The sequence below is a fragment of the Dromiciops gliroides genome, chromosome 2 (assembly GCF_019393635.1).
Source record: "Dromiciops gliroides isolate mDroGli1 chromosome 2, mDroGli1.pri, whole genome shotgun sequence".
Classification (NCBI taxonomy): Eukaryota; Metazoa; Chordata; class Mammalia; order Microbiotheria; family Microbiotheriidae; genus Dromiciops; species Dromiciops gliroides.
This window is the reverse complement of record NC_057862.1, coordinates 232,358,737-232,430,825: the sequence shown is the minus strand read 5'-3', so window position 1 is coordinate 232,430,825 and position 72,089 is coordinate 232,358,737.

The following is a 72,089-nucleotide window of genomic DNA, read 5'->3' as shown; positions in this document are numbered from 1 at the left end:
CTTTGGGGAGTAATAGTGAATGATTAGAATATGGCAAATGATCGGAATTATATTTTGAGTAGAGATCGTTCCATTCTTCTACTTGTATTCCCAGTACCTAGGGCAGTGACTGTCACAGAGTAGGTGTTTACTAAGTACTTGATTGATTGAAGGAATGCAAATTCAATCACAATATATTCTAAACTCAAACTCATCAACTGTAAGTGGAAACAGAGATTCTACTTTTAGATGCCTATGTTCCAGCATCAAAAGCAAGCATATATTAATGTTACTTTTCAGTTCCGTCCCAAACAGTCACTTCCCATACTTGCCCAAGGTCACGGAGCTAGTCGATGTCTGAGGCTGTATTTGAACTCAGATCCTCTTGACTCCAGGCCTATCACTTTATCATCTTGTGCCACTTAGCAGGCTTGAATCCTGGCTTTGCCATGTGGGCAAGTTATTTAATTTCTCTGGACCTCCCATATCTGCGAAATGAAGGTATTGATTTGCATTTCTAAGGTGCCTTGCAGCTCTTAATCCTATGATTTTATAATTGTATCAGAATTATAGGTCCACCTTCTGGAGTCAGATCACTGAGGCCTAGTGGGAATTTGGGAATTGTCTAAGTTAAGGCCTGTAGTCTCCAGTGGGTTAATACATGAGACTGTGCCCTGTGCTGCCAGAAATGTCAGTCATTTGGTGCCATAGTTTCACTTGATTTCCTTGACCAGAAATTTTTGCTAATAACCCATGCCATTCAAATGACTGAAAAAATAATCAGTTCCTGACAGTTGTCATAACCAAATATATCATGGATACAATGAACCAAACACATTGTCAGAGGGTATAAGTAGTTGGTGTTCTACAATTAAGGGTCCTGCCACAACTTACATGGACATTTGTGGTGTCAGGGTACAGACTAGACCTTAGGAACGAACCAACCATGGAAATCTAGTTTAGAATCCTTGAGGTTATAGTCTTTTAGTTCAATTTCTCCAACATCCAAATCCATCATTTCAATTTTTTGGAAGTAGAAGAAATCATGTAAACCTTATGTCCGCTTGGAAATTGCCTGCTTCCTTGACTAGACCTGAGATGACCCATGAAGAGAGCTGGAAGTTGCAAGGGGGTGAAGGCAGGAGGGGCAGTCTGTGCAGAGGTAAGAGATCTCAGAATGTTGAATACAAAGAAAATTACATACAAGGAATTGGCCACTGTGTAAAGTATGTGTGGGGAAGTACTATCAAAGCATCCTGGAAAGTTAACTGGGGCAGCTAGATGGCACAATGGATAAAGGCCCTGGAGTCAGGAGTACCTGAGTTCAAATCCGCCCTCAGACACTTAACACTTACTAGCTGTGTGACCCTGGGCAAGTCACTTAACCCCAATTGCCTCACTTTAAAAAAAAAAAAAGAAAGAAAGAAAGTTAACCAATGTGAAGGGCTTTAAATGCCAGAAGAATTTCTATTTTGTCTTTGAGGCAATGTAAACCATTGAAACTTCCTGACCAGGAGAGTGACATGAGCAGACCTACATTATAGATATCTCAATTTGACTGTTCTGGAAAGGATAGACTGGAAAAAGGGACACCAATTAAGGGACTCTCTTACATGTCTCCCATTTCCAAACAAAGAATTAATTGATGGACTTGTGATGGAGAGACAATGAGACATATTTCTGGACAAGGCAAATGTAGGAATTTGTTTTACTTAACTATGAATATTTATTACAAAGCTTTTGTTTTTCTTTCTTTTTTCCATTGGAATAGGCAGTAAATTTTTGTTAATTGAATAAAATAAGATAAAAATTTTTTAAAAAAATCAGAGATGAGGGGCAGCTAGGTGGCGCAGTGGATAAAGCACCGGCCCTGAATTCAGGAGGACCTGAGTTCAAATCTGGCCTCAGACACATAACACTTACCAGCTGTGTGACCCTGGGCAAGTCACTTAACCCCCATTGCCCCGCAAAACAAAAAAGAAAAAAAAGAAAAATCAGAGATGAGGGACTGCTAGGTGGCGCAGTGGATAAAGCACTGGCCTTGGATTCAGGCGGAACTGAGTTCAAATTCAGCCTCAGACACTTGACACTAGCTGTGTGACCCTGGGCAAATCACTTAACCCTCACTGCCCTGCAAAAACAAAACAAAAAACAAAAAATCACAGATGAACAGGACAGCTTTTAAAGTTACATGTTGGGGGGCAATTAGGTGGCACAGTAGATAAAGCACTGGCCCTGGATTCAGGAGGACCTGAGTTCACATCTGAGCCAGACACTTGACACTTACTAGCTGTGTGACCCTGAGCAAGTCACCTAACCCTCATTACCCGCCCCCCCCCAAAAAAAGTTACATGTTGAATTTATTATATGTTTGAAAAGAAAAGGAAGCCAAATACTGTTGATGAAGCACTGTTGATGGAGCTGTGAACTAGTGCTACCATTCTGGAAAGCATTTGATAGACAGTACCCATGAGCAAATGTCACTTCCTGATGCCAAGGAACTGACCACATGGCTTGCCCTCAGACACTTTCTCCTCATGGTGGAACTTTCCTACAGTAGCTCTCCGGCAGGTGGCATCACTCCAATCGTTACAATACCAAAAAGCTATTAAAATGTGCATACAGGGCAGCTAGGTGGCGCAGTGGATAGAGCACTGGCCCTGGAGTCAGGAGGACCTGAGTTTAAATCCGGCCTCAGACACTTAACACTTACTAGCTGTGTGACCCTGGGCAAGTTACTTAACCCCAATTGCCTCACCAAAAAAACCCCACAAACAAACGAACAAAATGTGTATCCCCTTTGACCCAGTGATGCTACTACTAGGTCTGTAATACAAAGGGATAAAAGAAAGAGGAAAAAAGACCCATATGTGCAAAAATATTTTAATAGCTCTTTCTGTAGTGGCAAAGAAGTAGAAATTGAAGGGATGCCCATCAATTGGGGAATGACTGAACAAATTATGGCATATGAATGTGGTGGAATACTATTGTGCTATAAGAAATGAAGGAATGGTTTCAGAATATCTGGCAAGACCTGCTTGAACTGATTTGAAGTGAAATGAACAGAACCAAGAGAACAATCTACACCATAATAACAATATTGTAAAGATAATCCACTTCAAAAGACAATGGTTCTGGGGCAGCTGGGTGGCGCAGTGGATGGAGCACCGGCCCTGGAGTCGGGAGTACCTGAGTTCAAATCCGGCCTCAGAAATTTAACACTTTAACACTAGCTGTGTGACCCTGGGCAGGTCACCTAACCCCAATTGCCTCACTTAAAAAAAAAAAAAAGACAATGGTTCTGATCAACACAATGACCCACCATGATTCCAAAAGACTCAAGATTAGACATGCTATCTACCTCCTGATAGAGCTGATTTAGACTCAGAGTGCAGATTGAAACATTTCTTTCTCTCTCTCTCTCTCTATCTATCTATCTTTCTCTTTCTTTCTAACATGGCTAATATGGAAATTTTGTTTCACATTGCTATAAATATTTGTAATGGGTTTTATTTTTCTAGATTTCTCAATGTGGGGGGGAGGGGAAAGAGAAAATTTGGAACTAAAAAAAGAAAAGAATAAAAAAGCCTGTACTTAGGGGGGAAGCTAGATGGCACAGTGGATAAAGCACCGGCCCTGGATTCAGGAGTACCTGAGTTCAAATCCGGCCTCAGACACTTGACACTTACTAGCTGTGTGATCCTGGGCAAGTCACTTAACCCCCACTGCCCTGTCAAAAAAAAAAAAAAAAGCCTGTACTTAGAAAAGAAAACTCTACATAATAGAGATTTACCATTCCATACACACTCTTCTTATTCCTTTCTGCTATGTACATGGAAATATTAATTTTATTTGATGTTAAATTCAAAATAAAAAATAAAGTTAATTTCTCTTAAAAGAGACTATTGTGTGACCCCAAACAAGTCACTTAACCCTCATTGCCTCACAAAAAGAGAGAGAGAGAGAGAGAGAGAGAGAGAGAGAGAGAGAGAGAGAGAGAGACTATTGTACTATTCCAGAGCAGAGGGGATGAGAACTTAAGCCAGGACAGTGGCCTTGTGAGCAGAGAGAAAGGGTTGGACGTGACTGATGTAGTAAAAGTGAAATTGATAAGTCTTGTCAATTGGAGTGTGAGAAACAGGAAAGAATCAAGGATTGCTTCAAGGCTGTAAATCTAATCTAAGTAACTGAAAGGATGTTGGGATGCTCAAAAAAAATTCGAGAGTTTGATGGAGGGGCATTTGTGGCAGAGCAAAGGAAGATGATGAATCTTGTTTTGGATATGTAGATTTTAAAAATACCTAAGGAACATCCAGGTGATATTCAGCAGGCTGGTATCTGACTTTAGGGGAGAGATTAGGGCTGAATATATGGATTTGGACATCATCAGTAGAGAGAGATGATAACAACTCATGAATATAGAAGAGGTCACTAAGGGAGAGAGTGTAATAGAGAGGGAACATAAAGGGCCTAGGACTGAACCCTGGAATCCATCTACACTTAGAGTGTGGGACATGATCCCTCAAAAGAGTCAGAAGATCTAGTAACACACTTAACACAGTGCCTGGTACACAGTAGGAACCTGTGTTCAGTTGGTTTTCAGTTGCTCCCAACTCTTCATGACCCTATTTGTGCTCTCTTGGCAGTAAACAAGAATGGTTTGCCATTTCCTTCTCCAGCTCATTTTGTAGATGAAGAACTGAAGCAAACAGAATTAAGTGACTTGTCCAAGGTCACACAGCTAGGAAGTACCTGAGACTAGATTTGAACTCAAGAAGATGAATCTTCTTGACTTCAGGCCTAGCACTCTATTCACTGAGCCACTATTTTGTTTTTGTTTTTGTTTTTTTTGAGAGGCAATGGGGGTTAAGTGACTTGCTCAGGGTCACACAGCTAGTAAGTGTTAAATGTCTGAGGCTGGCTTTGAACTCAGGTGCTCCTGAATCCAGGGCCAGTGCTTTATTCACTGTGCCACCTAGCTGCCCCGGGGCCACTATTATTATTTTTTTTAATTTTATTTTATTTTTGAGGCAATTGGGGTTAAGTGACTTGCCCAGGGTCACACAGCTAGTCAAGTGTTAAGTGTCTGAAGCCGGATTTGAACTCGGGTCCTCCTGAATCCAGGGCCGGTGCTCTATCCACTGCGCCACCTAGCTGCCCCCGGGGCCACTATTATTGACAGGCAAGATAAGAACCGGGAGAAATCCAAAACATGAAAGCCAAAGAAGAAAAAAAATATGCAAGGGCCAAAATTTTATATACAGAGCGTTAATTGGGTGACCCCCCAGAATATTGGGGTCCCGGAAATATGAGGGACCTTTTAGGTTCACCCTCCCCTCTGAACTGCCCTTTTTAGATATTTCTCCCAGGCCAATAAGAAAGGAGCCTTACAGCTTTAATTCACAGAAGGATCAGATTTTATTACTTGGGAATTAATTAAACAACAAACTAATAAAAATCAAAGATAAGGAAATAGGAAAAAGAAATACAGATAAATACTCTTAACTCTAAACTTAGCCTATGCAATCCCCAGATCATTTCCAATTAAGCTAATTCAAAGGAAATTAGGGTTCTCTGTTGTTCACTCACCAACACCTGGAAAGTCTACAGTTGCTCGAGCCACCGGAAGGGCAGAAGTCTGAGAGAGAAAGAGAGAGAGAGAGAGAGAGAGAGAGAGAGAGAGAGAGAGAGAGAGAGAGAGAGAGAGAGAGCTCGCATTCCAGAAGAGCCTCCTCTTCCCTTCAGGGAGTGTTCAATCTTCCCTCTCCCAAAAGGGGAGGTCCTTCAAAAACTGTCTATGGAGAGTTCTCCTTCTGACCTCAGTAGCATACATAACTTCAGGGTGGACCTCCCAAATGAGTCAGCTAAAACTCCAATAATAATTTTTACCACAAATAATTTTGTGTGTGTGTGTGTGTGTGTGTGTGTGTGGCAATTGGGGTTAAGTGACTTGCCCAGGGTCATACAGCTAGTAAGTATCAAGTGTCTGAGGCCGAATTTGAACTCAGGTCCTCCTGAATCCAGGGCCGGTTCTCTGTCCACTGCACCACCTAGCTGCCCCCACAAATAATTTTTACCACAGTATTTAGGAGGAGAGAATGGTCAAAGGTGCTGATAGCTACAGAAAAGTCATGGGAAGGAATGAAAGCAGAACAAGCCATTGTATTTACTAGATTACAGTACAGTGGTGAAGACAAAAGCAAAGACAATGGATAAACTGCGCCTGGAGTAAGGAAGATCTAAATTCAAATCCAGCCCCATACATTTACTAGCTATGTAACTTCTGGGCAAGTCATTTAATCTCTGTTTGCCTCAGTTTCTTCAACTGTAAAATGGGGATCCTAACAGTACCTACTTCATGGGGTTGTTGTGAAGATCAGATGAGATAATATCTGTAAAGTGCTTAGTATAGTGCCTGGCCTGTAGTAGGTACTATATGAAAGCTTATTCCCTTCCCTTCCAGTCAGATGGCAAGAGCTCAATAATAAGTAGTGACAAGGTGGCTGACTCTCATGCCCAGTTCCAAATACATTGTTGCAGCTCCCAAATTCCACTTTCACATTCCCTCTTGCTGACATTTGGTTTCTAATCTTATGGTAATATACTCCCAGAACATTCTCTTCAATCGATTCTTCTTCCATAGAACTGCTCTCACAATTCTCAGGCTCATCTCCCAAACTAACAAAGGACTCCAGCTCTCAAGGCTACCCCTGAAATAATGGGAGCTGGGGAGAAAACCTCCTGTCTGCCAGTCGTTTCTCAAACCACCAAAGTCCTGAGGAGATAGAATCTCTTAAGATTCGAGAGAATAAGAGCAGCTAGGTGGTACAGTGGATAAAGCACTGGTCCTGGATTCAGGAAGACCTGAGTTCAAATCCAGACTCAGACACTTGACACTTACTAGCTGTGTGACCCTGGGCAAGTCACTTAACCTTCATTGCCCCGCCCCCAAAAAAATTCCTTTAAAAAAAAAAAGATTTGAGAGAGTAAACCTTAACATATAAAATGCTACATGCAATGGGACTATAATCCACCCAGTCTAGGACTCTATCCAGGTGGAAAGAAAACTGGATCTGATGTCATTGGTTGTTTACTGTTTAGTTGTTTCAGTCAAATAATGGAGTGGTTTGCCATTTCCTTCTTCAGATCATTTTACAGATGAGGACATTGAGGCAAACAATTAAGTGACTTGTCCAGGGTCACACAGCAAATAAGTGTCTGAGGCTGGATTTGAATTCAGAAAGACCTGTCTAAAACCTGTTCTTAATTATGTGGAACTTGGGAAGACACTGGCTGTGTGACTCTGGGCAAGTCACTTAACCCTCTTTGCCTCAGTTTCCTTATCTGTAAAATGAGCCAGAGAAGGAAATGGCAAACCTCTTCAGTATCTTTGCCAAGAAAACCCTAACTGGGATCCCAAAGAGTCAGACAGGACTGAAACAACCCACCTCACAGGGTGGTTCTAAGAAGCAAGTAAGATAGTATCTATGAATGTGTTTTGTAGCTTAGCAGGATCACAAAGAGTCAGACTCAAATGAACAACAACAATAATAAAAGAAATAAAAACAGAGACTTAGAGACGTTAAATGAGATGCTTAAAGTAATTTACCCCCACAGCTAGCAAGTGGTAAGCTGAGACCTAAACCTAGGTCTTCTTACTCCAAGTCATAAGATCATAGATTTAAAAGTAGAAAAGCCAGCCACTACAGGTGCCTTGCTCAAGGTCACATAGATAACAGAGATTAGAGAGACTAGATTTGAACTCAAGTCCTCTTAACTCTAAGTTTAGTGAGCTGCCTTCTTTGTCCATTTTCTACCACACAACTTTTCTTAATCATAACCCGTTATAGAACATTTAATCAGGGAAGCAATCAATCAATCAATAATCGTTTAGTAGGTGCCTAGTATGCGCCAGGTATCATATTAGGCACTGGCGATACAAAAGAAAAAAATGAAAATCTCTGCCCTCAAGGGACTTCCATTTGGGTGGGGGTGAGGACGGCAACAACTTGTACTTCTAATGGTACGTAAAAAATAAATGGGGGGGGGGGGTGGTGGCTAGGTGGCACAGTGGATAAAGCACCGGCCCTGGATTCAGGAGTTCCTGAGTTCAAATCTGGCTTCAGACACTTGAGACTTACTAGCTGTGTGACCCTGGGCAAGTCACTTATAAAAAAAAATAAATGATAAAAAAAAAATAAATAAATGGGGGGGGCAGCTAGGTGGTGCAGTGGATAGAGCACTGGCCCTGGATTCAGGAGGACCTGAGTTCAAAACTGGTCTCAGACATTTGACACTTATTAGCTATGTGACCCTGAGCAAGTCACTTAACCCTCATTCCCCCGCCAAAAATAAACAAATGGGGGCAGCTAGGTGGCGCAGTGGATAGAGCACTGGCCCTGGAGTCAGAAGTACCTGAGTTCAAATCCGGCCTCAGACACTTAACACTTACTAGCTGTGTGACCCTGGGCAAGTCACTTAACCCCAATTGCCTCACTAAAAAAACCCAAAAAAACCCAAATGAATAAATGAATGAATAAATAAATAATTTTTAAAAAATAAATGAAAGGTCATTTTGGTGCAGTAGGGTAGGGAGGGAGGAATGCACTAGCAGATGGGACTTTAGTAAAGTCCTCAGGTGTTATTTGTCCTTCATTCTCAAAGAGGACCATGGCATTAGGAGGTAATGTCATGACTTGCAGTGAATTAGATTTAAGTGAGGGAGGGCTATGCAAAGTCATCAACTTCACACTCTCCTCCAGTGCCATCTGGGTCCAGTGGTGAGATATACATCTGGATGACTGGAGATGGCCCTGGATGTTTAAGGCAATTGGGGTTAAGTGACTTGCTCAGGGTCACACAGCTAGTAAGTGTCTGAGGTCAAATTTGAACTCAGATCCTCCCAACTTCAGGGCCAGTGCTCTATCCACTGCACCACCTAGGTTCCCCTAAAGGGCACAGCAAAGGGAGAAGCTCAAGCTCAAATTTGAAGGAAGCTAAAGATTCAAGAGACAAAAATTACTCAGTACTAGATGTTTCCTGGAACTGAAACAAAATGCTTCCTAAAGGTAACCTTGCCCCTGTTTAGGGTAACAAGGTCTCTATGTAGAATCATTGAGATCATATTGGGGCAGCTACTTGGTGCAGTGGATAGAGTGTTGGACTTGGAGTCAGAAAGACTCATCTTTCTCAGTTCAAATCTGACCTTAGACACTTACTAGCTGCGTTACCTGGAGCAGGTCACTTAACCCTGTTGGTCTCAGTTTCCTCATCTGTAAAATGAGCTGGAGAAGGAAATGACAAACAGCTCCAGTATCTTTGCCAAGAAAACCCCAAATGGGATCACGAAGAGTCAGACATGTATGAAATGACTGAACAAAGATCATAATAGTTATAATTATCCTAGGCTTCTAGCCAGAAGGTGGCAACCTTACTCTTTTCAATTGACAACAAAAGAACATTAATGTGGGGAAGGAAAAAGATGAGTTTCTTGGGGCCTGACCCCCATTTCAGAGATGCAAGGAGAGAATTTCTCCCCAATATCCTCCCTCTTCCCCTTCCAATTTGAGATTCCCCTTGCTAATTCTTGTCTTTCCAAAGCTGGCTCCCCGAAAGGGATTGGATAGACTTAACTGGGGAGTAAGAGCCCCCCAGAGCCACACAGGTTATCATAATTATAAAAGCTAGCATTTATGTTGTGAAGGTTTGCAAAGCACTTTACATATATGTAGACCCACATAAGCCACCCATGTGGGTATATGTCAGTGTATTGGACACACATATGAAGAAGGCAGCTAGGTGGCACAGTGGATAAAGCACCGGCCCTGGAGTCAGGAGGACCTGAGTTCAAATGGGACCTCAGACATGTGACCTTGGGCAAGTCACTTAACCCCAATTGCCCTTCCCCCACCTCAAAAAAAAAGAGCCTAGAGAAACAGGTTCCATGCCAGGGATGCAGAGACAAGTAGTATGTATCCTGTGTCCCCCATCTGTGCCCAGTTGACTAGGACAAGAGAATTTCCTTGTCCAAACTGTCACCCAGAGATTTGGAACAAGAAATAGGCTAGATGGCAGTGAGCCCAGGGCATGTAGAGCATAACCTGAATCACTTTCAGAATAGCTGCTCCTTGACTCTCCTCGGAAGGCTGTCCTCGGTCTGGCACCAGCACACTTTTGGCCTTTACTTAATAATAGGTCACTGCTGATAACTGCTAAGTGCAGCTAGGTGGCACAGTAGATAAAGTGCTAGGCCTGGAGTGAGGAAGCCCTGAGTTCAAATCCAGCCTGAGACACTTACTAGGTGTATGACTCTGGGCAAGTAACTTAACCCTGTTTGTCTCAGTTTCTTCATCTGTAAAATCAGTTGGAGAAAGAAATGGCAAACCACTCCAGTATTTTTCTTTTTGCTGGACAATGAGGGTTAAGTGACTGGTCCAGGGTCATACAGCTAGTAAGTGTCAAGTGTCTGAGGGTGGATTTGAACTCAGGTCCTCCTGAATCCAGGGCCAGTGCTTTATCTACTGTACTACCTTACCACTCCAGTATGTTTGCCAAGAACCCCCCACCTCCAAAGGGGGTCAGGAAGAGTCCCACATGACTGAAAAACAACTAAACAACAAATAGTAGCTAGCATTTATATCAAGCTTTAAGGTTTGCAAAAAGCTTTACAGACATTTTCTCATTTGATTCTCCCAACAATCCTATATGCTAGGTGTTATTATCAGTCTCATTTTACAGATTAAGAAACTGGAGATCCCCAGAGAATGAACTGGTGGTGTCTGAATACAGATTCAAGCATATTTTTTTTTACTTTCTTTATTTTTCTTGAGGGTTTTTTTTGTCTGCTTTTTTTTCACAATATGACTAATATGGAAATGTTTTGCATGACTATCCATGTATAACCTATATAAATTGCTTGCCTTCTCAAAAGAGGGGGTGGAGGGAGAGGGAGAAAAGGAGAGAATTTGAAACTCAAAGTTTTAAAAATGGATGTTAAAATTTGTTTTTACATGTAATTGGGGGAAAATAAAATACTAAAGAAAAAAGAAAGAAAAGAAATTGGGCCTAGCAGAGGTTAAGTTACTTGGCCAGGATACATAGTGAATGACTGTACTAGAATTTGAACTCAGGTCTTCCTGACTGAGTGTAGCATTCTATCTATTACACTACAATAGATATTTCTAATTTCCTACACGAGAGCTTACCACTCCACTTCTAATTCTATATTCACCAACACTTGAACACATCTCATATTTTTCTGTTGTTCAGTCATTACAGTTGTTTCTGACTCTTGGTGACCCCATTTGGGGTTTTCTTGGCAAAGACACTGGAGTGGTTTACCATTTCCTTCTCCAGTTCATTTTACAGATAAGGAAACAGAGGCAAACAGAATTAAGTGACTTGCCCAGCATCACAAAGTGTCTGAGTCCAGATTGCAACTCAGGAAGATGAGTCTTCCTGACTTCAGGTCCCACTCTCTATCCACTGCACCATGAGCTGCTCCCATACTTTTCTACCACCAAGACTATTATGCCAACTCAATGATTAGACTCAGACAGACTGGGTTCAAATTCTATCTCCAATACTTATCTAGTTGTTTGACTATGGGCATATAATTTCTCTGAACCTTGGTCCTATCATATATAAAACAAGAGTGATAATATTTGTACTACCAACCTCACAGGGTTGTTGTGAGTACTTTGCAAAACATTCACAACATCACAGGATGTCAGAATTAAAAGGCATTGGGGGCAGCTAGGTGACGCAGTGGATAAAGCACCAGCCCTGGATTCAGGAAGCCCTGAGTTCAAATCCCACCTCGGACACTTGAGACTTACTAGCTGTGTGACCCTGGGCAAGTCACTTAACCCTCATTGCCCTGCAAGATAGATAGATAGATAGATAGATAGATAGATAGATAGATAGATAGATAGATAGATAGATAGATAGATAGATAGATAGATAAAAATTAAAAATAATTAAAAGGCATTTCAGAGGCTATCTAATTGAACCAAAACAGAATTTCCTCTACCATCCACCAAACAAGAGATTGTGAAGCCTTTGATTGATGACCCCCACTGTGGAAGAAAGCACTGCATCCTAAGGAATTCCATTGCCCTTTTCAAACTGTTCCATTAGGAAGTTTTTCCTTCTATCAAAATGAAATCTTTTTCTTCCCAGTTTCTACCCAAGGCTCCCACTTCTACCTTGTGGATAGGCCCTTTAGGACAAGTCTGATCCCTTCTCCCTATTAAGAACTTTAAAAAAATAAGACCCTTCAAAATACTTAGTGATAGCTATTATGCCAACCCCCTTACCCCATAGGCTCATGGGGTTATAAATTTAGAGCTAGGGAAGACTTTAGCAACCATCCAGTCCAACTCTCTCATTTTACAGATGAGGAAACTAAGGCACAGAGAGATTAAGTGATTTACAGGTCCAGGATCACGCTAGTTAAGTATCTAAAAAGGTATTTGCATATGTTGTTGTTGTTGTTCATCCTTTGTTTTCAAAAAGGACCAGTGACAACGTGGTGATATTTTGATTTTCAAGTGAATTGGATTTAAGTGAGACTGAATTGAAGGGTCTTCAGCCTTACTCTCTCTTACAGAGTCTTTGAAGTCTAGTGGCAGGACAGAAGTCAAAATGTGGATGATCTTGGCATCAGAGATATCTAATCAAGCTCTAAGTGTTCCACAGGGCCTGTTGTAGTGGCCTTCATGGCTGTTAGAACAAATTGTTCTCATTCCACCAGTGAAGTCTTCACATGCTTGGGGTTGATATCCCACTAATTCACTGATGGGTTTCAAGCCTATTGAGAGAGTTTACCAGGGTGTGGTCACTGTACATGCTACACAGCTTCTTAGAGCCACAGGTGAGAGTGGAGTAAGAGGTAGACACCAAAGGTGGATGAGCAGCCCAGAAGAGCTAGTACTCCTTGAACACCCCATATACCCCATACATCAGTATATACACAGTGTCCAAAAGTTTTCAGGTGGTTTTAAAATTTCAATACTTTAAGCTTTCAAAGACTTTTGGGGCACCCTGATATATGCAAATATTGTAAATGGATAATGAATTTTACCTTGAATAGAACAGGAGACAAATGGACTGAATTGACTTTGGGAAATTGCCAAGTTCTTTTAATGACTTTGAACTCCCTAAAATAAAGGACCATCTTTTCAATACTTGACTTCTCCTGTTGTTGTTGGATGACTGTGAGTCATGAAACACAACAGCCTCCAAGGAACTGACAATGATTATCACCTAGAGGACAATGGAGAAGCACATGGTGGGTGTGAGTAGGCTGCAACACATGACAAACAAGGAATTACACAGTTGAAACAGTAAAGCATATCACCAAAGAGGTGTATGAGGAAAAAGAAGTTGGGGGGCAGCTAGGTGGCGCAGTGGATAGAGCACCGCACCGGCCCTGGAGTCAGGAGTACCTGAGTTCAAATCCGGCCTCAGACGCTTAACACTTACTAGCTGTGTGACCCTGGGCAAGTCACTTAACCCCAATTGCCTCACTTAAAAAAAAAAAAAAGAAGTTGGGCTGGTTATGTGATGAGAATGATATATGAAAACCCATGCACAATGCATGTGGCCAAATTGGCATCCATGTGATGGTAAGAGAAATTGAAGAAGGCCCCCAGAACATTAGGCGGACCCTCTGGGTGAAACATATGAGAAGAATTGGGCAAGAATTGTACAATGTGGGCACATATGGATGGCTGATGATCTACATTGTTGGAGGGAATACTTTTGGGACACCCTATATATACTGATAGATAGATAGATAGATAGATAGATAGATAGATAGATAGATAGATAGATAGATAGATAGATAGATAGATAGATAGATATTAACCCCATTTCAGACACTTAATTAGCATGTGATCCTGAGAAAATGAGTCACTTAATTGATGAGATCATAGTTACAACTGAATATTTGAGTATAGACAAGAAATTGAGGCACATTGGTTCTTTAGTGGTGAGAAATGTCTGAGATTACTAATGATTCTCCTGCTTTAAGTACTTAGTGGTATTCCTATTTCCAGGCTGCTTGGGCTGGGGGTCTGACCAGGGTAAATGAGACCTTAGTACTTGAATATAATTGTCACAGTGGAATAAGTTTCGTGTATGTTCCCTTACCCCACCACTGTACCCTACTTGCATTCATGGGAAATCTAAGCAAGTGACATTTAAGGACTGGGCTAAAGCTAAAGCATTGAGTGTTCTCGACATTTTCTTCCTCGACAAGAGAAAATTGGAGTTTACATGTGCTGCAAAGTTTGTCTCTCACATGTAGTGTGGGAGTGTCATTGTGCGGCTCAAAGGAAGGCAGAAAAGACATTTCTGGCTTCATTTCCTTGACCCTTCTCCAAAGGAGACCTTCATTCCTTCCAGGAGGGGAAGCAGGTCATTGGAGCCAAAGGCTGCCCCTCTGCTCTCCTCAGAAAGAAAGGACATACCAGACTGGAATCATATCTAGCAGCTCTCTTAAATATTGTTATTTTAGAGAATATGTGTTTTTAGGTTTAGTTTAATCTATTTTCTGATTGTTGTTTCACCACTAGAGAAAGTAAGAGAACCCAAGTATTGTATCTAATATTTGACCCCTTTCCCACCAAATACCAGTTCTACAATGATCACACATCACATCTCCAAGAAACCCATTTATCCAAATCAATAGCAAAATAGAAGTTGGTAAAGGTGAAGTGACTAGACAACAGAGAGTGAAGGAGATCTCCTATTGGGAGAAAGATAACTCAGATCAACCAGGAGAGTTCTAGATCTCACCCAAGGGGAAATTTGCCAAAGTCTCCAATGTGTAGCAAACTGGTGATAGGAATGTGATGGAAGCTACCAGCTCCTCTCCTCAGTTTCTTTCCAGAGTCTTATCCTTCAGCAACCTGTAGTGAGGCTGGATCTTCCATCTTCCCTCTTGACACTGGAAGCCAGAGGCACTTGAAATGCAAAGAGACTCAGTGACCCCCTCCCCCCCCAAAAAAAACTCTGATGAACTCTCTTTTCTCCCACCAACTCCATTCCCCCCATTGCCAGAAAGCAGGACATTCATCTCCATCAATGAGAAAAGAGTCCCATACCAATCAGCTTTGGGACTAGGTTTACATATTAGGCATATGTATACTTGCATTTTTTTTGATTGGAGCATTGAGATGAATATCTGAACTACAGGAAAACAATACTATAAAATTAGACAGTGCTCAGGAAAAGGCTGAAAAGAAGATATGAGGGGCAGCTAGGTGGTGTAGTGGGAAGAGCACCGGCCTTGGATTCGGGAGGACCTGAGTTCAAATCCAGCCTCAGATACTTGACACTTACTAGCTGTGTGACCCTGGGCAAGTCACTTAACCCCAACTGCCTCACCAAAAAAAAAAAAAAAGAAAGAAAAAAAGAGATGGGTAAGAGAAAAGGAATGGAGAGACAAGAGCCCAGAATGCATCCTCTCAGAAAGAAATCCATAAAGAAGAGTTCTCTGCACACATTCATTCAATGTGCCATACGGAACAAGCTAAATATATTCTCTTCTTTAGGCTAAACATCTTCATTTGCTTTAACTAATCCTCATTCGGTAAGGATTCCCAATCTTGGGTACAAGGGCATATAGGAGAATATCTAATAAATAATGATATCATACTGTCTTATCCTATTTCCTTTCTTGTCTTTGCTTCTAATTCTCCAAGCTTTGCTGCTGTGCCTCAGCTGCCTTTTTTAAAAATAAAAATATTTTATTATTTTCCAGTTATATGTAGAGATAGTTTTCAACATTTGTTTTTATAAGATTTCCAATTTCAAATTTTTTTCCCTCCCCCCCTTCCCAAGACAGCAGGTTATCTGATATAGGTTATATATGTACAATAACATTAAACATATTTCTGCATTAGTCATGTTATAAGAGAAGAATCAGAGCAAAAAGGAAAAACTTCAAAAAAGAAAAACAGCACCAAAACAAAAGAAATAGTATGGTTCAATCAGCATCCATATTCCACAGGTTTTTTTTTTTTTTTTCTGGATTTGGAAAGCCTTTTCTATTATGAGTCCTTTGGAACTTTCTTGTACCATTGTATTGGTGAGAAGAATCTAGTCTATCACAGTTAATCAACACATAATGTTGATGATACTGTCTGTGTACAATATTCTTCTGGTTCTGCTCATCTCACTCATCATCAGTTCATGTGTGTCCTTCCAGGTTTCTCTGAACTCCTCCTGCTTATCGTTTCTTACAGCACAATAGAATTCCATTACATTCACATACCGCAACTTGTTCAGCCATTCCCCAACCAATGGGCAGCCCCTCAATTTCCAATTCCTTGCCACCACAAAAAGAGCAGCTATAAACATTTTTGTACATGTGGGTCCTTTTCCCTTCTCAACTGCCTTTTCTTTCTTTCTTTTTTTTAATGTATAAGGTATTTTATTTTTTCCGTTACATGTAAAGATAGTTCTCAACTTTTGTTTATACAAGCTTTACAATTTCAGATTTTTCTCCCTCCCTCCCCTCCCTACCCCCTCCCCTAGACAGCAGGTAATCTGATATAGGTTATGTCTATATATCTCTATACATATACATATAGATATAGATATATATACACATAATAACATTAATCCTATTTCTGCATTAATCCTGTTACAAGAGAAAAAATCAGAGCAGTGATGCAAAACCTCAAAATAGAAAAAAAAAAAACAACAGCACCCAAAACAAAAGAAATAATATGGTTCAATCAGCATCTATACTCCACAGTTCTTTTTTTCTTTTTTTTTCTTGGATTTGGAGATCCTCTTCTATCACGAGTTCCCTGGAACTCTTCTTGTACCATTGCATTGGTGAGAAGAATATAGTCCATCACAGTAGGTCAACACTCAATGTTGATGATACTGTGTACAATGTTCTTCTGGTTCTGCTCATCTCACTCATCATCAGCTCACGCAAGACACTCCAGGTTTCTCTGAACTCTTCCTGCTCATCATTTCTTACAGCACAATAGTATTCCATCGTATTCATATACCACAACTTGTCCAGCCATTCCCCAATTGATGGGCACCCCCTCAACTTCCAATTCCTTGCTACCACGTAAAGAGCAGCTATAAATATTTTTGTACATGTGGGTCCCCTTCCCCCTTCCATGATTTCTTTGGGCAAAAGACCTAAAAGTGGAATTGCTGGGTCAAAGGGTATGCACAGCTTTATTGCCCTTTGGGAATAATTCCAAATTGCTCTCCAGAATGGTTGGATCAGCTCACAGCTCCACCAACAATGCATTAGTGTTCCAATTTTCCCACAGCCTCTCCAACATTTATTATCTTCCTTTTTTGTCATTTTAGCCAATCTGATAGGTGTCAGGTGGTACCTCAGAGTTGTTTTAATTTGCATTTCTCTAATCATTAGAGATTTAGAGCATTTTTTCATATGGGAATAGATAGCTTTGGTTTCTTCATCAGAAAACTGCCTGTTCATATCCTTTGACCATTTCTCAATTGGGGAATGACTTGGATTCTTATAAATTTGATTTAATTCCCTATATATTTTAGAGATGAGGCCTTTATCAGAAGCACTGGCCTCAAAAATCGTTTCCCAGTTTTCTGCCTCCCTTCCAATTTTTGATGCATTGCTTCTGTTTGTACAAAATTTTTTTAATTTAATATAATCAAAATCATCCATTTTGCATTTTATAATATACTCTATCTCTTGTTTGGTTCAACTGCCTTTTCAACCTGCAACGTCCCTTAGTGCCTATGGTCTTCTCATGCTGGGACATCCTTGTACTCCTCTGGCCCTCCTGTCCCAGTGGTGAGTTCCCATGGGAACCTCAATTTTGAGGCAGGGCTCAGGTCAGTCATTTTTCCTTACTTTCCTGAGTCTGCTTCTTTCTTACTCTCTAGACTTGAACAGCTGATAGGCTACCTTTCCTCCAATGCCTTCTCAGCTCCCCTTTAAGTGTTGTCTTCCCTAATTAGAATTTAAGCTTCTTGAAGGCAGGGACTGTCTTCTTTTTTGCTTTTACTTGTATCCCTGGTACTTAGTATAGTGCCTATAGTAAGTGCTTAATGTTTGTTGACTGTTCCAATATTCCAAAAATAGTAGTGTTAGTGAAAAAAAAATATTATGGATTAGATAAATTGAGAAACATTTAACAACTTTATGATACTAAAAATGTTATATACAGAATAAAATTATGAAATATTCATTAAAATAATTAGTTAATATATTAGTTTTCTTTATTATGTTCACATGCATTGTAAGTGCTAGAATTTATTTTCTTTTCATAGTGAAGGAGGATACAGGAAAGTTTTACTGGATACATGGCTTATAATCACTAAAAATGCATCTTTTTCAAATTTCTCTCTTATCACACATCTTCCATTTCATGTTTGGATTTTAAAAAGCCAAACAAACTTATCTAGCATAAAACTTTACATTTATTGCTTTAAATTTTTATTAGATTTAATTCAGTTTTTTAGCTTATTAAGGCTTTTGGGGGGCATTAACCCTTTTATACAGTGTAAACTATTCCTCTCAGCTTTTTGTCATCTACAAATCTGATAAGCACACCATCTGTATGTTTATCCGAATCATTGATAAAAATTAAATCAACATTATCATTGTTACTGGGAATGGTGTGGCAAACTACTACTCTTTGACTCCATTCAGAACCAAAGTCACCAATCTGCCATTCTGAAGCTCTCTTCTCTAGTTACCACTCCCTACTCCCTTATCCTTATTCTTGTGGACCATGCCCCTCCTGCATTTCTATCCCATACCACCCTCCCTTTTCATCTTACCCACTGTAATCCTTATTCTTTGTCAACAAACCATTTTTCAGATTAGACATGATACTCTTCACATTCCTTTGTGATATTGGTATAGCAGGGGCTATACCCTTCCCTCCCCGTCACTCAGGTACATTGACCCAGAGATTCCCTGGAAATTTCCAAGGACTCCAAGGACATAGTGATTCATTGCTTGTGCCTTTGGGGAATGATGAGCTTTTATCTGCTGCTTCCAGCCATGCGGTGACCCAGTGTTCAAGGGACTTGGCTTTTTATAATGTTGAGGTGGTCCCTTGATCCTTCCTCATCCCAAGATGCTGTGTTTGGTAAAAATGGACATAGCTTCCATCTGACTTTCTCTTGGTTATGACTTTCCAGGTGGCATCATGTAACTGTACTCAGGGATAGAGTAAGAATGGACATTTCTTTACCCTGGTGTCATGAAGACTCCATTGCTACTCCCCATGTGGAATGAGGACTTCATTAGGCTGGTTTGCACCAGCATTCCCTTTGCCCTTATTTATATTTGCTCTTTCCTAATCTTAGGTAAACAGGTACCTCAATATGGATGTCTAATCCAATCACGATCTAAAAGTCATGAAGTTGGGGCCGCTAGGTGGTGCAGTAGATAAAGCACCGATCCTGGATTCAAGGGGACCTGAGTTCAAATCCGACCTCAAACACTTGACACTTACTAGCTATGTGACCCTGGACAAGTCACTTAACCATCATTTGCCCTACCAAAAAAAAAAAAACCCAGGGGGCAGCTAGGTGGAGCAGTGGATAAAGCACCGGCCCTGGAGTCAGGAGTACCTGAGTTCAAATACCGCCTCAGACACTTGACATTTACTAGCTGTGTGACCCTGGGCAAGTCACTTAACCCCAATTGCCTCACTAAAAAAACAAAACAAAACAAAACAAAACCCCCAAAACCCAAAACAATAAAAGTCCTGAGTTCTGTGAACATAATAGTAACAGTGTCCAGGGTAATGGTACTTGTAGCATCCCCTAGAGTCAGTGATTTCTGCGACAGTTGACTAGGGCAGCAACTGAATAGAAAGTCGGTGGAAGTTTGGGTTTAGAATGGGAACAAAATGTAAAGGTGAAATGTAAAATTCCTGATTTGCAAAAATAGTTTTGTATACTGCTAATGTTTCAATCTTGGCCTCCCATAGATTATAACTTTACTTATAAATTGTTACTAAACTTTTATAAGTTACTGAATCTTGTTGTATTGATGTGCATTTTGAAGGAATGTGTGTCATTAAAATTTTTTTTTGTCTTTCTTGTGTGAGTAGGAATAAATTACTTGTCCCATACTTAACTCATGTTGTATAGTGAGTAACTTTTAAAATTTTCCAACATGAGAGAAAAAAATCTGATGCTATGTTGTTTTTTACATTTATTTTTATAAGAAAACAAAAAATTTCAAACAAAGCAATTTCTATTTAAGGAGGAATGCAAACAATTTCCAAATCACATGAACTTGACCCTTTTAAGTCATTTTGGCTTCCCAAATACATTTAAGAGTAGGAGGATCATTTTAGATAATTTGCAAATTAATGTCTTCTTCTTGAAGCCATGCAACCCAGAGGTGACCTTAATGAATTCATAAAGATTGAAATAGAGTCACATGCTAAGAATTCGCCTTTTCTTTGAAAAAATACACCCTAATTTCTATGTAAGGAATAGTAGCAGTGGGAATAAATAGTAACACTACAGCAGGCATCTCATACGGTCATACCTGTGATAGGGCTCACTGGGTGTATCTGTGTTCTCTCTTTCTATAACACCTGTCTCTAAGGATCATGAATCAGTGTAGAGTGCTACAAAACAGTTCACATCACATTGTTCATGAGGTCAATGTTATCAAACTCCTTTCTTAACAGAAGTGAAGTCTGAGAAGAAAGGTGAAAGGATCACTTGGGTCTTGCTCTCAATAACTGAACAGTGGAACAGGCAGCCACAAGTAGTCTCTTGACATCTTCAGTTCAGACCACGTGACATCTAAACAAGAGTATTCAGCGAGGACATGGGGTAGGAACTTTAAACAAACCTTGTAAAAATTTAACTCATGGAACATTAGAGATAGAAGGGACCTCAGCAATAATCTAATCCAGTCCTCTCATTTTACAGATGGGGAAACTGAGGCCTAGTAGGTCATGGTCAAAGTCATAATTACTTAGTCTCCCATGCCTGGAATTCTCTCCCTCCTGATCTCTGCCTCTGCCTGTGATTATCTCCCATTTACCCTGTGTGTATCTTGTTGGTAAATAGTTATTTCCAGGATGTTTTTTCTCATTAGGCTATGAGTTTCCTCTGACAAGGAGCTGGTTTTTTTTTTCTATTTTTCCTTAAGGAGTTTCTGACAGGTAATAGGTTCTTTTTTTTTTTTAACATATAAGGTATTTTATTTTTTCCGTTACATGTAAAGATAGTTCTCAACTTTTGTTTATACAAGCTTTACAATTTCAGATTTTTCTCCCTCCCTCCCCCCTCCCCTAGATGGCAGGTAATCTGATATAGGTTATATCTATATATCTATATACATATACATATATATATACACACACATATATATATACACATAATAACATTAATCCTATTTCTGCATTAATCATGTTATAAGAGAAAAAAATCAGAGCAGTGATGCAAAACTTCAAAATAGAAAAAAACAACAACAGCACCCAAAACAAAAGAAATAGTATGGTTCAATCAGCATCTATACTCCACAGTTCTTTTTTTTTTTCTTGGATTTGGAGATCCTCTTCTATCATGAGTTCCCTGGAACTCTTCTGTGCCATTGCATTGGTGAGAAGAATATAGTCCATCACAGTAGGTCAACACTCAATGTTGATACTGTGTACAATGTTCTTCTGGTTCTGCTCATCTCACTCATCATCAGCTCATGCAAGACCCTCCAGGTTTCTCTGAACTCCTCCTGCTCATCAAGGTAATAGGTTCTTAATAAATGCTTGTTGACTTGACTTGACTTGACTTGACTTTGTGGTAGAATTCAAATTTTCTATCAATCCATTGCTCTTTCCTGTTGGTTCACCATGATTTCTTGAAATTTTCTTAGCATTGTCTTTTTTATTTCCTTCCTAGTTTCTGACCCATTGCAAATCACAAGCCATCTATTTGTTATTGTTCAGTCATTTTCAGTTGTGTCTAATTCTTTCTGACTCTACTTGGGTTTTGATGTTGTTGTTTGGGTTTTGTTTTTTTCCTGCAAAATATACTGGAGTGGTTTACCATTTCCTTCTCCAGTTCATTTTATAGTTTAGGAAATTGAGGCAAAGAGGGTTAAGTGACTTGCCCAGAGTCACACAGCTAGTAAGTGTCTGAGTCCAGATTTGAACTCAGGAAGATCAATCTTCCTGATTCCAGGTCCAGCCTTCTTTTTTTTTTTTTCCAGGGCAATGAGGGTTAAGTGACTTGTCCAGGGTCACACAGCTAGTTAGTGTCAAGTGTCTGAGGCTGGATTTGAACTCAGGTCCTCCTAAATCCAAGGCCAGTGCTTTATCCACTGTGCTACCTAGCTGTCCCCCCAGGTCCAGCCTTCTATCCACTGTACCACCTAGCTTCCATATAATCAACTATTACCACCTGATAGTAAAATGTCCACTAAGTGACAACTAGGCCTCCTTTTAAGCTTGGGGCTTTCATCTGTTTCATTAGTCTTTTTCAGCTCTAGGTGCAAGAAATGGAATTCTAAGATAAATAATGAAGTCATGGGGACCTTGGAGAAAGAATTCCTGACTGGATGTTAGTCAAACCTAGCAGCAAAACTCTAAGAAGCCCCAGTTCCTGAGAATCAAGCCCAAGGGGGACTTTGGTATTGGAACTGGGTAGGAACAGAGATAGTGTGCATGGAAGGATTATGCTACTGTCCCAGGTGCTGGCAGTGTGTGTGTGTGTTATCACTGAGCCTTTGAAATAAATATTCTTTGTATAAGCTAACTGACTGGTAAGTGGTTAAATGGAACTGATGTATAGAGGAACCTAAATATTGGGAAAACACTGAAGAACTCTGGAGGAGGGGGTGAACCGGAATACCAGACCTACCAGTAGTGGGGGCCAGGGCAATGATTATTACTCTAGTGATTCTATGAGTTGGAGATGAGGAGCTAATGCATTCTAGGCATAGGCAATGCAAAAACACAAAGATTAAATATAAAAGATCATCCGTGAAGAACAGTTAAGTCCACTTTGGCAGGATCTTAGAGCTCACGAAGGGGAGTAATATGCCATAAACCCAGAAGGTATTGAGGGGCTGGGCTCTGGTAGGTCTTCCTCCTCAGATTACTGCTCCCAACCCTCACTAGCATCAAATATTGCTTTTTTGAGCTGAGCATACCCTTTGACCCAGCAATACCACTTTTGGGTCTTTTTCCCAAAGAAATCATGGAAAGGGGAAAGGGGAAAGGGACCCACATGTACAAAAATATTTATAGCTGCTCTTTATGTGGTGGCAAGGAATTGGAAGTTGAGGGGGTGCCCATCACTTGGGGAATGGCTGGACAAGTTGTGGTATATGAATACGATGGAATACTATTGTGCTGTAAGAAATGATGAGCAGGAGGAGTTCAGAGAAACCTGGAGAGTCTTGTGTGAGCTGATGATGAGTGAGATGAGCAGAACCAGAAGAACATTGTACACAGTATCGTCAACATTGAGTGTTGATCTACTGTGATGGACTATATTCTTCTCATCAATACAATGGCACAGAAGAGTTCCAGGGAACTCGTGATGGAAGAGGATCTCCAAATCCAAGAAAAAAAACCAAAACTGCGGAGTATAGATGCTGAATGAACCATACTATTTCTTTTGTTTTTGATGCTGTTGTTTTTTTCTATTTTGAGGTTTTTCATCATTGTGCTGATTTTTTCTCTTATAACATGACTAATGCAGAAATAGGATTAATGTTATTATGTGTATATATATATATATATATATATATATATATATATATATAACCTATATCAGATTACCTGCTGTCTAGGGGAGAGGGGAGGGAGGGAGAAAAATCTGAAATTGTAAAGCTTGTATAAACAAAAGTTGAGAACTATCTTTACATGTAACAGAAAAAAATAAAATACTTTATTAATTAAAAAAATATATTGCTTTTTTGCCTGGTTAGGGGAGGAAAAAGCAGCCTAAATAGGGAGGACTAGTTACACAGTGCTGAGAAGGATCTGGTGTCTCAAAATAGTTAGGTTATCTTGGTTAGTAGACCCCCAAGTTCGGGGTACCTTTGCGGAATTTGTTTTCTTTCCTTCTCCCCTTAGCTCTCCTAGGTCTCTTCTAGACCTGAAGTTCTGGCATAAGTACTACAAACCAACTCCCTTTATTTGGTGCGCTTTCCTCCTCTACAATCTCTTACCCATCCTCCTCATTCTTCTTTCCTTCTTCTCTTCTTCCCTTTTCCTTTTTCCCCTCCCACCAACCCCCACCATTCCCTCTCCTTTATCTTCTCTTAGTCTCTCCCTCTCTCTCTCAAAAAAAAAAAAAAAAGCCCACAAAGCGATTAGATTTGCAAATGAGCGGGCAGGAAACTGGGAACAAAAGCGAACCAGAGCTGAGGAGAGAGCAGGTATAATTACTGTAATTAACTCAAGCAGCAGGGGCACATCCCAAGTCGGCAGCAAAGCTGAGAGACACTGCAGGGGAGGGACAGAGAGGAGCTGGAGTCTGAGCCAGGGGGAGCTAGCCTGGCCCTCATCTGCATTGGAGGGATGTCTGGGATAGGTCTACTGGTTTCATTGTACCTTCTATGTCCTCCCGGGATCAGGTACTCAATGAGGTCCAATTCTGTCTCCCATCCCAGGGTTCTAGAACCAGGAAGAATGGCCTCTTACCCAGAAGATAAAGCCTACTGTTCTGACTCAGAACTGTTAGTTTCATCTTTCCTCATTCCAATTCCAACAGGTCTATTCTTTTTTTTTTTTTTCCTCCTAGGCCAAGTGATCTCAGGAAACTTGAGGAGGTAGTTGTCTGTCTGGGGTTGAGTTAGGCCTCGACTGTATTTCCCCATCATGACTTTGAAACTATGTTGCACATGACTTTGAAACTATGTTGCACCACCCACCCCCTTCTCTTCCAAAGTTTGGAACAATTTGAAGCTCAGCCTATCCCAGAGGTCACTCTCCTAACATCCATGATTTCTTTTACAGGAGAAATGCGTAGGATCATTTCCATTCAAGACCAGAAGCTATAGAATTAGGGACTCTACCCACAATATATCAAGGCCCAGTATAAATGTAAACTCCTCCATGGAGTCTTGATATTTCAAACTGGGAAGGACTTTTGCCTTCTATACTGAAATATTCTATTAAAATTCTCCATCTTGGGGCAGCTAGGTGGTGCAGTGGGTAAAACACCCTCCCTGGATCCAGGAGGACCTGAGTTCAAATCTGGCCTCAGACACTTGACACTTCCTAGCTGTGTGCAAGTCACTTAACCTTTGTTGTCCCGCAAAAAAAATATTTAATTTTCTATCTCATCAATGTGATTATTCCCTCCAGTTCTGCCCATCCTGTGCAACTCTTATATATGTCCTTCTATAAGTCTCCACAGTGGTCCATTCAACATGCTGGCTTTTCTCTCTGTCCTTCGATATCATGAGGATACTAGTGGAGGTCCTAGGCTGTCCATTGGTTATATGTTGCTCTCTCATTTTTTCCTCATTCATTTTTTCAATGACATTTTATTTCACTTCTCCTTTGAGATTCCCTCTGTGTAATGTGTCATGCATGGCCTACTAACACTCACTGCATGTCTCTCCATTGCCCACTGGGTGATGCTTATCTTCAATTCATCAGAGGCTGTAGTGTTCCATGAATCACAGTCATACAACATGGAAAAATATTGGTGTTAAAAAGATAATGTTTTTAATTGCACATGCATAACCTATATCTGATTGCTTACTGCCTGAGGGAGGGGGAGGGGGAGAAAGGGAAGGAGGGATAAAATGTGGAACTCAAAACTTTAAATAAAAATGTTTATTTTTTTTTAAAGTTGATGTTCTGTTTCAGAGAGAAGTTTAGGGTCATTAAAAGAACTTTGCAAATTCCCAAAGGCAGCCTAGTCCATTCTTCATTTCTTATTCAGTTCTGGGTCAAATTCACTGTCCATTTGCAGATACTGCAAAGACATACATGCACTGATGGATGAACTCTCTGAACAGTTTGTCCATCTACAGATCAGTCTCTAGATAACAGACATTCTGTTCTAAGGTCTTTTAATACTTTGAGCAAGTTGCTTAAACATTCTGACCCTTAGTTTCCTCATCTAGAAGATGAATGGATTGGACTCCATAGGATTATCATATTTAGAGGGATCTTAGAGGTCATTGAGTTCAGCCCCCTCATTTTATAATGGAATCTTTGTTCATACCTTTCATGCGTTTATCATACTTTACATTTTATTATAGTTATTTGTGTAATACCTCTTCACACTCAATGAGAGACGGCCTTCATAACGGCTTGGTGTCCAAGCAGTACTGCTTAAGATATAAGGTCACGTTCCCTTAGATGAGACTCCTGATAGGCTGAGAGAGCACTAAGTCATAATACCGCACCCCTAAGAAGGGGAAGGGAAGAAGGTTCTTCTTCAGAGTTTGTTAGAGGGCCAGCTTAGACTTTTCAGGAACAGACAGGAGCTCACCCCAGAGCTGAATAGTCATGCTGCTGCCCTTCAGGGCATGTGGGCAGAAAATGTTATAGACTGTCTTTCAGGGCAGGCCTACTGAGTACAATGATGTATTCTGTTATCTTAGAAGCTTCTTGAGGGCAGAGAATACATTTTCTTTATCACTATGGCACTTGCTCCTTTATATGGTTCTTGAATTTCTTTTTTTAAAAAAATCATTTCTTGGGGCGGCTAGGTGGCGCAGTGGATAAAGCACCGGCTCTGGATTCAGGAGTACCTGAGTTCAAATCCAGCCTCAGACACTTGACACTTACTAGCTGTGTGACCCTGGGCAAGTCACTTAACCCTCATTGCCCTGCAAAAAAAAAATCATTTCTTATTTTAAAATAATATTTTATTTCTCCAAAAGCAGGGTAAATGAGATGTCAGATACAGATCAGAATTTTTTTAAAATGTGAATCTCTTCTTTCCTTCTCTGCTTACTCCTTTGACCAGGTTCCCCCTCTCTCTTACAGGGCTCCAGTTGGACTGCAGGAACTAGGGATGAACAATTTGGGGAGAAAAAGATTCCTCTTTTCTCTTTCTCCATTCTTTTCCATCTCAACCACCAACTAGAAGAGATCCTGGCACATCAGGCCAGTGGGAGTAAGAACCCTACCAAGCTGACAAAGGGGTGGATTCTTCAGAACAGAAGCCTGCTTGTTCCCTTGTTGCTTCTTGCAAACAAGTGTCTTAATATGAAAACCCCTGAACGTAACACAAAGATAAATTAGAACATTATAAAGGATTCATTCCAGGGTTCTTTTAAACAGTAATCTCTTCTAGCGCATTTAATGATTCTATTTACAAAAATCTGATTTGCATGCAATGAGGCAGGGGTATGACTGTGTTTCACAGAATTGTTATGAGGAAGGGAGCCTTATTCACTTAATTATAATAATAGCTAACATTTGTTTAGTGTTTTAAGGTAAGAAAAGCACTTTAAATATATAATTTCATTTGATTCTCATGACCACACTATGAGATAGGTGCTATTATTATTCTTATTTTATAGATGAGGAAACTGAGACTAAGTGGTTTTTATTTTTTGGAGACAGTCATGGTTAAGTGACTTGCCCAGGGTTACACAACTAATGTGGTAAGATTTAAATTCAGGTCTTTCCGACTCCATGTCTATTGCTCTATCCATTGCCACAAATAATCAGTAGTGGACTTAGGGTTAGAGTACCTGGGTTCAAATACTGGCTCTGCTACTTATTACCTCTATGTCTTATCTTCTCTGGGAGGGGCAGTTAGGTGGCACAGTGGATAGAGCATGGGCCCTGGGGTCAAGAAGACCTGAGTTCAAATCTCGCCTCTGACATTTACTAACTGTGTGACCCTGGGCAAGTCACTTAACTGCAATTGCCTTAAACATCTGGGACCGTCTCCAGTTGGCCTGATATATATCTTGCCACTAGATCCAGATGGCTCTGGAGGAGAGAGTGAGGTTGGTGACCTTGCACAGCCCTCCCTCACTTAAATCCAACTCACTTTAAGTCATGACATCATCCCGATGTCACAGTGCTCTTTGAGAATGATGAACCAACAACATCCTCTCTGGGCCTAGGTTTTTGTAAAATAAATTGGACTGTGATATCTTAGATTCTTTCCAATTCTAAAGCCCATGTGTCTTTAACAGCAGCTCCTGTTGCTATTATGTAAAAGAAAGGATAGCCATACTCATTTAGGATTCCAACAGAAATTCCTTTGCCCGGGACAGGTGACCTAAAACTAATACAAAAATACAAAAATGGAACTTATCCTCTCCCCTCTCCTCCCCAAACTAGTTACACTTTATTGTCTCTCATTTGTCAAATGTGTAGATGGCATTGCTTCTTCTGGTTCTCTTAACCTATTGTGGTCATGGATAATTTTTTTTTCACTTAAAAAAAGTAGGGGGCAGCTAGGTGGTACAGTGGATGAAGTACCAGCCCTGGATTCAGGAGGACCTGAGTTCAAATCTGGCTTCAGACACCTGACACTTACTAGCTGTGTGACCCTGGGCAAGTCACTTAACCCTCATTGCCCCGCCAGAAGAAGAAGAAGAAGAAGAAGAAGAAGAAGAAGAAGAAGAAGAAGAAGAAGAAGAAGAAGAAGAAGAAGAAGAAGAAGAAGAAGAAGAAGAAGACAAATATGTAGCAAAAACAAATGAACAAATGTTTTCTCCAATACCTCTGGGATACCACTGTCCTCACTACTTCAGCGTCTGGTGGAGAGTTCAATTCCTACATATGGTATGGGTACCACCAAGCTCATGTCCAAATGTGGCTTGACTGCCAAGGAAGTCCTTCCTGTGGGTTGGGATCTCTTCCAAAGATTGAAGATGGCTCTTGGCTGTCAGGACATCACACTTGATTTGGAATCACAGGACTTGTCCTTGAATCCTGGCTCTTTCTTGGGGAAATTATTTTACCTTAATAGGTTTTTTTTTTTTAAGTGAGGCAATTAGGGTTAAGTGACTTGCCCAGGATCACACAGCTAGTAAGTGTTAAGTGTCTGGGGCGGCTAGGTGGCGCAGTGGATAGAGCACCGGCCCTGGAGTCAGGAGTACCTGAGTTCAAATCCGGTCTCAGACACTTAACACTTACTAGCTGTGTGACCCTGGGCAAGTCACTTAACCCCAATTGCCTCACTAAAAAAAAAAAAATTAAAAAAAAAAGTGTTAAGTGTCTGAGGCCAGATTTGAACTCAGGTACTCCTGACTCCAGGGCCGGTGCTCTATCCACTGCGCCACCTAGCTGCCCTACCTTAATAGTTTTAACCATAAAATGAGGCAGTTGGACTTAATGACCTCTAAGATCTCTTTAAATCTTATAATCCTATGGAGATGGATCTGTTCATCTTCCAGATGAGGAAACTGAGTCAGAATGGTTAAGCAACTTGCTCAAGGCACCAAAAGGAGCAATCCACTTAATTACCTGGGACCTCGGTTTACTTACCTGTAAAATGAACTAGATGATCTTTAAGTCCCTTCTCAATTTTAAATTTATCACTCTAAATGTTGTACCCCTTAGTAAATTGTAAGCTTCTTGAGGGCAGGGACTTTTCTTCCCAACTCTGTCTTTGTATCATAGAACATTTCATAATGGTAATCACCTTAGAGGTCACATAGTACAATCCCCTCATTTTACAGTGAGGGAATTGAGGGCCAAAGAAAAGTCAAGCCACTGGCCAATAATCACAGAGATAATAAGTGGTGCAACTGGCTTCTGCATCCTTTATCTTTTAATTTACAATTTGATACTCTTTTTACTCTACTACAGTGCCTTGCATATAGTGAATATTTAATAAATGATTGTTGTTGAATTATGTCAGATTCAATCTGACCACAGTACCTGTAGAACCCCTTTTCCTACCTGCTCCCACTTTGGGACCTGTTGAGTTGGCATTCCAGTTCATGTGTGATGTAAGGTATTCCAAAGGGGACACTACAAAACCATCTAGTTCCTAGCACAGAGAGTGGTAGAATAAGGACTCGATCTTGGTCCTTTAATTCTCATTTCAGTACTTTTTCTACTACATAGCTGCATAACATAAATAAAGGGATTATTTTAGAATGCCTTGACAACCAAATGGTAGTTCAATTTATAGTCACACACACATGCACAATCATATTGGAGCTCTGAAAGTTCACTGGAGGCTTGGTGAGCCAAAGCATCACTAATTTGGAAAGTAGAGAAAAGAAGGTCCCTAAGGATATGGACATTTAATCTGTTTAGAGCTCTGTCAATGAGGTGACAGTCTTATACTGCATCTAGTAACCTACGTGTGTGAGTTTTCATGCAATAGATACACTTCCAAAAACATTGTATGTATGCTGAAGTGTTAGAAATTGAATCACATGAGGAGCTAAACTTACTATTCAAAAGATTATAGTATATAAAGAGTAGAATGAGGAATCTGGAAGATCTCGATATAAATCCTTACTCTAACTCTTACAAATTATAGGACTATTGGCAAGTCCCTTCAATTCTCTCAGCTTTAGTTTATCTGTAAAATAGGATTATGCATGGAAATGTTTTGCATGACTACATATGTATAACCCATTGAATTTCTTTCCTTCTTAAGGGGGGCGGTAGGGAGGGAGAGAGGAAGAGTTTGGAACACAAAGTTTTAAAAATGGACAATAAGGGGCAGCTAGGTGGTGCAGTGGATAGAGCACCGGCCCTGGAGTCAGGAGGACCTGAGTTCAAATCCAGTCTGAGACACTTGACACTATCTGTATGACCCTGGGCCAGTCATTTAACCTCAATTGCCTCATCAAAAAAAAAAAGCTTAAAAATGGACATTAAAATTGTTTTTACTTGTAATTGGGGAAAAATAAAATTCTAAATAAATACACGAACAAACAAAAAAGGGAATTATGTCTCAGTATCTCACTTGGTTGTTGTGAGCCTCAATTGATATTATTTATGTCAAGTGTTCCATAATTATCAGCTGTTGTTATTAAAGAATCCGGATGGTGAATGCTTTCATTAGCAAAGGATATGTTTTTTGTGGGGCAATTGGGGTTAAGTGACTTGCCCATGATCACACAGCTAGTAAGTGTCAAGTGTCTGAAGCCGGATTTGAACTCAGGATCTCCTGAATCCAGGGCCAGTGCTCCATTGTGCCACCTAGCTGCTCCTAGGATATTTTTTATAAAGTGATTAATCATCCTTAAATGGACTTATTTTCTAACTATGGATTTATGTATGCCAGTTTTTCTTCCTGAAAGTGGGGTGCATTAGGCTATATTATGCACAGCAGTTTCAAATTTCTGCAATTGGTTCTCCAATTCCAGGTGAGTCCTCCCTTTTCATTTATTATGCCAAAGTCACATGATAGGTGATTCAATTCAATTCAATTCAATTTTGCAAGCATTTACTTAAGAGCTTAGTAAGTGCAAGGCACTGTGCTAGGGGAAATGGGAAAATCTCTGGCCTCAAGAAGCTCACATTCTTCTGGAAGATAAAGCTTGCAAAGAGATAAGGTAAAATAATTTGAGGAAAGAGAGAACAAGAATAATAAAGCATCAGGTATAATGTAAAGAGTTGGGAGACTAGTGGCAGCTAGGTGACACACTGGATAAAACACTGGCCCTGGATTCAGGAGGACCTGAGTTCAAATCTTCTCTCAGACACTTGACAGTTACTAGCTGTGTGACCCTCATTGCCCCCCAGTGAGTTAGGAGACCCGTTTCTAGTCCACTAATTTTTTCACTAATTAGCATTGTCAGATCCCTTCTTTTGGCCTCAGTTTCTTCGACTGTAAAATAAAGGAGTTGGATTAGATGATCTTTAAGGCTCTTTCCAGCTCCAATATTCTTTATTCTGCTGGAGAATTTCTCAACCTAGGTTCCTGGAAGGTTCAAGAAGAATCTTACCCACCTACTGGGCTGAAGACAAGAGGTTAAATAAAGCGAGTTGTTCAGTCGGGTTTTTTTTTTTTCAGTCTTGTCTGACTCTTTGTGACCTCATTTGGGGTTTTCTTGGCAAAGATACTGGAGTGCTTTGCTCTTTCCTTCTCCATCTCATTTTACAGATGAGAAACTAAGGCAAACAAGGCTAAATGACTTGTCTGAGATCACACAGCTAGAAAATGTATTAGGCCAGATTGGAACTCAGAAAGATGAGTCTTCCTAATCTCAGGCCTGACCCTTTATCCACTTTGCCACCTAGCAGCCCAATAAAGTAAGTAGCTAAACTGAAAAACAGAAAAGAAAAGAAAAGAAATTTATTAGTATACTAAGAAGACTGCTCGCTGGTGGCAATAATTCCAGTTATCTAATGAATACTCTTGGTTAATATGGGTTTATTTGTTTCATTTTTGTTGAGATTGGGTCTCTATTTTGCACAGGATAGAAGTATAGCAGCCACTCATGGTCCTATCCCAATATTGATCAGCAAAGAAGCTTTAACCTGTTCTGCTTTTTCCAACTTGGGCAGGTTTGCTCCTCATTGGGCAATCTGGTAACTTTCTGCTCTCATAGAATTCTCATATCATTTTCTGCCTTTGTGTACAAACCTGGTTAGCTTTATTCCTATTGCAGCTTGGAACTCCTAAACTCAAGCAATCCACCAGCAGGGACTACAGGCCTGCACCAGTAGATTTAGCATTTATATAGCTTTTCTGGCCCATTTAGAGTATACTGCCAATTAGCAGCATCCTGTAGCATTTTAATGAATCAGTGGAGTATTGTTCTTCCATAAAAGGAAAACAAATTTTTGGAGCTGACTTTGATTACTTTAAGGGAGGGACAACAGTTTGTGGATTCCACTGCTTGTTCGATCAGGCTATTTGTGCTCTCAGTCCAGGCTTGTAGTTCTTTGCAGATGGTTGACAGGAAAATCCTTCTCACAGGAAAGAACAAAGTTGACATTTCAGTCACACAATATGTTTCTGAAATGGTGTGTCTTTTCTCCTTTCACAATTCTACTTTAGGCTTTGTATCTTCTCATAATAATGTGTACGGGGCTTAGCACTCATTAGACACTTGACAAATGTCTATTTGATAATTTGATTTGCCACCACTGAGACTCTGCAGTAATTCAGCAGGGAAATGACAAGTGGATGTTTCCTTCAAAAAATAGTGTTCAGGGGCAACTAGGTGGCGCAGTGGATAGAACACCAGCCCTGGATTCAGGAGTACCTGAGTTCAAATCCGACCTCAGACACTTAACACTTACTAGCTGTGTGACCCTGGGCAAGTCACTTAACCCCCATTGCCTCACTAAAAAAAAAATAGTGTTCATCCCCTACAAAAAGCTTTCAGACTGAGACTTGGGGGCAATGTGGGGAAAACTTTTTAGCACATAGCAGGACGGGACAGGTTTATGACATTTCAGCAATTCTCTTCCATATAAGAGATATCTAAGCAGCTAGTGGCATAGTGGATAGACCACTGGGCTTGGAGTTCAAATCTGTCCTCTGACACTTACTAGCCATGTGACCTTGTGCAACTCACTTAACCCTGTTTGTCTCAATTTCCTCAAGTATAAAATGGGAATAATAACAGCACCTACCTTCCAGGGTTGTTGTGAGGATCAAATGCAATAATATTTATTAAAAGTGGCATGTGCTTCACTTTTTCACAGCTGAAGTGGAGGATGTGGGACTATTGCATTCACTATCAGAGTCAAGCTGTATATTGATTGATTTTGCTTAAATGTTCATTATTAACACTTAACTAGCTGTGTGACCCTGGGCAAGTCACTTAACCCTCTTTGCCCTGCAAAAAAAACCAACACCACAAAACAAAAACATTATTCATTATTACAAGGTGGGGTCTAGTGCTGGAAAGGGAAATAAAGGATTTGGAAATGACAGTTATGTAAAAACAGAAAGTGTCAATAAAACTTTATTTTTTTAAATGACTATAGTTTTTGCAGCTTGCTGTTGAGGTGAGGACCTGCTCCTTTATTTTATAGATGGAGAGATTGAGACATGAGGCAATGCATGGAAAAATTTTAACATGAGAAAGAATGGAGCAAAACCTTGAGTTGTCCCACTCTAACTATTGGCAGGGTCCCAAAGCTGATAGCCAATATGCTGTTACTCTCTCAAAACTCTTGGCTAATCACATAAGAGGGGACAGAATCTCTTGAGGATATCCTCTTAGCCTATCTATTGTGAATGTTAGGGAGATGGGAAACAATCCCTTTCGCCTATTCAGAGGTGCCAAAAGTACGTTTACTTTTAAATTTCCAGGTCTTTGCAGGATTTCTAAAGCTTACAGGGTTATTTTCATCCATGGCATAGCAAGTAGTATAGTGTATTTTTTTCTTCTCTCCCCCATTCCACCTCTTTCTCAATAGTCACTGAGATAATCAGATGACAAAAGAATGAAATGCTGATTTTTCTTTTTTCCTACATTCAAATAAGTGTGTTCAGCTATTTTTAGTAAGAATATGAGACACTCTTGCGAGCTGCTAAAAATAGAATGTCTGTATTAATCCAATCAGAGTGAACTTGCCCAATGCACTTAGGGATAAAATAAATCAATTCAGATCTAGTATTTCAGACACTCTCTACAGAATGGCATGAGAAATGGTATAGGTTTTTCAAATTTGATGGCAGTGGGAGGAGGGGAAGGGTCCCAGCCTGGACATAAATCTCTCATTTAACTTTTGCCATGATTTTCTCTGGAGTGCCAGTCATTTGCCCTGAGATCTTAGGGTACATACTTCTGAGGGACTCTAGATTCCTAGCTGGCTGGTTGTTTCATACTTAACTATCACCTACTGTACAGTAGGTTTCTTGATGATAGAGGCCACAGTGATACTTGTCTTAGAATCTGTCACAGAAAGTTCCAGCCCCAAGATCTACACATGACAGGTGCTTACTAAGTGTTTTTTGAATTAAGTAATCATTCAACAGTTATGTTGCAATCTTTCTAGTCTGTCCCTTACCCCCTTCTCTGAACTACAAAGCTGAGTCTGTGTCACCCAATGTTTCATTAGAAAAAGCATCAGGTGGGGCATAGAATATTGGACTTAGGAAGAACAAGATTCTATCTTAAAATATAATAAATTATAATATGAATATAATATAAATTATAATAAATTATAAATGTCAGTTCTTACCAACATGCTGCTTCCCAAGTGTTTTTAAATGCTATGCAGCTCTGGGGCAGCTAGGTGGCACAGTAGATAAAGCACCCGCCCTGGATTCATAAAGACCTGGGTTCAAATCAGACCTCAGACACTTGACACTTACTAGCTGTGTGACCCTGGGCAAGTCACTTAACTCTCATTTGCCCGGCAAAAAAAAAAAAAAAGAAGAAGAAAGAAAAAAAAGTCAGACATAAATGCTATGCATCTTGAACTAGATTATAAAGTCTTTAAGATGACAAACCATTTCATGATGAGCAGGCAGATTTCAGAAAAACCTGGAAAGACTGATGCTTAGTGAAGTGAGCAGAACCAGAAGAACATTGTACATAGTAACAGCAACATTGTGTGACGATCAACTGTGATAGACTTAGCTCTTCTAAGCAATACAATGATCCAAGACAATTCCACAGAACTCATGATGGAAATTGTTCTCCATGTCCAGAAAAAAAGAATTATGGATTCTGAATGCAGATTGAACTACATTTTTGTTTGTTTGTTTTTTCTTTTTTGAGGTTTTTCCCTTTTGTTCTGATTCTTCTTTCACAACATGACTAATGCAGAAATATGTTTAATGTGATCGTAAATATATAACCTATATCAGATTGCTTTCTGTCTTGGGGAGGGGGGAGGGAAGAGAGGGAAGGAGAAAAATTTGGAACTAAAAATCTTATGAAAACAAATGTTGGGGGCAGCTAGGTGGCGAGGTGGATAGAGCACCAGCCCTGGATTCAGGAGGACCTGAGATCAAATCGGGTCTCAGACACTTGACACTTACTAGCTGTGTGACCTTGGGCAAGTCACTTAACCCCAGTTGCCTCACACAAAAAAAGAAGAAGAAAGAAAACAAATGTTAAACTATCTTTATATGTAACTGGAAAATAATAAAATATTTTTATGATTTAAAAAAAAAGATGACAGATCATTTGGAGGGCTCAAAACATTAAAAACAGTACTGGGTATATAATAAGTATTTAATAAAGGGTCATTCATTGGTAGAGGCAGCCCCATAGTAAGAATTCAAATCCTGACTCTGCACTTAGTAGCTTTGACCCTAGGAAAGTCAACTTCTCTGTTTTTTGGTTTCCTCATCTGTAAAATGAGAATGATAATACTCAAGTCAACAGTTAGCCAAGGAGCATTTACTAAAGTGCCAACTACATGCCAGGTACCATGTTAAGAGTTGAGCATGAGGGCAGCTAGATGGCTCAGTAGATAGAGCACCGGCCCTGGAGTCAGGAGTACCTGAGTTCAAATCCGACCTCAGACACTTAACACTTACTAGCTGTGTGACCCTGGGCAAGTCACTTAACCCCAATTGCCTCACTAAAAAAAAAAAAAGAGTTGAGCATGGGGGCAGCTAGGTGGTGCAGTGGGTAGAGCACCCTCCTGGATTCAGGAGGACCTAAGTTCAAATCAGGCCTCAGACACTTGACACTTACTAGCTGTGTGACCCTGGGTAAGTCACTTAACCCCCATTGCCCCACAAAAAAACAAACAAACAAACAAAAAAAGAGTTGAGGATAAAAGGAGAGCAAAACCAGTCTTTTCTCTCAATTAGCTCCCAGCCTAATGAGGAAGAAGATGCAAACAATTATGTAGAAACAAGATACATGTGAGATAAATTAGAAATAATCATCTGAGGGAAGGTCCTAACACTTAGGGGATTGGAAAAGGTTTCTGGCAGAATGGGGGATTTTAGGGGCAGCTAAGTGGCACAGTAGATAAAGCACCAGCCCTGGATTCAGGAGGACCTGAGTTCAAATCCAGACTCAGACACTTGACACTTATTAGCTGTGTGACCCTAGGCAAGTCATAGCCCTGCCCCTCCCCCCCCAAAGGATCAAATTAGAATGTGGGGTTTTAGTTGGGACTTGACTGAAGCAGAGATGACATGGGAAAGAATTCCAGGCACCAGATTACTGCATGGCCAGTGAAAATACCCTGATGGGATGTCATGCTTGAGGAAGAACAAGGAGGACATTGTCACTCTGAAGGGGAACAAGGTATAAGAAGATTGTAAAGGTCGAAGGGAGCCAGGTGGGAAGGGCTTTGAAGACACCAAGTAGAGGATTTTGTATTTGATCCTGAAGGTGATAGGAAGCTGCTGCAGCTTATTAAATAGGGAGGTGACATTGTCAGACCTGAGCTTTAGGAAGACCTAGATGGGGGTGGGGAGAGACTTGAGGCAGAGTGACTGACCAAACCATCAATGGTCCAGGCATGAAGTGATGAAAAAAATGTATCAGAGTGATGGTAAGGGGGCAGCTAGGTGATGCAGTGGATAAAGCACAGGCCCTGGATTCAGAAGGACCTGAGTTCAAATCAGGCCTCAGACACTTGACACTTACTAGCTGTGTGACCCTGGACAAGTCACTTAACCCCCATAACCCTGCAAAAACAAACAAACAAACAAACAAAAACTGTCAGAGTGATGGTAAGTCAGAGAGAGAGGAATGTAGATGAGAGATGCTGCAAATGTAGAATTGACAGGACTTTGGCAACAGATTGGATATGGGAGTTGTTGAGAGGTTGTTGCATATCTGAAAGTGTTTTAGCAGTGGTGTGCTCGTAAATGTTTAAATCAAGCCCTGAATTGTAGCATTTGCTAATTTCCAAGGTGTAAATGCTCACACTAGAAATTTGAGGAAAGCTGGCTTCAGCACATATCTCTCTCTCAAGTCAGTTATTGTTAAATATATACATATATATAAACACACATATGTATACATACACATATATACTTAACATTTATTATATATGTATGTATACATGTGTATTTCCTTATTTCTGTATAAACATATATTTGTAGATATATCAACCTATATTTATATAATTATATCCATATATCTCTATCATCTGTCATTTCTATCATCTATCTAGGATGTCCCAAAAGTCTTGGTGCAGTTTTTTTTGTTTGTTTTTGTTTCTGTTTTGGCAGAGCAATGAGGGTTGTGACTTGCCCAGGGTCCCACAGCTAGTAAGTGTCAAGTGTCTGAGGCCAAATTTGAACTCAGGTCCTCCTGAATCCAGGGCCGGTGCTTTATCTACTGCGCCACCTAGCTGCCCCCCACCCTTGCCCCGTGCCGTTTTAAACTTTAAATTGCACTAAGACTTTTGGGACATACTGTGCGTATGTGTATATACACATGTATGTATATACAGCAAATACAATCAAATTTGAGGAAGGTAGAGCACTAATAATTGGAGTGAATTAAAGTTCTGTGATCCTGTAAACTCTCTAATACTTTTATCATGATTATTCAATCAACCAACCAACCAATAAACATTTATTAAGGGCCTAGTATGTGTCTGGTATTGTGCTAAGCTCTGGAGAAACAAGAAGCAAAAAAATAGTCTCTGCCCTCAAGTAGTTTATAATCTAATGGTACTTTAGTAATCTACATTCATAAAATCATAGATTTAGGATGGGAAGGGCTCTTTAGGGCTCATCTTGTCTAACCTCTTTTTGTAGATGAGGAAATAAAGCCAAAAGAGGCTAATTGCTTTTAAGGTGACCTAGGGAGTAATTAGACATCACTATTTGAGCTTAGCTTCTCTCACTCCCCATCTTTCCACACTTGCACAGCCCCCATGCTGTTGCTGTCTTGTCTGCCTTGTTAATCTAAGCTCCATGAGGGAAGAGATGATGTCTTATTTAAAATTTTTTATCTCTCCCAGTACCTTGCTTCATGCTCTACACAGAGGACATGCTAAAAAAAAATGCTTGTGTGTTAGATTGTACAAATATTTTCATTCCCATGTTATTTTTTATTTTATTTTTCTCAATTACATGAAAAATATCTTTAACATTCATTTTCAAAAATTCTGAGTTTCAAATTCTCTCCCTCCCTCCCCTTTCTCCTCCCTGAGAAGGCAAGTGATTTGATATAGATTATCCATGTGAAGTCATTCAAAAAATATTTCTGTATTAGCCATGTAGCAAAAGAAAATACAGACCAAAAAAAAAAAGCCTAAGAAAAATGAAGAAAGCAACAAGAAGAAAGTTTCAACCTGCATTCAGAGTCCATCAGTTCTTTCTGTGGATATGGATAGCATTTTGTATCATAAGTACTTTGGAATTGTCTTAGATCATTGTATTGTTGAAAATAGCTAAGTCATTCACAGTCGGTCATTATACATTATTGCTGTGCAAAATTCTCTTGGTTCTGCACACTTTACTTTGCATCAGTTAATTTAAGTCTTCCCAGGTTTTTCTGAAATTATCCGGCTCATCATTTCTTATATTATAATAGTATTCCATCATAATTGTATACTACAACTTGTTTAGTCATTGCCCAACTGATGGGCATCCCCTTGATTTCCAGTTCTTTGCCACCACAAAAGGAGCTGCTATAAATATTTTTGTACACACATCAGTCCTTTTCCTTTGATTTCTTTGAGATACAGACCTAGAAGTGGTATTGCTGGGTCAAAGGGTATGGACAGTTTGATAGTCCTTTGGGCATAGTTCCAAATTGCTCTCCAAAATGGTTGAATTAATTCAAAACCACATCAACAATGTGTTAGTGTCTTGATTTTTCCACATCCCTTCCAACATTTGTCATATTCCTCTCTTGTCTTATCAGCCAATCTGATATAAGGTGGTAGCTCAGAGTTGTTTTAATTTGCATTTCTTTAATTAATAGCGATTTATTCATATGACTATAGCTAGCTTTGATTTCTTCTAAAAATTGACTGTTTATACCCATGACTACTTGTCACTTTGGGAATGACATATTATATTTTAAAAAATTAATTAAGTAATTAGTTTTTTAAAAGTAATAAACTTTTGGGGCAGCTAGGTGGCGCAGTGGATAGAGCACCGGCCCTGGATTCAGGAGGACCTGAGTTCAAATCTGGCCTCAGAAACTTAACACTTACTAGCTGTGTGACCCTGGGCGGGTCACTTAACCCCAGTTGCCTCATAAAACAAAACAAAACAAAAACAAAAACAAACAAACAAACAAAAAGTAATAAACTTTAAAAAAAAATAGTTTTGAGTTCCAAGTTTTATCCCTCCTTCCTTCCTTCCCCTAGCCCCTCCATGAGGTGGTAAGCAATCAGTTATGAGTTATAAATGTATGATTATAGGGGCGGCTAGGTGGCGCAGTGGATAAAGCACGGGCCCTGGAGTCAGGAGTACCTGGGTTCAGATCTGGCCTCAGACACTTAACACTTACTAGCTGTGTGACCCTGGGCAAGTCACTTAACCCCAATTGCCTTACTAAAACAAACAAACAAACAAATAAATGTATGATTATGTAAGACATTACCATATTAGTGAATGACTTACATTTGTATAAGTTTGACTCAGCTCTCTATATATTTGAGAAATGACGCTCTTATCAGAGAAACTTGCTATAAAATTTCCCCTGAGTTTCCTGTTTTCCTTCTAATCCTGACTGTATTAGTTTTGCTTGTGCAAAATTAGCTATCAAATAGCAAATCAAAAGTAGTATCAAAATTATCCATTTTAGGGGCAGCGAGGTGGCGCAGTGGATAGAGCACCAGCCCTGGATTCAGGAGTACCTGAGTTCAAATCCGGCCTCAGACACTTGACATTTACTTAGCTGTGTGACTTAACCCCAATTGCCTCACCAAAAAAAAAAACATTTTTTTTTTTTAATTTCCATTTTACATCCTGTAAAGCTCTTTACCCTTTGGTCATTAATTCTTTCCTCATCCATAGACCTGACAGGTAGAGTATTTCATGTTCCCCTAATTTACTTATGCTCTCACCTCTTATGTCTAAATCATGACCCAATTTGACCTTGGTATACAATGTGAGATATTGGACAGTATATTTTTTAAAAGTTTGCTCCATGAGGCAGCTAGGTAGCGCAGTGGATAGAGCACCAGCCCTGGAATCAGAAGTACCTGAGTTCAAATCTGGTCTCAGACACTTGATACTTACTAGCTGTGTGACCCTGGGCAAATCACTTAACCCCAATTGCCTCACCAAAAAAAAAAAAAAAAGTAGTGAGCTCAGAATAAAAAGCAAAGTACAAAAGATGGAAGAAAGGACATCTAATCAAACATAAATACAAAAAGTGGCTTCAACCTGTAAGAATAGTGTCAAAGGGGCAGCTAGGCGGCACAGTGGATAAAGCACTGGCCCTAGATTCAGGAGTACCTGAGTTTAAATCTGGCCTCAGACACTTGACACTTACTAGCTGTGTGATCCTGGGCAAGTCACTTAACCCCCATTGCCCTGCAAAAAAAAAAAAAAAAAAAAAGAATAGTGTCAAGAAGAGTAATACCTGGAGTCAACTGAGGATTGTGATGTACAGTGTACCAGTGTGCAATGCTAAGTACAATAAAAACAGTTTTTATCAAAAATTTTAGAGTAAGAAAAGCCAGCTGACATAACAAAGACCCTGTTTTTTATTTGCTTTGTTTTTCTCTATCAGAGAGGAAAAAATGGAAAAGTAGAATGGGCTAGTGTATAGTGATAGCATAGTCTTATGGAAAGAGTACTTAGTGTGGAATCAGAAGACATGAGTTCAAATCCCAGTTTCCTTTTGTGATCTTGGGGAAATCACTTCAAGCCTCAGGGAATTTGTTCCCTGATTTATAAAAGGAGGGATTTGTACTAGGTGATTTCTAAGGCATCTTCCAGCTTAAAAACCTACATCCTGAACTCTAAGAAAATTGAGGAGATCTTATGAGAGTATTTAGCTGCTTTAAATGAGTTCAAGTTCCTGGGCTTAGATGAATGTTGTATCATTTCAGTCATGTCCAATTCTTCATGATCCCATTTGGTGTTTTCCTGGCAAAGATAATAGAGTGGTTTTGCCATTTCCTTCTCCAGCTCATTTTACAGATGAGGAAACTGAGGCAAACAGTGTTAAGTGACTTGCTCAGGTTCCCACAACTAGTAAGTGTCTGAGGTAGGATTTGAACTCAGGAAGAAGAGTCTTCCTGACTTTAAGCCCAGCACTCTATCCACTGCACCACCGAGCTGTCCTCTTATATGCTAGAGGGAGCCAAATTATATCTTACTCCTGACCCGTATGAATCCATATCTCATAGTCTCCCTGATGCATCTCAGTGATGTATATTGACTCCAGGTGGATCAGGGGTTATTTTCCTTTTCTATCTGTATCCCTAGTGCTAAGCACATGATGCTTTTGCACATAGTAAGCATTTAAGAAATGCTTTTTCATTCATTTGTCATCATAGCTTGTGAGAGTTTTGTACAGTTTGGAATATACATGTCACCCTGTATTTAGTCTCACAGTGGATCCTAAAGCTTTGGAAAGCAGAACTTTCTACCGCTCCTTTTCAACACATGATTTTCCTACAGAAGGGAGGCTGTCCCCAAATAGCCCTGAAAGTCTGCAAACTGATCCTAAGCCTTGGACCAGACAACTGCCCTATCTGCTTGTTGCTGGTTATTGATTTGCTGGTGTTAAGGGGCAGGATTATGGATTCCTGATATGCATGTTCCAGGAGGTGTTAGAGTCATCAAAACTAGCCTAGGATTCCACTGCTATAAGTTTATGTGAGTCAGCAGGAAGGCCTCCCAGAGCCTTAACTCAATTTAGCAAGGAAGACTGTTTTTTATCTATTAATAAAGTCACTTACCATGTTCCTGTGTGTTTTTGTGACCTTGTTGCTGCAGTGGACAGCCAATATCCATATTGTAGGCCAGCCAGACCACCATGGACTGGCTAAAAAAAATTTTAGAGAACAGCTACAGACAGTAGATACTAGAAAACCCATAGTGGAGTAATCAGGAAGATGGCAGCCTGTGCAAGACTAGAATACACCCAGCAATATCTAATGCCATAGGATCCTTTTTAAGATGAAGGAAATTACTGCAGCCTTGCTTCTGGAAGGATTACCCCAGCCCACGGTGAGGTTTGACCCACTGACACCAGTGGGTTCTATTACTTCCTACACCAGGCCACAAAGCACAAAGTACCTCTTTGATGAAAGTATATTATCTCTCTTTGTTCCATCCTTGTTGTCAAATTTTATCTTGCAAGAAAAAGTCCCTGCTGAAGAAGGAGGCAGGTAAGGCTGATTGTATCCAGGTGGCCAACACTTAGTTACAGGGGCCTCCAGATAGAGAGACAATCCCCACCCTCAATTAGCTGACATTCTTTTTTTTTTCAGGGCAATGAGGGTTAAGTGACTTGCCCAAGGTCAAATAGCTAGTAACTGTCAAGTGTCTCAGGCCTGATTTGAACTCAGGTCCCCCTGAATCCAGGGCCTAGTGCTTTATCCACTGTGCCACCTAGCTTCCCCCTAATTAGCTGTCATTCTAATGCGAGCTCCTTTCTTGTACTTAAAGTCTCACTTTTTAGGCTAGGACTTGGGAAGATACTCCTGTCACCTCTTTCTACTCCAAGAAGGTTTGTTGAGGTAGCTAGGTAGCTTAATAGATAGAGTGCTGGTTGGTTGGAGTCAGGAAGTTCTGAGGTCAAATCTGGCCTTATTAGCTGTGTGAACCTGGGTAAGTCACTTAATTTCTGTCTGCCTCACTTTCCTCAATTTTTAAATGAGGATTATACAGGGCAGCTAGGTGGTGCAGGGGATAAAGCACTGGCCTTGCATTCAGAAGGACCTGAGTTCAAATCCAGCCTCAGACACTTGACACTTACTAGCTGTGTGGCCTTGGCCAAGTCATTTAACCCCAATTGCCTGACCAAAAAAAACACTCAAACACAAAACAAACAAAGAAACAAAAAAAATTATTAAATGAGGATTATAATATTACATTCCTCCCTGAGTTAGGGCAGTTGGTAGCACAGCAGATAGAGTACCAGACCTGTAGTCAAAAAGACTCATCTTTTTTTGCCCTGAAAAAAAAAAAAGACTCATCTTCCTGGGTTCCAATTTGGCCTCAGATATTTACTAGCTATGTGACCATGGGCTAGTCACTTAACTGTATTTGCCTCAGTTTCTTCATCTGTAAAATGATCTGGAGAAGGAAATGGCAAACCACTTCATTTATTTTTGCCAAGAAAACCCCAAATGGGGTCATGAAGCATTGGACAAGACTGAAATGACTGAACAACAACCTACATGTGAAGTCATGCAAAGCATATTTCCATGTTAGCCAAGTAGGGAAAAAAGACAAGGAAAATAAAGAAAGTTTTTTAAAAATATGCTTCAATTTGTACTTAGAACTCAACAATTCTCTCTCAGGAGTTGGAAAGCATTTTTGCATGTGAATCCTTTGGGATTATCATTGTATTATTTTTGTTGTTTGTCCTTAGTTCTCCATCTAATTTTTTTTTTTTTTTTGTGAGGCAATTGGGGTTAAGTGACCCCCTAGGGTCACACAGCTAGTAAGTGTTAAGTGTCTGAGGTTGGATTTGAATTCAGGTCCTCCTGAATCCAGGGTCAGTGCTCTATCCACTGCGCCACCTAGCTGCCCTAAGTCACTCTTATAAAAACATCTGGAGAGTCATTTCCTGTATCTACCTGAAAAGGTGTTCAATTTATCAATATAAGTCTAAATTCTGGGGCCCTAAGGTTCCAGAAAGGGGCTTTATTTATAACAAACACTTAAATGGTTCACAAAAAGTGAGCAGATACAAGAGAACATTGTACATAGTAACGGAAATGTTGCAATGATAATCAATTATGAAAGGGAAAAATTCCACACCACCCATGTAATCTTTTAAAACAATCAGGTTGAGAAGATTTATATGAATTTTTCCCTTAACAGTGATGCCTATGGGGCAGCTAGGTGGTGCAGTGGATAGAGCAATGGCTTTGGAGTCAGGAAGACCTGAGTTCAAATCTGGTCTCAGATACTTAACATTTACTAACTGTGTGACCCTGGGCAAGTCACTTAACCCCAATTGCCTCACTAAAAAACAAAACAAAAAAACCTCCAGTGATGCCTACCAATATAGGTTAGGGATGTCCCCAGTATCTTTTGTTTTCCTCTCCTCTCCAGGGTCTGCACAGCAGTACCTAAGAACAGAATAGGCAGGGAAAGGCAGGAAATTTTAGGAATGTGGGTAATTAGTTGTGGATCTTTTGATGCAATGATATAGCCTGTATCTTTAAAAATAAATTTCAGATGGAGAAAATATGCTTGATCTGTTCTAACCCACACTGACTTTTTCTGGAGTCATTTCCTGTATCCACCTGAAAAGATGTTCAATTTATCAATACAAGTCTAAATTCTGGGGCCCTAAGATTTCGGAAAGGGGCTTTATTTATAACAAGCACTTAAAAGGTTCACAAAAAAGAGTGCTGGATTTTGAGTTTTAAAAATCTGAGAGGAGGCAGCTAGGTGGCGCAGTGGGTAAAGCACTGGGCCTGGATTCAGGAGTACCTGAGTTCAAATCCGGCCTCAGACACTTGACACTAGCTATGTGACCCTGGGCAAGTCACTTAACCCCCATTGCCTCGCCAAAAAAAAAAAAGTCTGCCTTTGAATCCTGCCTGGGAGATCTTGGGCAAGTCAGTTTTCTGCACCTCTCATAAATTGAGGGCTTGGCTAGATAGCCTCTGACATTCCATTTCAGATCTAAATCTATTATTGTAAACCTATATAATATTTTAGAGTTTAAAAAATACTTTAAGGGGCCAGCTAGATGGCGCAGTGGATAGAGCACCGGCCCTGGAGTCAGGAGGACCTGAGTTCAAATCCAGCCTCAGACACTTAACACTTACTGGCTGTGTGACCCTGGGCAAGTCACTTAACCCCAATTGCCTCACCAAAAAAAAAATGCTTTAGGGGACAGCTAGGTGGTGCAGTAGATAAAGCACCAACCCTGGATTCAGGAGGACCTGAGTTCAAATCTGGCCTCAGACACTTAACACTTACTAGCTGTGTGACCCTGGGCAAGTCACTTAACCCTCGTTGCCTTAAAAAAATGAAACAAACAAACAAACAAAAATGCTTTATATCTGCTAAAATACTTTCTGATTAATTGTGTGGAAATCTATATACCAAAGGGCTATGTAAAAATCAATTATTATTATTATTATTCTAATTTCCTAAATGAGGAAAATGACTCAGAGAGGTTAAATTATTTGCCTGACTCACACGGGGCACCAAATGATGTGGGATAGAATTTGGAGTCAAACTGATTGTGAGTCGTCCCAAAAGAATTACAAGACTCAGTGACTCAGTTTCCCAAGTTTTATTGCAATACTGTGGGTGACCACAGGAAGAGAACCAGAATATTGGAAAGGTATCTCTCAAATAAGGAAAGCAAAGACAGTTATATTTATAGTATGGATAAACTGATTATCAGTCTCATTATAATAATCTCCACCTTGGGGAGGTACAGGGGAGGGCCTGTCCTACTCATTATAATATTATCCACCTAGGGGTGTTACAAGGGAGGGCTTATCCTAATTTGGAGTTCCTGGGGGTCCTAAGCCAACCCTGAGGTGTTGGTACCTTTTTCAGTGGAGGTGTGTTTTGGGGGTTTACACGTCATAAGGTGAATCTGGGGACAAATTTGGCCTTTTCTACACATGTCTCTTTCTGATTCCCATGGCTAGTTTCAAAATATAATCATTTTTCATTAGAATTTCTATAGGTTGTTTTTTTCTTTTATTGTTATTTTGACCTGACCCATTCTGGTCCGTTATGGATGTTGATCACTATGGGTATGAGAAACTAATATAAGCCATCCATTAACTGGGATCTAACTCCCTTTTAGAGCTAATATTTGTATTAGAGCTTGGGTCTTGGGTTTTTCTATTAACCCTTTTTTTTGCCTCCTACATCATATCCATCCAGTATGTTACAGAATTGGAGAAGGGCTCCATCAAAGATCTTCCCTAAAATCTCACACATAGTGTGAGAGGCAAGATATGAAGCCAAAAGTAATCCAATTTTATCAGGTGAACTATCCTGAAGGCTGGATCCAAGAAACTACAAGACCAGAGAGCCTTCTTCCTGCTGGGGTAGTATTGGTTTACAAAAGATATGGCTTAAAAAAAAAAAAAGATCATGGAAAGATATAGCTTCTGATTTTTCTCTTTTTTTTTTTTTGCAGGGCAATGAGGGTTAAGTGGCTTGCCCAAGGTCACACAGCTAGTAAGTGTCAAGTGTCTGACATCACATTTGAACTCAGATCCTCCTGAATCCAGGGCTGGCACTTTATCTACTGCACCACCTAGTTGTCCCCCAAAATATAGCTTCTGAGAGGTGAGATACCTAGATCATGTGCTCCATGACAGAGCTGTTACCTTTAAAGTCTATTCCAGGGACAGGGAGGTGGTGCAGTGAATAGAGCATAGGGGGACAGCTAGATGGCGCAGTGGATAGAGCACTGGCCCTGGAGTCGGGAGTACCTGAGTTCAGATCCAGCCTCAGACACTTAACACTTACTAGCTGTGTGACCCTGGGCAAGTCACTTAACCCCAATTGCCTCACTAAAAAAAAAAAAAAATAGAGCATAGGACCGGAGTTCAAATTTGACCTCAGACACTTACTAGTTGTGTGACCCTGGGCAAGTTACTTAACCTTGACTGCCTAAAAAAAGTCTATTTCAATATTCAACTATACCACCTGCCTGAAGTTGGTAAGGAATATGGAAAACCTAGTTAATGTGACAGCAAGGAGCCCAAGCTCAGACCTCCTTCAGGTCCTGAGCAAAAGAAATGGGACAGGGGTCTCAATAAAGGAGAAAATCTTATTCTGTAACCTTTGATTATGGCTGCTGTGATGACAGACTTAAGTGGCATGGCAATCCTATATCAACTTCAGTGAGGACCAATTTCTTGCTCTGCAATGGTGGGAGAGTCAATATAATGTTTCCTGGTCTGAGGCAGGGTGAGAACCATGTGAGCTCATACCATAGCATCTTTCAAGGATGAATATTCCAAGTAGCCCAGTGAGTGTTGTTGAGTAAAAGAAGCTACATGGGTATGCTGGTAAATATTCAACAACTAGCTCTCTGAAGAAAAAAAAATTCAAGACATAGTTTTTAATTTGATATGCATTATTTAAATTTTCTCCATTTCTTTCTTAAGACTGGACAATCAATGAAACAATACATTAAGCCCTGATTTGTAGCATTTGCCAATTTCTAAGCTATAAATGTTTGGCTGATAATGTAATAATCAGCTCTGCTGGGTATAACCTGGCCCCAGCACATCTCTTTCTGTAGCTATTTCTTCCTTAGGTAAGGGCATTCATTATATGGTCTGTTACCTACCACAACATAGCTTCATAGTCTCCATGTTCATGTTGATGGACTCAGTTCACAAATTCTGCCATTCTTATAAGGACATTGTTTTGGGGGAAATTGGTGGGGGTTGGGGTAGGGATTCTTAGGCATGAATTATACCCTGGGGGCAGCTAGGTGGCAGTGGATAGAGCACCGGCCCTGGAGTCAGGAGGACCTGAGTTCAAATGCAGCCTCAGACACTTAACACTTACTAGCTGTGTGACCCTGGGCAAGTCACTTAACCCCAACTGCCTCACACAAAAAAAATTAAAATTAAAAAAAAATTAAGAATTACACCCTGGGGTGGCTAGGTGGAGCAGTGGATGGAGCAGAGGCCCTGGATTCAGGAGGCTGATTCCCATGGCTAGTTTCAAAACATCTTCATTTATCATTTCTTTCTTTCTTTCTTTTTTTTTTAGTGAGGCAATGGGGGTTAAGTGACTTGCCAGGGTCACACAGCTAGTAACTGTTAAGTGTCTGAGGCTGCATTTGAACTCAGGTCCTCCTGACTCCAGGGCCAGTGCTCTATTCACTATGCCACCTAGCTGCCCCTATCATTTATTTCTATTCTGAATTTCTATAGCCTATCAATTTTATCATTGTTACATGGCCTGCCCCTTTATGTCCCTGTTAGTTATGGGTACTGATTACTGTGGGTAAGAGAACTTAGCATCCTGACTTGTAAGTTATCCATTAACAGGGGGTCTGAATCCCTCTTAGAGTTAATATCTGAATTAGAGCTTGGATCTTAGGTTTTTCTATTAACCCCTTTTTGCCTCCTACATTAGCTGGGACTGGACATTAGCTTGGCCTTCAGAAAAGCCACAACCTTGTGGTGAAGGGCACTAACACTGGGGGATCCTGGTGGAGAGCAACCTTGAATGTAGCATATCCATTTAACAATGGAAACCTCCTGGGCCCTACCCTTCTTGCATCACCCAAGTGCATTGTACAATCTTTGGGTTTTTTTTTTTGGGGGGGAATGAGGGTTAAGTGACTTGCCCAGGGTCACACAGCTAGTAAGTGTCAAGTGTCTGAGGCCGGATTTGAACTCAGTTCCTCCTGAATCCAGGGCAGGTACTCTATCCACTGCACCACCTAGCTGCCCCCTATTGTACAGTCTTTGTTTTTGTTTTTTTTTTGTTTTTTTGTTTTTTTCGGGGCAATGGGGGTTAAGTGACTTGCCCAGGGTCACACAGCTAGTAAGTGTCAAGTGTCTGAGGCCGGATTTGAACTCAGGTACTCCTGAATCCAGGGCCGGTGCTTTTATCCACTGTGCCACCTAGCCGTCCCCTATTGTACAGTCTTTATGAGGAAAAGAGAGAGGGCAATGATTCGACTGTTTTATTTATTCAGTAGTAACTAGGGCCCAATGACAGGCGAGTGACTCTTATTTCAAAAGCAATATAATAGCAGTTAGATGGTACAGTAGATAAAGCACTGACCCTGGATTCAGGAGGGACCTGAATTCCAATTCAGTCTCAGACAGTTGACACTTACTAGCTGTGTGACCCTGGGCAAGTCACTTAACCCTCATTGCCCCTCAAAACAAACAAACAACAACAACAACAAAAAACAAACAAAAGCAATATAACAAGATATAACAAGTAGTCACTTTGTGGGAAGAGTCATTTAATCTGGCCATTTCTTGGTAAATGGACAAGGTTTTTTTTTTTTTTTTAGTGAGGCAACTGGGGTTAGTTAAGTGACTTGCCCAGGGTCACACAGCTAGTAAGTGTGTGTTAAGTGTCTGAGGTCGGATTTGAACTCAGGTCCTCCTGACTCCAGGGCCAGTGCTCTATCCATTGCGCCACCTACCTGCCCCAAAGGACAAGGTTTTGCCTGGTCCTATGGATTGAGACCTCTAAGAACATAGGCCCCATTGGATTATAAGGACATTGGAAAAGAGACTGCCATCTTTCAATTCTATAGCCTGTTTCAAACCCTACTTGAAAGAGGCAGAGATGATCAACTTAATAAATAGGAGCTCTCAAAATACCCAGGTTAGGAATAGGGACTCTCTAGAACCCACAGAGTCCAATAATCCTTTGAAATTCCTTTCTTGGACCACAGAGACAGGGGAGGTTAATGTCAGTAGTTTATTATGGATGATATTTAGAAGCATCAGGATTCTTCCCATCTAGTATATTCTCCAAAACTTAACTGAGTGGGCTGGACCGTGAATTTTTGTAGGTTTGACTTCCAATCCTTCTTTCTCTTATGAGCCAATATCCTTCTGGGACTTTTCACTAAGGCCTCATTAGGTCCAGTCAACATTACATTGTCAAGATGGTGTTATACATCAAAGCTTTCATGTCTCTGCCCACCAAACTGGCAATTTGAAAGAGAATTCCAATAATCTTGAGGAAGAAGGATGAAGATATTACAAACTATTCCTGACTATTCTTAACTATAACATCTGCAACATCAATGAATCCACATCACTCATGCTGTGCCTGGGCTACCTAGTTCACCATCTTTTTTTTTTTTTAAAGTGAGGCAATTGGGGTTAAGTGACTTGCCCAGGGTCACACAGCTAGTAAGTGTTAAGCATCTGAGGCCAGATTTGAACTCAGGTACTCCTGACTCCAAAGTCGGTGCTCTGTCCACTGTGCCACCTAGCCTGCCCCTCTAGTTCACCATCTTGAGAAGAACAGTATGGTCATAGTTATTATAACAACTTCATTCAGCTCCTAGTAATTTATTGGTATTTTCTATAGTGATATTAATTATCCCAGTATTATTATCAGTAATTATAGGTATTATCTACCTTTTTCACAAGCCACACAGGGTTTATTTAAGGTAAGTTTGCATAGCAAAGTACTATAACCTCCTTAATTTCTTTTTTTTTTTTTTATTGGTGGGGCAATGAGGGTTAAGTGACTTGCCCAGGGTCACACAGCTAGTAAGTATCAAGTGTCTGAGGCCGGATTTGAACTCAGGTCCTCCTGAATCAAGGGCCAGTGCTTTATCCTGTGTACCACCTAGCTGCCCCCTTAATTTCTATTTCTTATTGTTGTTGACTTGTTTCTGACTCTCTCTGACCCCATTTGGGATTTTCTTGGCAAAGAAACTGGAGTAGTTTGTCATTTCCTTCTCTAGCTCATTTTACATATAGGAAACTGAAGGAAAAAGGATTAGGTGACTTGCCCAGTGTCACGCAGTTAGTAAGTGTCTGAGACCAGATTTGAACTCAGGAATATGTCTTCCTGAATCCAGGCCTGGCACTCTACCAAGTATGCCACCTAATTTTCCATATATGTAACGACTTTTGTTGAGTCATTTTTCAGTCATGTTCTATTTCTCATGACCCCATTTGAGGTTCTCTTGGTAAAGATACTGAAGTAGTTTATCATTTCCTCCTCCAGCTCATTTTACAGATGAGGAAACTGAGGCATAAATTTGAACTCAGGAAGATGCTTTCTGAATTCAGGCCTGGAGCTCTATCCAACTGTGCCTTCTAGCTGCCTCTCTATTTCTAGAGAAGGAATACATTTTACCTTCCTCCTACCCACTATTGTTTATTATTCATTACCAGAGATGGTTCCAATACCTGCAAGGCCATCCATCTAGTCCTGCCCATAATAACCGGCATGGGAACTGTCATAAGCTACAAGAACACAGTATCCATACCCACAATATGCTCCTCCACATTAGATACCATTGTTGAGACTCAAAATGGTGCTCTACATCTATGTTAGCACCTGCGCAGGCTTCTCCTGTCCCTAGCAGCTTTCCTATTAGAAATCCAATAGAAACTAGGGTGCCCTATTGACTCATTGAAAGTTTTCTGGTGTAATAGTAATGTGGCTGGCAGTATTTGTTACAGGAAGAATATTTTCCCCATTGAATTTGTGTGATAGATAACTGCTGCTAGATCACATGGCAGAAATTATAGAGGTAGAAACAGGTTTTATTCTTCTTCTTCTTTTTTTTTTTGCAGGGCAATGGAGGTTAAGCGACTTGCCCAGGGTCACACAGCTAGTATGTGTTAAGTGTCTGAGGTCGGATTTGAACTCAGGTACTCCTGAATCCAGGGCCGGTGCTTTATCCACTGAGCCACCTAGCCAGCCCCCCCCCCCCCCGTTTTATTATTCTTAAATTTCAGGATTCCGAAAAATAATCCTGAATAAAGATTGGGATTCTAACAATTTTATAGTCAAAAATGATGTCAAAGATAGATGAACAATTTTTGATATACTGTAATCTCGTACATGCTCTTAAACCATAAAAGTTGAACAAACTCAGAATCATAATCTCATACATCCCTTAAGGAAGCAGACCTAGTTAAACAGACTCTAAAGATAAACTAAGCCACATTACAAATTAAACTACATTTAGAGGGTTCACAATGGGCTGGTTGAGAGAAGATTTACATGTCACAAAGCTAACAAAAGGCTCAGAATATAAAATTGAAAATTGATTTTAATTCTATTTTTAAGACATAGTCAAGTTGCAATAGATTTAATACTCTTCCATGCCAAGTGAATTAATTTATTTGGGTAACTTCACTTTTCACTTACAATTCTAAGAGAAATGCTTAAAGGGTCTAGCTTTTGTCTAGTAATTACTTCCACCCTTAATTCTAGTAGCCACCAGTCTTTTGAGTCTCAATCCTATTATTTTAATTTGTATCTCCCACCCTAGGATTGTCCACCTTTGTAACCTCTCCCACCTCCCATTTAATTGAAATGCAAGTTCCTTTGTAACCTCACCCACCACCCACTTATCTCAAATTCCAGTTGATTAAATCAAAGCAGCTGCAGGCTATACCCACATCAGCAGACAAATCCTATTTCTTGAGGATTACAAACATCTCCCTAGGAGGAAGTAATGGGACCAGAGGTAACGGTTAATCCACAATTCAGTCATTTTTCAGTAATGTCTGACACTTTGTGACTCCATTTGGCATTTTCTTTTCTTTTTTTTTTTTGTAGGGCAATGAGGGTTAAGTGACTTGCCCAAGGTCATACAGCTAGTAAGTGTCAAGTGTCTGAGGCTGGATTTGAACTCAGGTCCTCCTGAATCCAAGGCCAGTGCTTTATCCACTGCGCCACCTAGCTGCCCCCATTTGGCATTTTCTTGGCAAAAATTCTGGAGTGGTTTTCCATTGCCTTCTCCAGCTCATTTTACAGATGAGAAAACTGAGGCAAATAGGGTTAAGTGACTTGCCCAAGGTCACACAGCTAGCAAGTGTCTGAATCCAGATTTGAACTCACTAACATGAATTTTGATGACTCCAGGCCCACTCTACCCACTTCACCATGTAGCTGTCCCAGGACTCTTAACTTACCTCCTCATTAAAATGTCTACTAGGGACAACTGGGTGGCAAAGTGGATAGAGCACTCGCCCTGGATTCAGGAGTACCTGAGTTCAAATCCAGCCTCAGACACTTGACACTTAATAGCTGTGTGACCCTGGGCAAGTCACTTAACCCCAATTGCATCACCAAAACAAAAAATGTCTACTAACTGGGATTATTTTATCCTTGATAGGCGAAATCCAAGAGATATAATGTTAGGCCAATCCAAAGCAAGACCCATCTAGGTTTAAAAGATCTTGTTAAATCCTTAGAGTCTTTGGTCATTGAGAGAAGACATTGATCCTTTGGTTACCTGTAAGCCTAACAGGTTGATGGTGCTCATACCATTGTCTCTCAGTTTACCTTAAAACTTAAAAAGAGCCTGGAGAAACCTTCCACAAATTGCTAAAATCACTTTGGAGAACTCAAAATTCCTCTTTTGCTTCTTACCTGAGGAATGTCAAAATGTCAATATTATCATTCCAACGAGTCCCGTTTTTAGCCAAGTGCAATTAATGTCAACAGGAAACAGTCTTCATCTATCCAACATGTTCTAGGAGGAGTAACATAATAAGAAGAAAAATTATCACAGGTTCTAACAGTCCCTTGTTGTTTGTCCTTCAAAGAGGACCATGACATTAGAAAGTGATGTCATGACTTACAGTGAATTGGATTCAAGTGAGGCAGGGCTGTGCAAGGTCACCAACCTCATTTTCTCCTCTAGAGTCTTCTGGGTCCAGTTGCAAGATATACATCAGGACAACTGGAAATGGCACCAGATGTTTAAGGCAATTAGGGTTAAGTGACTTGCTCAGGGTCTCCCAACTAGTAAGTGTCTGCTCTATCTACTGTGCCACCTAGCTGCCCCAAACAGCCCCTCATATATTTTGTGGATGCCCTCTTCCAAAACCTCTAGGCTTCTGGTCCTACTGAAATATTGCAGTTAGCTCTAGCCCTGGAGGACCTTCAACTCTCTAAAACAGGGCTTTTTAAACTTTTTCTACTCATGACCCCTTTTTGCCCAACAAATTTTTATGTAACCCTGGGTATATAGGTATATAAAGTAGGTATCCATAATCTTTTACTGTTGCCAAATTTTTCATGACCCCAAAATCAGTTACGTGACCCCATGTTAGAAAGAAGTAAACTGAGGCACAACTCCTGGTCTGATGCAAAGAAGGAAGGCTATTTTGTTAAGATATTTGCTTTACCATAGCAAACTTCCCTTTTTGTCCTAGGCCTAACCCAAAGTCCCTCCCCTGCTTTACCCATTGGCTACTCTGGATGCACATTCTTTGAGTCACTTCTAAACATGTACACCCACAGATGGGACAGCCTCTGGATGGGGATTTCACAATTCTTTTGTTACTTACCTTTAGAAAACTACAGCTAACTCAGCAGGAAAAGGAAGAGAATTTTGGGGAGGGGGAGATAAGCCCCTGGGGCTTGAACAATATAGTCTGCTCTTCTCAGAGAGGAGCATCCTCTACTGGTTAACTGTCAACTCAGCAGGAAAAAGAAGGAATGGGGGGCGGGGATGGGGGAGAAGCCCCTGGGACTTGAACAATGGGGAGAGCACATTTGATTCTCTCACCCCATAGGGAATCTGGAATCAAGACCCACAGTTTAAGAAGCTTTGCTCTAAGGGACCTGATCTCAATAGTCCTACCCTTTTGGAATGACACTCATCTCTCAGCACCAACTGACCTATTTTCAACCATTGCTCAGCTGGGACTCTTCTCCATTTTGGCCTTCGAAGTTCTTATTCAAATATTTGCATGGGGGCAGCTAGGTGGCACAGTGGATAGAGCATCAGCCCTGGATTCAGGAGGACCTGAGTTCAAATCCGACCTCAGACACTTGATACTTACTAGCTGTGTGACCCTGGGCAAGTCACTTAACCCTCATTGCCCCGCAGAAAAAAAAAAAGAAAAGAAAAAAAGAAAGAAATATTTGCTATTATTATCAATCTTTGTACCTGCAATATCTTCACCTGGTCACATTGTAGATATCTTGGTGACTCTCCTACTTTTCAGCAGTTTAGCTTCAGGTAGTAACTTTCCCTCCCATATCAGAAAAGTCTGCCCAAGGCCAACCATAAATGACCCTACCTCCTGACACTCCAGCCAGATTTTTCAGGGCTAGTTGATTTGGCAGGTGAATTGTTACACAATCCTTGACAGATTCCAACTTAAACCATTAGTAGCACTTGAACCGGTCTTCCTAACTCTCAGGCCAACTCTGTATCCACTTTGCCACACTGCCTCTCATCATTATTGTTATTTTTATTATATTTTGGAAAGGTGGTATGTTAAAATGGGCAATTCAGGAATGACAATATTTTCGAATTTTCATTGATATATTTGACTTTTATAGCATCTTTAAATATCAATATCAAGGATATATCTCAGCTGAGTCTGACAGTATAGATGGTATTCCTTACTCTAGTCCCTTTATTCTTTTTTTTTAATTCTTTTTTTTTTTTTTTAGTGAGGTAATTGGGGTTAAGTGACTTGCCCAGGGTCACACAGCTAGTAAGTGTTAAGTGTCTGAGGCCAGATTTGAACTCAGGTACTCCTGATTCCAGGGCCGGTGCTCTATCCACTGTGCCACCTAGCTGCCCCCATAGTCCCTTTATTCTTCAGAAAAGAGAGAGATGGATTCTTATAGCTTTATTTTCAGGGCCAAGATTGGTTATTATAATTATACTGTGTTTAGTTTCAATTATTTTTTTGTCCTTTGATATTTACAATGGTGTTGGGCAGTTAGGTGGTACAGTATAGATAAGAGTGTTGGATCCAAAATCTTCCTTAGTTCAAATCTGGCTTCAGGCTAGGTGTGTGACCCTGGGCAAGTCACTTAACCCTGTTTGCATCTTTGGCAAGAAAGCCCCAAATGAAGAGTCTGAAATGATTAAACAACAACAAAAGTCATTGTGTATATGATGTTCTTGGTTTTGCTTCCTTACTTTACCTTCCATCAGTTCATCAGTGCAGGATTCTTTGCATCTTTTATATTCATTCCATCCATGCACTATAATTGGTTTAATTATTCTCTAATTGAATGGCTACACTAAAAACAGAAATTCAAAAGTCTAAGTATTTTATTTTGTTCTTGTTCAGTACTCTCTTGTTGACTCCATTTAGGGTTTTTTTTTTTAGAATTTTTTTTTTTGATGGGGCAATGAGGATTAAGTGACTTGCCCAAGGTCACACAGCTATTAAGTGTCAAGTGTCTGAGGTAAGGTTTGAACTCAGGTCCTCCTGAATCCAGGGCTGGTGCTTTATCCACTGCTCCACCTGGCAGCCTGATTTTTTGTTTGTTTGTTTGTTTTTTGGCAAAGATAATGGAATGGTTTGCCATTTCCTTCTTAAGCTCATTTTATGAATGAGGAAGCTGAGGCAAATAAGTGACTTGCCCAAAGTCAAATAGCTAATAAATGTCTGAAGCCAGATTTGAACTCAGGAAGAATGTTCTTCCTGACTCCAGAGTCTCTCAGCCATTGTACCACCTAATTACCTCTCTTTAAGTACTTACTAAAGGAGCAGCTAGGTGGCAGCACTGGCCTTGGATTCAGGGGTACCTGAGTTCAAATCCGGCCTCAGACATTTGACACTTACTAGTTGTGTGACCCTGGGCAAGTCACTTAACTCCCACTGCCTTTGCAATAAATAAATAAGTACTTACTTAAGTGCCTAATGCTATGTTAAGGACCAGAGTTAACAAACATTAAAGCAAAAACATATCTTGTCCTTAAGGAGGAGCTTCCATTCAAGGGTAGGTGGGAGAAGCCATACACAAAGGTAGCCTGAGGACACTTTAGTTCAAAAAGTTACAAGGTTATTACAAAGATGGTGAGTAGGACTGATGTAGGAGGCAAAAAAGGACCCCTAATTCCATCCCACATCAGGACCATAGGGTTACATTGACACACCACATCTTAGGAATAGTGGCAGAACTGATTTGATCATGGTTCATGATTCAGGAACTCAAGGGGTAAGGAGGGAGAAAAGAAGAAAGGCTGGTGGTGGTATGAGTGTAAAGAAGGTGGTAGTGGAGGAAGAATGAGCCAGAAAGCCAGTGATGGAATGATTTCTTCTGGTTTTTTGTAACTACAAAAAAATGCTCTATTAAATATTTTGATGTGTTTTGAACTTTTCTATTGTTGATCACTTTCTGGTGTCTGCCTAGCAGTGCAATCTCTTTAGTAAGACAGCAGGGACAGTTTAGTCACTTTCTTTTTTTTTGTTTTTGGTGAGGCAATGAGGGTTAAGTGACTTGCCCAGGGTCACACAGCTAGTAAGTGTCAAGTGTCTGAGGTTGGATTTGAACTCAAGTCCTTCTGACTCCAGGGCTGGTGCTCTATGCACTGTGCCACCTAGCTGCCCCTAGTCACTTTCTTAGTGTAATTTAGAATAGTTTTCCAATATGATTGGATAAGTCACAACTTCACCAAGGTATTGGTCTATCTTTCCACAATTCTTCCAACATGTACTCTTTGAATCAAGTTTAATTTTTTTCAGTTTGGAGGTTTTGAGTTGAAACTTTGGAGTTTTGATGAATTGATTTAGAACAATCTTTCATATGGAGAGGAAATCCTTTGATTATCACTGGGAGAATGACTTTTGATAGAGTATGTATTCTTTTCTCAAATATCTTGGATAGTAGATTAAGAGATTTGATGTAAAGATTTTTTTCACCAGTTCACCATTTCCTTCTTATAGGATGTATTACTTTTGTTTCTACAAAAATTTTTCTCTATCCCTGTGCTCCTCCTGTTAATTCCAATTTGGGTCCGCTGAGAGTACTGCCGCAGCACCAGGGACCTCTGCCCAAGGTGAACCAGTCTGTACCTCCTCATCCCCTGCTTGTCTATCCAGATCCCCAATTCTTTTCTTCTTATCTAGGGAACAACAGCTAGAAATGATGATATGCATATCTTCCCATGAAAGATCAAACTGAAGGGAGACAGCTCCAAAACCCTTAATGAATTTGGTTGGGTCCTCAGAGTACCTCCCAAGTTTTTCCTTAATTTGGGCCAAATCAGACATAGAAAAAGGGACATGAATTCTTACTGTCCCATCCCCTGAGGCTACTTCTCTCAAGGGAAGCATAGGTCTGGAGGTAGGGTGTCCTGAGTATGACTGACCACTCCGAGGAATATGCAGGGGACTACACTCTGGCACAGGAGGATATAAAGAGGGTGCAGTAGGAGGATTAAGAAAAGGATTTGATCCCGCCAAAACTGGGGTAAAAGGAGGCCTCACAAACCCAGGTTTGACAGGTACAGACTTAGGAGAGGGAGAATTTTCAGGCTATGGTGGAAGAGAGGGAGACAGTGGTGAAGATCCAGAAGGAGAAGGGAAAGAGTGAGGTGGGGGAGGGAACAAACCAGAGTTCAGCCATTTCTATCCAATGAGCAACCCACCATGTTTCCATTTCCTTGCTACCATGAAAATTATAGCTATTATCTATATAGTATATCCTATTCACTCATGGAGTACTTGTCATGCAAATCCCCTTGCAATCTGGTTCTAATTTCTTTTTCCAGCCTTATTATGCAATATCCATCTTCATGTACTCTAGGCCAAGGCTTCTTAAACCTTTTCCACTTGTGACCCCTTTTAACTGGAGAAATTTTTATGTGAATCTGTATATATAAAATAGGTATACATAACCTTTTACTGTTGCCAATTTTTTCATGATCCCCGCATTCAGTTATGCAACCCCAGATGGGGTGTTGACTCACAGTTTAAGATGCTAGGGGTCAATCTGGCTTCCTTATTCTTCCTTATACATAACACTTTTTTTTTTTGGGTGGGATAATGAGGGTTAAGTGACTTGCCCAGGGTCACATAGCTAGTAAGTGTCAAGTATCTGAGGCCAAATTTGAACTCAGGTCCTCCTGAATCCAGGGTCAGTGCTTTATCCACTATGCCACCTAGCTGCCCACTATACATAACACTCTTATTTCTGGTTCCCAGACTTTTTTGTTTGTTTGTTTGTTTTGTTTTGTGGGGCAATGGGGGTTAAGTGACTTGCCCAGGGTCACACAGCTAGTAAGTTTCAAGTGTCTGAGGTCGGATTTGAACTCAGGTACTCCTGAATCCAGGACCGGTGCTTTATCCACTGTGCCACCTACCTGCCCCTATTCCCAGACTTTTGCATTGGTGCCTGCACCCATAAAGATCTCCCCAAACCCTCCCTAGAATCCCTAGTTTCCTTTGGAACACAGACACAAGTAAAGTGCCACTATTATAAGAAGCTTTTCATGATATTTCCAACCACTAGTACCCACCTCAGCAACCCTCACCCCGCCCCCCCATCCCATTCACAGAGGAGGAAACTGAGGCAAGCAGGTCAAATGCCCAGGATCATAGAGCTAGTAAGTGACTAAGGCCAGATTTGAACTTAGGTCCACCTAAATTCGGGCCCTGTACTGTGCCACCTAGTTACTCTATTAGTTTATAGTTAAGTAGTTAATGTTTTCCATTCATTCCTAGTAAATGTATTTGTAGGACTGTCTTAGCCCCTTCAACATTTGCAACTTTCATCTTTTGTCATTTTTGTCAATCTGATAATAATATTTATATATAATTTTTATATATTTATATATTACCTACCATGTGCCAGGCACGGTGATAAAAACTTTATAAATCTCATTTGATCCTCCCAGCAACCCAGTGAGATAGGTGCTATTACCTGAGAACTACAAATTTACTGAGAAATGACATCCCCACCCACTCCCCTTTCACAGACAAATGAATTGCTTGAGGCTAACCAATTTTTGTCAGTTCCAGACTCTTGATTGACTTATGGACTTTCCCCCAAGCAAAATGATCCTAGCCTTACTCCCCGGACTTTATGTTATTATGTAAAAAGGGTCCACCTACGTTAAGTGGTTTCTATTTAGAGTTAGTAGGGTCTATACTTAACTCTGGAGTTCTTTTGTTTCTTTTGTTAAAGGTTCATTTACATTAAGTAGTTGTGACTCTGGAGTAATCTTTTGGTTCGTTTCTATTTTGTTAGCCAATAAAAACCCTGTCCTCTGTTCCCATCTTTGGGTATTCCTAGCTTCCTAGCTTTGCGATATGGTGAGCTATCGTTCCTCCTATATTGATTGTTTCCTAAATTTCCAGGTTAACATACCCTTTTTTAGTTGAGGAAAATGAGGCAAATAGAACCACATTGACTTAACCAAAGTCATAGAACATGCAAGTGTCTGAGCACATATTTGAACTCAGGTCTTCCTGACTTCAGGGCCAAGACTCCATCTTCTGAGACACTTAGCTGAAACCTTGAACTGGTTTTAACATGTATTTCTCTGGTTATTAGTAATTTGGAGCAATTCCCTGTGGTTTTTGATAATTTGCATTTCTTCTTTTGAAAACTACTAAGTGCAAACAAACAAAAAAAAAAGAAACGAAAAGAAAAGAGAAGAAAGGTGCAGCTAGGTGGCATAGTGGATGATAAACACCGGCCCTGGATTCAGGAGGACCTGAGTTCAAATCCAGCCTCAGACACTTGACACTTACTAGCTGTGTGACCCTGGGCAAGTCACTTAACCCCCATTGCCCACTCCCCCCCAAAAAAAAACCCAAAAAGAAAACAAAACAAAAAAGGAAACTGCTAAGTGCACAGCCTTTGAGTCCTTATCTATTGGGGGAACTATACCATTATTCAACAAGATGAAGTATTTTCTAGAACCTAGAGCAAGTTATTACTTTATTATAAATTTATTATAAATCTATTGATTTGGAGTCCTAGACCTGGTTTTGAATCCTAGCTTGCTTATTTATAGCTATGGGACCTTAGACAAGTTTCCTTTTTTGGACCATATTTTCCATGTCTCTAAAAGGAGGGAACTTGAATAGGTGAATTTTAAGATACCTACCAACTTTCAATGATATGAACTTTGCAGATATATGCAAGCAGACAAGTACCTCAGGTAATTTACTTCACTAGTGGAGAATATGGGTGTTAAGGTACAAACACCATTAAGAAGAAAGCAGGAGGTGGCCTTTTTGAAGGTTTTAATGCCTTTTCTTTAAAAGGTTTCATTTTCATTTAGTTTAAGAAGCCTCCAGAGTCTTTAACATTTTTGCATAAGGCTGATTATGCTAAAACCTCTCCTTTTCCCATTGCCTGTGCATATGTAAATCACTCCTCTAGTTACCTCTTCTAGGAGGCTTTTTTTTTTTTTGTCATCTGGACTAGAGGGGCTCCTCTGGGGAAGACTTGGCTTGAGAAGTTCAATTTGGCTAGGGCCTGGGAGAATTCTCTCTCAGTCTTTTCTTTTCCTGGACTGCTGACTCTTTTACTGGCTGTGGGCCTCTAGTTGGAAGGGTGCTTGGGAGAAAAGAATTCTGACTCCACATTCTTAAGGGGTAAGTGAGATTAACTAGGGCATTTGAGTTCCTCTGTGTTTTGAGTGGGGGTGTGCATGCCTGTATATGTGTGTGGGCCCCACAAGGCTAGGAGTGTATTTAGGTTTTCTAAGACCTTGGGGTTTTAGCATATTTTAAACTAGATAGGTTGTGCTTGTAGTTAATGTGTGGGGAAAACTACTATCATCTACTTATGCTATGCCAGGCACATAGTAGATACTTAATAAATGGCTTGTTGGCTTTGACCTTGCCTAATGCAAAGGCAGCTGTCTTGTTCCTGATCCATGACTCTTCAGATCTGGAAGGTGCAAAACTTGTCTGCACCCCCCATTAGTCTTTTCTAGGCTATGTCTGCCACATGTGGGGTTATTTACTTAAGACTGCATTTTTGGGGGAGCTCGAATTTTATCTTATATTTTTTAACAGTTCTCAGGGTTTGAACCTGGTCTCCCCGATTTGGTAAACATTGTACAGGGCCTTTGTGGAAGAGCTAATACAGAGGTGTTAACCTTTTTTGTACACGAGAGAGAGAGAGAGAGAGAGAGAGAGAGAGAGAGAGAGAGAGAGAGAGAGAGAGAGAGAGAGAGAGAGAGACACAGAGAGAGAGACAGAGAGAGAGACAGAGAGACAGAGACACAGAGAGAGAGACAGAGAGAGAGAGAGAGAGAGAGACAGAGACAGTCAGACAGACTCTGTGTGTGTGTGTGTGTGTGTGTGTGTGTGTGTGTATTGGACTTTGGCAGTCTGGTGAAGTCTATGGACCCTATTTCAGAGTAACATTTTTAAATCGAATAAAACCCATAGAATTATAATTATGTTGAAACACAGTTGTCAAAATATTTTTTAAAACCCCTGAGTTCATGGATCTGATCAAATGTGTTTTTAAAATATTTGAAAAATTATGGTGTCCAAAGGGAATAGCTGAGACTCTAGAGAATTCTCTTCTTCCCATTCAAGTCAGCAAATATTTTAAATAAATTCCTACTCTGTACCAGGCACTTGCTGAGCACTGAGGATACCAAAAAAAGGAGCTTACTTTCTAATGGGGAGATGCACACAACTGTATATATGATATCAACTGAGTAGATGGATAATTTCAGAGGAAAGGTACTACATGAGGGATATAAAGTAATGGGGTATCTATCAGGAAAGGTGGAATTTGAGCTGTCTTGAAGGAAGCCCGGGGAAGCTAGGAGGAAAGTATTCTAGGCATGCGACTTGTAAAAAGGAATGGTCAGTAATGTGGAAATATATTTTAATATGATTATACACATATATAACTTTTATCAGATTGGTTGCCATCTGGGGAGGAGAGGGAGGGAGAGAAATATGGAACTCAAAATCTTATAAAGGTCAATGTAGGAAACTTAAAAAACCATACTATTGTTTATTTTTTTAAAAAAAGCAATAGTCAGGGGCAGCTAGGTGGCGCCGGCCCTGGAGTCAGGAGTACCTGAGTTCAAATCCAGCCTCAGACACTTAACACTTACTAGCTGTGTGACCCTGGGCAAGTCACTTAACTCCAATTGCCTCACTTAAAAAAAAAAAGCAATAGTCAGGAGATAGTAACTTGTACAAGAAAGGATATTGTTAACAGGGAACCCAGACAGGAAAGTTAGGAGATGTCCAGTTTGGGAAGGGCTTTAAAAACTAAACAGGATTTTATATTTGGGCTTGGAAGAAATAGGGTGCCACTGGAGAAGAGAATTATGACTTGCCGGAGGTCAGACTAGGCTATAAAGAGTTGCTTTCTCTGGATAGTCAAGTTTTAGTCTCATTGTCAATTGATTAAAAGAGATAGAAGGGATCTTTTGGTGGCTTTCTCACTGGCTTACACAAGTACATTAACAAAGCCAGGATTTGAATCTCTCCTTGGTCCTGACTCAAAATCCCTTAATCTTATTCTAGAAAATAACTAGTGACAATAGAAGTGTCTCAGCCTTCCAGATTTGCAGATCTAAAAGGTTCAGCAATGACATGATTAGAGCCTTGTCTAACTTTTACTCCAACTTCCCTTGATCCCCTCAGGAGAAGCCTAAACTAATTCTGTCTCTTAGTCTTCAAAGGCTTTTGGGGGGCATTCACTTGGCCCGTGAAACTTACTGGCTGCATGTTTCTGGGTAAGTCACTTGACCTCTGTTTGCCTCAGTTTCCTCAACTGTAAAGTGGAAGTAATAAGAGGATTGAGGATCAAATGAGATGATGTGCCTTACATGTACTAGGTACTATATAAATGCTTATTTCCTTCCTTTCATTTCCCCTATATTCCTCCCCATTCTGGCTTTCTAGTGTTAATTTTGACTCTTCTAGAAGTACCAAATAAATGAAAGGAGGTCATAGACATGAGCTAGTACTTGTTAGAGGCCGGACTGAGAAAAATAGCATTGTAAATTGGGGAGACTGATGTGACTCTAATTTCATACTTTGTGGAGAAATATTACTAAGGTAATGAATTTCTTGGAGGGGGTGTTCTTTTAGCTTTTGCAGGCGAAGGCCCCATGTATCTTCATGCAGACATTCATTTTGTGATTTCTTGTCATTTTCATTCAGAATCTCTAAGGTTCCTTTTAGTTTTAATGGTATAGGGTTCTAGGACCATTGTTTCTTCCTGGCTTGCAGAGGCCACCAGGCCGCTTGCTTTTCCTGTTGGCCAGCCATCCTTGTTCTCTTCTGTTCTCCATAATTTTTCAGAGGTTGCATAAGCACAGGATGTGTGATATCAAGATGAACTGATTTTGTATGTATTCACATCGCCCAAGTATTCCCTAGCTTGTTTTTTGTCAATAGATATTTCGGCAAGGTCTTCATTACTCAAACTTTTGCTTCTGTCATTTTTTAGGAGGCTAAGTTGAGGGTTTTTTTTTTTTTTTTTATAAAACGAGATGAGCATTTCAGATAGTTTGGAAAACTCAACTCCATTTCTTAGGTAGGTTGGTTACTTATCCCCTCCACCAAATAGTACCCTTATTTCCTGCCTCACTTCCTGCTTCTCAAAGATAGGTCTGATTACTTTAAGCCCTATGGTTTACTAGATTTTTTTTTGGGGGGGGGGAGGGAGTGTAGAGGGAATTGTAGAAAATCTTCTGTCTATTCTCTTTGATAGACCCAAATTCCATTCCATTTTTGTCCAGTCCCCAAGTGTTTAAGGGGAGTGTCTTCTGTTACTTAAATTTGATCCCTGCCCTCAGGAAACTTTTCAGGAAAGAGATAAGACCTACACACATAAAACAATTACAGAGTAATATTAATAGGAATATATTGTTGCTGTTGTCTCAATGAGGACCATGATGACATCCGGGTGATGTCATGACTTGCCCTGAATTGGATTTAAGTGAGGGAAGGCTATGTTAGATTATGAACCTTATTCTTCCAGAATTATCTGGGTCCAGTGGCAAAATAGGAGGACCCCCCCATCCCCATGCCCCTATCTCTTGGACTGAAGGGATGTCTGGACTGAAGGGTAGGGATATTCTAGTCACCTTATTTGCATAATCCCAAATTGTTTTCCTGAATGGCTGTGCCAATTCACAATTCCATCAACTATTCACTAATACACCTGCCTTTTCACAGCCCCTGTGACATTATTCCCAATTTATTTTTGCCAATTTTCTGAGTTGTGGAGAAACCTCTGGGTTTTTATTTGCATTTCTCTTATTAGTGATTTGGCTCATTCTTTCACATTGTAATTATTTCAGTCCTTAAGAATAGCGTTTATCTTTTCTGATGGATCTCTTTTTTTCTAAAGCTTCCGGTTGGTTGTGGAGGTCTTCAGAAGTTGACTGGGCCAAGTTTCAGATTGGGCAAGTCTCCCTGGCTCTGTCCAGAGGTAAGTTCTTATTTTCATCTACATTAGGTCTTTATTCCAAACTGGAATTGTGGGTCAGTTCTGCACACATCCAGGAAATATTTTGGTTTCATGACAATTTGAGGGAGGTAACGTAGCATAGCAGTCAGTCTTATGCTCTTGGTATTTGGAGAAGTCTGGAAACAGAATTGTTAAGAACTGAATTTTAATACTGGGTAAGTCGCTTTTAACATCCCATCTTTGTTTTTCTTGTTTGAAATGGACGTGATATTTTTATTACAATGTGCTATAAACATGCAGTGGAAAGTGCAATGTATGTGAACTCCATAGGGCCTGGGTTAATGACAACAATAATAAATAGTATTTATATAATGCTTTAAGGTTTGCAAAACACTTCACAAATATGACACTTTCTACTCAAGTTGTGACACTGTTACTTATTACTTGTGAGCCATGTCATTTAACTTCTCTGGGCCTTAATTTCTTTATCTGTAAAATGAGGGTGTGGTATTGATGATCTTGAGGTTCCTTCCAGATCTCATTGATGATTCTGTGTGGGCTGTTCTAGATAGCTTCACGTTAATTAGACTATTTTCTTTCTTGGGACTGGGTTGGATGGATAGCTTCCACCCTCATCCATGAATTGAGATAGGGGGACTTCTGGACCATTAAATGATAATACCACCTTGACTTTATATGCTTGGCTAAAAAACGACCAAGTGTTATTCTGTAAAAGACTATTTAAATACTATGATAGCATGAAGAACAATCAGTAAATTTGTAACTTTGGTTCTGTTGACACTTTTTTTTTTTTGCGGGGCAATGGGGGTTAAGTGACTTGCCCAGGGTCACACAGCTAGTAACTGTTAAGTGTCTGAGGCTGGATTTGAACTCAGGTACTCCTGAATCCAGGGCCAGCGCTTTAACCACTGTGCCATCTAGCTGCCCCCATGTCCTGTTTACACTTAAGGCAGATTATTTTGAATAAGTTGTGTCTCCATTGTTAGTGGCCATGAGGGTTTTCTACCTTACGGACTCAGACTTAAGTCAGTGCTGTCATGTTTCTTTGTCAGTGCACTAAGACCCTAAATCAAGTATAGGATCTCCCTTAAGCTAACAAATCCTTATCCTCCTTCAAAGAAGTACAAACAGCATACTAATTTGTGAATTTGCTAATTCTTATTCAGGGCAGTGTGTCAAGCATATCAAATTCAGGTCAATCTAATCCAATTCAACAAGCATTTATTAAGTACCTAATATATGCCAGTCACTGTGCTAGGAATTCTTAGAGTTATTAAAATAATAGTGGTGCAGTGGAAAGAGTACCAGGTTTGGAGTCAGGAGGACCTGAGTTTAAATCTGTCTTCATGTACTACTAGCTGTGTCACCCTGGGCAAGTCATTTAACCCTGTTTGCCTCAGTTCCTCATTTGTAAAATGAGCTGGAGAAGAAAAGAGCAAACCATTCCAATATCTTTGCCAAGAAGATCCCAAATAGGGTCAGGAAAAGTCAATAGGACTCATCCACTAAAGAACAACAGCAACAACAGTGGAGAGAGAAGTAAGAGTCCCCAAATGATTGAGAACTGGCCTAAGAAATTAGGAAGACTTGAGTGCAAATTCTGCCTATGACATACACTGACTGTGTTACCTTGGGCAAGTCACTTGACTTGTCAGCATTCTAGGTAGGTGTCAAACTGGCAAAACTTCCTCCTAAGTGAGATCTGAGACACTGTTTACAGTCTAAAATGTAATTAGAAATGTCTAACAAAATAAAGAAAAGTAAAATAAAACATAGTTAATGTTAATTTGCGATTTTCTAGGCCAATCTACTACTGTCAGGAGTTTGACATCACTGTATCTAGGCAATTCTCAGCAACTTAGAAGTTGCAGAGAGGGTGCTAACCTGCTTTGCTAATAGGGAGTTTTTCTCATCTGGAAGTTCTCTATACCAGTGAAACCACAGATCTAAAAAAAAAAAAAAAAAGACAAACTAGACAGTGCCTGTCCTCAAAAAGCTTATACTCTTTTATGGGGAATGTAACATATAAATAGGTAATGATATTCATGATTATTTGAGAAGGAAGGGACCAGTGGGACCATTTCACTTCTATTCTTGTATCTCTGTCTCTTTCCCTGGGAATTTGAGATATGGGAGATAGCTCCATTCCAAGCTGGGCTGTCCCCTTTGGTTCCAGGAAGAACAGCCGTCCTGAGTAGATTTGGATAAAGAAGTGAAGTGGCTTCAAGGGCAATGATGTGGTTAAAGACTGGGTAAAGAGTCTGAATGAATAGAGATACTTGTTCTCCAGGCCTAATTGGAATTTCTCAGCCTATGCTATTCATCAGCATTTCTTCTGTATCACTGCTTACACCTCTCCTAATGAGACTCTTGGAGAAATGCTTATACTGGGACACATGCCCAGAAGGAATAGCTGTCTTGATTTTCTCCTGCTTCTATTTCCATTTTTGCCCCCTGTCTCTCCTACTCCTGCCCTACCTGGCAGGGTCTTCTCTCTCTGCCAGTTCTGATTACTCTGCTTCTGTCCAGCCCTTCAGTCAGCCAATAATGCTAAATTGAGCTCTGTACAGTCTTGCCCTAGCCAGACCCTCCCCCCCCCCCCTTTTTTTTTTTGCAAGATTGTATGTGGTTTAATTGAAAAGAGTGCTGAATTTTGGATGTCTCATTTCTTCAACTATGGAATGGGAATACAATTCCTACATATCCTATCCTCATAGCATTGTGAGGATCAAACGAGTTAACATATGTAAAGCACTTTATAAATGTTAAAGCTCTATGGAAATGTGAGCTTTTAGGGGTTTAATCAGCCAACCTTTATTAAATGGCTACTGGGTCCACTTTATTTCAGTTCAGTCATTTCAGTTGTGTCTGACTCTTTAGGATCCCATTTGGGGTTTTCTTGGCAAATATTGGAGTAATTTGCCATTTCCTTTTCCAGATCATTTTTTTTTTTTTAGTGAGGCAATTGGGGTTAAGTGACTTGCCCAGGGTCACACAGCTAGTAAGTGTTAAGTGTCTGAGGCCGGATTTGAACTCAGGTACTCCTGACTCCAGGGCCGGTGCTCTATCCACTGCGCCACCTAGCTGCCCCTCCAGATCATTTTATAGATGAGGAAACTGAGGCAAACTTGCCCTAGTAAGTGTCTGATGCCAGATTTGAACTCAGGAAGATGAGTCTTGACCTCAAGCCTATCCATGCCTGTTAGGTCCATTATTCAGTGCCAAATGACAGAGAGAATATAAGACAAATAGAGATATATTAATATAGAACTTTGAGGTTGAAAGGGTTCTTAGACCAGGGCTTTTTAAGCACTTGTGTCATGGAACCCTTTGGCAGTCTGATGAAGCCCATAGGCTCAGAAGGACCCCTTCTCAGAATTACAATTTTAAGTATTAAAACAAAACACATAAAACATTCTTTTTATCTCAGTCTTTGCATGTTTGTCTTTTTGCCCAATTCAATGCAACAAATATTAAGCATCTACTAAATAAATGCAGTGTTATGTATTGTTGTTCCTCTTTTGATCTTGAGGACCTATGAAATCATGGGGTGATGTCTTGATGTGCATGAGGCAGAGTTGTCCAAAGTCAATAGCCTCACTCTCTCAGAGTCATCTAAGTCTAGTGAAAAGACAGTCTAGACCTCTGGTGATGACCAAGCATACAGTGGATGACATTGGTGACTGATATCTGACCCAGTGCTCTACAGTGTCTGCTTCAGCTGCCTTTCATGGCTATTGGAACTAATTGTTTTGTTGGGAGACGTCTTCACGTGCTTGGGGTAGATAACCTTCTAACTCACCAGTGGGTTTGAGGGCTATCCGTTACCCTCAGCCTGGTTTAGCCCGTGTGTGGAGATGGTTTTACGGGGGTGTAGCCATTGGTTCATGCTACAGTTTCTTGGAGCCACAGTTGAGAGTTGGGTGAGGGTGAATGCCAAAGGTAGATGAGCAGCCTTGAAAACCCCATACACCAGAGAAAGCAAGAAATGACACAAACTCCTGTTCCTAAGGAACTTTCCCTTCCAGCTTTTTTTTTTTTTTGGTGGGGCCATGGAGGTTAAGTGACTTGCCCAGGGTCACTCAGCTAGTAAGTGTCAAGTGTCTGAGGCCAAATTTGAACTCAGGTCCTCCTGAATCCAGGGCTGGTACTTTATCCACTGTGCCACTTAGCTGCCCCCCTAAGAAGCTTTCAATCAGATGGGAGGAAAGATGGTAAAATTAACTGAGGAAGAGTGAAAAAGAAAGGGTGAATTCTGAATAAATAGTAGGGTAATGGATGGAGGCAAATGTAGCTTTGAAGTTAGGAAGACCTATGTGTTCAATTCACTTAAGACATTTATATCAAGTGCCTACTATGTGCCAGTTACTATGTGAAGTGCTACGGATACAAAAAAGAGGCAAAAAACAATCCCTACCCTCAAGGAGTTTATAGTCTAATAGGGGAGATACCATACAAACAAATTAAATTCCTGCCCTGACACAATACTGGCTCTGTATGACTCGGGCAAGTGATTGATCTTCTCTTTGTCACAAGCCACTGTCTTACAGCTGTAAGGTTCCAGAGGACATTTGGAACCATCATAATTTTCCTAGGGTTGCTGTGAGGATAAAATGAGACGTTTAAAAAGTGCTTTGCAAAAGCTTAGAGTGCTATATACAAGCTAGCTATTATCATTAGCATATATTCAGTTGCCAAGTCTTGTCATAACTACCTTTGAAATATTTCAATTCTGCTTTCCTAACGTCTCTTGTACATAGCTCTTTCTCTGACACAATCACTACCCTCATCTCTTGCCTGTACTATTTTCTTTTTCTTTCTTTTTTTTTTTGAGGCAATTGGGGTTAAGTGACTTGCCCAGGGTCCTGCCTGTACTATTGCAGTAGTCTGCTGCTTGGTCTCAGCTGCCTTATGTTTCTCTCCATTCCACTTCAACTTCAATGCTTAATACAGTTCCTGGCACACAGTAGACTCCTAATAAATGCTTGTTGGCTAGACTTGACTCCCCTTTGATAGGTCTTATGCCTTCAGGGGATGAGGAAGGCCTTGATCTTATTCTTGACTAGAGATATTTTTTCTTTAAATTTGGTTACCACCTTTAACATTTTTTCCATAAGCCTTAATCTTTTACTCTTGACCTTCTACACATTTTTTTTCTTACTGGGAAAAGACTGGAAAGAATTTCAGGTTGGAGAAACATTTATTTTTTAATATTTTTAGTTGAATGAAAAAAGAGTTTTGTCATAGGCTTCTACAGAGCAAATGAAGAAAATGGTAAAAGGAATATGTCTGGTAAGGTAGGAAGGAGTCCAAGGGTGGACAGCCTTGCATGCATCAGGCATGCATTCTTTATTTGGAATGCAGTATGCAACCAGCTGGAATATGAGGGCATAAAGGGCAGGGGGCCTTGTCTTCTATATGTATCTTTTTTTTTTTTTTTTAGTGAGGCAGTTGGGGTTAAGTGACTTGCCCAGGGTCACACAGCTAGTAAGTGTTAAGTGTCTGTGGCCGGATTTGAACTCAGGGTCTCCTGACTCCAGGGCTGGTGCTCTATCCACTGCGCCATCTAGCTGCCCCATATATGTATCTTTTCAATGCCTAACCCACTGATGTTAACTCTAATTGGTTTTCCTGCCTCGGTCTTTACCCTCTTCCATTCAATCCCCATACAGTTGCCAAAGTGTTCTTTAACATATTAATCCGACTAATTTAGGTCATCTTCTCACTTAACCTCCAGTGGCTCCCATTTATTTTGCCTCTGGAATTAAATAGAAACTCCCCTGTTGGGCATTTAAAGCCCTGCAAACCTGACTGCAAATCTGGCCTCAGACACTACCAGCTGTGTGACTCTGGGTAAGTCACTTAACTGGTTGCCTCAGTTTCCTCATCTGTAAAATGAGCTGGAAAAGGAAATGGCAAACCATTCCAGCATCTTTGCCAAGAAAACTTCAAATGGGGTCACAAAGAATCATACATGACTGAAAAATGATTGAACAATAACAGCTTGGGTTCAATTCCTAGTTCTTCATTTTACTAACCTGTGATTTTGGGCAAGTCATTTAATCTCAGAAAACTTTAGTTTTCCTTGATAAGGCAGTTGGATTTCAAGGGATATGGATTCCTATTCTACATTTAAGGCCTCTTAATCTTCCCCTTGAATGTGGCATTGAAGAGAAGAGGACTGGCCTTGGGCTGGTAGGATACCCAGGTAAGGGTAAAAAGATGGTAGTCAAGGGGGCAGCTAGGCGGCTCAGTGCATAAAGCACCGGCCCTGGATTCAGGAGGTCCTGAGTTCAAATCTGCCCATAGACACTTGACACTTACTAGCTGAGTGACCCTGGGCAATGAGGGCT